This window comes from Silene latifolia, chromosome 2, assembly GCF_048544455.1.
Source record: "Silene latifolia isolate original U9 population chromosome 2, ASM4854445v1, whole genome shotgun sequence".
In the NCBI taxonomy this organism is placed as follows: Eukaryota; Viridiplantae; Streptophyta; class Magnoliopsida; order Caryophyllales; family Caryophyllaceae; genus Silene; species Silene latifolia.
The window spans coordinates 153,026,927-153,099,015 of NC_133527.1; the positions used below are offsets into that span (position 1 = coordinate 153,026,927).

The window sequence follows — 72,089 nt, forward strand, 5'->3', positions numbered from 1 at the left end:
CATCACAATTTCAATCACCTATATAATAATAACAATTACAACAATTATAATTACTAACTTTATTTATTTATTCAATTCATTATATTAATTTATTCGATTATAATTTAATAAATTATTTTCCCGTGTAATACGATTACGTAAACTCGACTTAATAATTAAACAAAACAAACCCATGCACACCCCCATGCAATCCCGTGATACCTCGTGAAAACAAACACAAACACCACCTCCATATTACGGCCAAAACCGAGTTCAAACCCCTTCCTTTAACCCACCTATCACGCCACCCCTAGCCACCGTCAGTACCACCCAAACCAGCCACCTCCTAGCCCACACTATGACAACCAGCAGCAACTAAAACCACCGGCCAAACCGCCATTAGCAACCCCCAAACACACGCCCTAAACCACCCGACACAACCAACACCCCTCTGACACACCCTCAAAACCCGTCCCAAAACACCACCTATCACCACCTATGCTGCCGCCTAAAACCATCACCCAACTCACCAGTCCACCCTCGACAAAAACCACCCAAAAACACCCCAACCCATACCTCCTACAACCACCAAAACCCCCTCGAAAACCGCCTGCCCAGAACACGGGTTAATCCCCTGTTTTCGCCACCACCGCCACAAACCACCATCTCCGGCCACCAAGACACCACCAAGGTGGTCGAATAACTACCCTCGACATAATCCCACCTTACCCAGGTCAAGACTCGACCATTAAAGGGTTCAATTACCCACTACAAATACCCACGACCTAACCCGCAACACCCCCTGACCAGCCACCTTTAGCCGCCTGCCACCGCCACCCTAGGCCATCCCTGACACCACCACTACACCCATTCCAACCCTTGCAACCCCACGAACCACCTCCCAAAGTTTGGTCTCATTCCGTCAAGGTTTGGGTCAGTTTCTAAGTGTCTTAAGATCGTCTGACAATTAGCTGTATAAGAAAATAAAACGAGATTAAAAGTTGTTACCTATTAATTACCGCTTGCTAATTCCGTCTCCAAAAGCTCCTCCTCTTAATTGTGATTTAATTCTCAGATTTAAGGTGGTATTTATAGTGTAAGATTTAGAGAATACGAGGTCAATTATGAAACTATTGTGACTTACCTTATTCTATTTAGCATAGAAATTGCTATTACAATTATATTATTATTATTATTATTATTATTATTATTATTATTATTATTATTATTATTATTATTATTATTATTATTATTATTATTATTATTATTATTATTATTATTATTATTATTATTATTATTATTATTATTATTATTATTATTATTATTATTATTATTATTATTATTATTATTATTATTATTATTATTATTATTATTATTATTATTATTATTATTATTATTATTATTATTATTATTATTATTATTATTATTATTATTATTATTATTATTATTATTATTATTATTATTATTATTATTATTATATATTACTATTACCATAAGTAGGATTCTCTTATTTTATCTTTACTAATTTATTATCGCCATAACTTTTTTTTTTGGTGAAAGGTTAGAAATTCTCATTAAGCTCATAAACAAACTATTACAAACACTACAATTCATAAAACAAGGATAAATCAATCATATTTGAATTGATTTTATCCAAGTTTCATCACCAACTCTTTTAGTACATTTGAGCCAATACATAGTACGAAATTTGAGAATGCTACTAATATGTTGAATGGCTACATCAGGATGCATAACACACCCATTGAGTCTTGCACAATTCCGCTGAATCCATACAGTATAGAAAACGGCATGGATCCAAGCAGTAGTAACCCATTTCTTCACCTTAGCCCAAGGTTTGGAGGAAATCCATCCAAGAACATTAACAGCAGGCAGGGAAATCTTCAATTTGCTGCTCAGTAATTGCATCAGTCTTCGTGTATACACACATTGACTAAATAAGTGTGCATGAGTCTCGGAGCACACCACACGGACAACAAGTGCATCGGGAGAGACTCCAAGTTGGAAGAGCGTATCCTTGAGCAGTAAAGCTTCACGAGTTATCAGCCAGTTAATGAACATGTGCTTGGGAACAGACCAGGAATTCCAGACAGTATGCTCCCAATGGACCACAGGCTGCTTCTTCCTGATCCAATTATATCCACTAGCAGGTGTGGAATCATGAGAACTAGGCAACCATTGACCGAGGGGGGAGAAAGCCAACTCAAACTTCGCCTAACTCTAGAAATGGTTTTCCGGCTCAAGGAGTATCGAGTTTTGGAGTATAAACATGCCGAGTGAACTCCTTTCATATACACATGATGAACCCACCTGAACCCACAGGCTATCGAGGCTTTGTATAGATCCACCAAGATAACTTGCAAATAGCAGCAAGGTTCCATGCATAACTATTCCTAATCCCTAAACCACCTTCACTTTTAGGGACACAAACTTTCTCCATCCAACCAAGGGAACTCTCATATATTCAGTAGAACCATCCCACAGATAGTTCCTACATAGAGCATCAATTTTCTTCAAGACCCCCTTGGGAATAATAAAGATTGTTGCCCAATAGGTATAAAGAGTAGTGAGGACAAAGCATTCACGAGTTAGCCTGCTGAATAAGAGAGCTTCTTAGCAAAGATACCCTCGAATTCTATCGACTTTTTCAATGAGGCAAGCATAATCTTTGTGGGGACTCTACCAGCAGAAATAGGTACTCCCAAGTACTTAAATGGCAAAGACCCTTCATGAATCCGAAACTTGCATAATATCGCTTTGACACTAGAAGAAACACCATTAAAATAAATATTGGACTTCATGGTGTTCATCTGCAGACCAGTGGCCACAGAGAAAGTTGCAAAGGCTCTCAAGAGAATCATTATGGAAGTTATATCACCCTTAGAAAACAATAGAAGGTCATCAGCAAACATTAGGTGAGAAATTTTGAGGTGACTGCAGAGAGGATGATACTTGAAAGGCATAGTAGTGGTCACATGCTTAAGAATCCTACTCAAATATTCCATTGTGATAGTAAACAGCAAGGGGGAAATGGGATCACCCTGCCTTAGTCCTTTTGCTCCTTTAAAGTAACCAAAATTCTCTCCATTGAGAACCAGAGAGTAGGAAGCAGATCTAATACAAACCATGACTAGCTTAATAAACTTGTCAGGGAACTGCAAAGCAATGAGCATATGTTCTACAAAATCCCAATGCACAGAATCATATGCTTTCTTTAGATCAATTTTCATCAGACATCTAGGGGAGATAGATTTTCTATTGTAGAGTCTGACAAGGTCTTGACAAATTAAGATATTCTCAACTATACTCCTGCCTTTGACAAAACCACCCTGACTCTTATCAATGATGTCAGGCAACACAGCAGCTAATCTAGTACACAAAATCTTAGAAATAGCTTTATAAAGAACATTACAGCAGGAGATGGGTCTAAATTGAGTGACATTTTTGGGGATTTCAATTTTTGGTATAAGAGTGATGAAGGTATGGTTCACTTGCTGCAAAAGCTTGCCAGTGTGAAAAAAGTCCAAAATAGCATCACATACCTCCTCTCCAAGGATAGGCCATGCATCTTTAAAGAATGCACTTGAAAAACCATCAGGCCCAGGGGCCTTATGAGTAGGAATAGAAAAAATGGCCTCCTTGATTTCTTTTCGAGTAACAGGTGACAAGAGTATGGCAATATGCTCTTGAGAGCAAACAGGCCCCAATTCAACAACACTAGTACTGACAGTAGTGACAGTTCCAGTTTTACCAAGAAGCTCCTCATAGTATTGCAAGAAAGCATTTTGGATATCACTCCCATTAGAATGTGCAACACCATTAATATCTTCAATAAGGAATATCTTATTCCTAGCACTCTTACTTTTCAAAAGACTATGGAAATACTTGGTGTTATTGTCACCTTGATTAACCCAAGTAGCTTTAGTTTTCTGCATAAGGAAACTGTCACAAGCAATCTGCAAGTTCCTATAGATGTTAGCAGCTTCTTTTTCTTGAATAATGAGATCATGATCAGCAGGGCAAATCTTTAGTTGATCTTGAATGTTAGACAAAATTTTCCAGGCATGAACAGTGCTATTCTCAATATCACCAAAAAGATGCTTATTAAGTGCTTTCAAAGGATATTTCAAACTCTTCAATTTCATGACAACTTGAAACATTCTAGTTCCCTGCCAGACTTTATTCCAGTAAAGAGCCACACAAGTATGGAATTCTGGAACCTGACTCCACATGTTGTAATATTTAAAACTTTTCCTCCCTGCTGTTTGATTGGTAGCATCCTGAATAATGCAGGGAGTATGATCAAAAAGACCTTCATTGAAGAAATGGGCATGAGAAGAAGGTCTCCACTGAAGCCATTCACTATTAACAAGAACTCTATCTAGCCTGGAATAAACTCTAGTCTGAGGGTCCTGCTTGTTATTCCAGGTGTAAAAGGAACCAACAGCAGGACTATCCACTAGATGACAATGATCAATACAGGCCTGGAAATCCACCATTTCTTCTTCAGATGTTTGACCCCCCCAATCTTTCAGAAGGGCTCAATACACAATTAAAATCTCCACAAAGAATCCAAGGAATATGAATTCCACTTGAAAGCAGGTTCAAATCATGCCAAAGAGCCTTCCTTCCAGCAGTGTCATTAAAGGCATAAATCATGGAACAATAGAAATGGAATTTTGTACTAATCTCAGTAATCTTCATATGAATGAGCTGAGCACTATAATGGACAAAATGAACATGAAAAATGCTAGGATTCCAGAGCACCCAGACTCTTCCTCCAATGTGACAAGAAGTGTTAGTAGACACAGACCAACCATCACATACATTAGTTCTAACAGCATTTAGAGACAAAGGTTTTACCTTTGTCTCAAGGAGCCCAAATAAACCCACCTGATGAGAATGAAGGAACCATTTAACTTGTTTTTGTTTAGATGGATTATTCAGGCCCCTAATGTTCCAGAAACCAAGATTATGCATTACTCCCAGGAGGGAGTAACACACTACCAATTGTACCAATCCCCACCCTGTTAGTATTACCAGTCAAAGCAGTGCCAATCCCAGGTTTGGGAGTTGCATTATTCAAAGCATCCTGGAAAGTATATTGACTGAGGTGAGTATTGGTTTTCCCTGCTCTAATAATTTCCTGCCTGCTCATAGTGATAGGTGGTTTTGCAGGAGTTTGAACTTGACTGTAAGTACCATCCTTAGACCAAGTAACCTGCAACTTATGTTGGACTTCCTCAGGGGTCCTAGTCCCAGCAGGGGTCACAGGTAGTATGACTACAGGAGCCACAGACTTAGCTGGTTGTGGAGTGGGCACAATGACAGTGGGTGGGTTAACAGTCACAACAGGAGCATTGGTCTTTTTTGGGATCCACTGTTGTTGAACAGGTTTCTCAGTTGATTTTGGTTTAGGTTTCCTGCATTTCTCACTCTCATGACCAATACCCCCACACACAGAGCATGAAATTGGTTGCCATTCACACTCAACCACAATCTTAACTATGTTACCATCTTCATCAAGGAATTTAACAAAAGTAGGTAACTTTTTACCAAAGGGTACTTCAAGTAACACACGGGCAAAACCAAGACGAGTTTTTTCCATAGTAGAAACATCACTGCGTATGTACTTACCCAAAAGTCCTGCAATTTTTGGGAGACACTTACCCCAGAATTTTAAAGGTAAGTTCATCAGTTTAAACCACACAGGGACAACTTTCACATCATCCTTTGTTAATTCAACATTCTCAGTCCAGTTTCTCACAATAAGGGGCTTATTATCAAACAAAAAATGACCTTGCCGAGAACTGACATCCTTACTCGTACGGATCGAAAAACGAACCAGGAAAATACCACTTTGGGTAGGAAGGATACCTTATCAATGGGATAGTTCGTCCGGATACGCTGATAAACCCCTCAACAACATCCAAAGGGGGATTCGCACCTAGGATGAAGCGAAATGAGGGCTTCGAAATTAAGCTCTTCCCGAATATCCTCTCGGTAACTCGCATCAAATCCTTAGGTTCCTCCTCTATAGTCGCTAAAGTTCTTTGTCTTTCTCTTACCCCGAACCAACCATGCTTCACCACTTTCATTGATTTCAACCGATTCAAGGTCAAAAGGAGCCAAACCAGTAATTTCATTAACGTTCTTCGTTTTAGTAGCAGTTGATGCAGAAGGACCAGTTTTCTTTTGATTATTTATAACAGGAGATGAAGATTTAGACATGTTTTTGGTGTTTTGTGTAGATTTATTTGCAGAATTTGAGGTGGACGCAGTAGCTCGCACCATTATTGCAGTAGAAAACGGCGCACAAAAAACCTAGCAAATCTTCCTATTTTTCAGAGCTTTCTCTCTCTCTAGTTTCTCTCTCTTCATTGCGTTTTTTCTTATTTCGTTATTATTATCGCCATAACTTATTATTAGTATCTATATAATTATTATCTTTATATATTTATTATTAATTCCCGATATAAATCCCGATTACACTAATACCAATTTAATAAATTCGGCCCATATAATAATACCACACAGTCCTACACTCGATTACCAAGTAAGCCCAAAGCACAAATATTAGCCGAACCCAATTCATGACTTGAATTATTAATTTATTATTTAATTAACGTCTCACTTGAATTTAGTATTAGAAATGTCATTTAATTACTCATTAAATTACATAAATTATTCTTATAAATTATTATTAGAAATACGGAGTATTACATTTACGAATTGACAGTTAATTCGTCTCAACTTAATATTATTTAATTTTCATTAAATAATTATCTCATCAACACATTGACTAACTTTTTAGTCATTTTGGGCATCAATGTAATTATATTTCTATAACCACATTTCTCAAACACGTCCTATAGGTGTGACCTTTAGGGACCAGTTGATTACCGCCATCTGTATGATAATAACGTCAAATTTTCTAGCAGGCCAACCGTTATTAGGTAAACGTTAATCAACTGATTAAATATACGAAGTATACCCTTGTGAACCTGTAAGAGATTTACAAATGTTATCACACTAATTTGTGGAGGACACCAGCTCCAACAAACTCCCACTTGTCCTCACAAGTGTATGTGCGATAACCGATTCTCATATCCTATAAAATTTCTCCCACTCAATGTAAAACAATTTGCAAATCCGAATTCACAAAGGTCGTATTTTACAAGCGATCAGTATCAAGAGTGGTTTTCCCGACTAGAGAGTAACTTAACTGATAAACGAATCAACATTCGAGCATGGCCATGCATTTCGATTACAACTCCCGGAGTGGCCCGAGAAATAACTATACCGATAAAGGTTGGATATTTTCCTCAACTCAAATCTTGCAAATGTAAGCACAGTATGAAATGACCGGAAAAAATCTACTTAGCCCGATTCACGAGAGACCGTGAGAAAGAAACCAAAGTCTCCCAAAAACTGCCTTAATCTCAAGAGACAGTTGATAGTCAAAAGAATCGACTCTAGGAACACAATGGATGTCCTATACACGACCTGGCACCGAATGTTATTAAACATTTAGGACTCCATTACGTTGTCACAAAAAGTTGTCCTACGAGGTATCGTCATAATCTCGTATCTGTGATCGATTAGTCAACCGTTTAACTTATGGCTCGTTGAACCCACCATCAATCGACTGTACAATATAATAGCCAGAGTTATCAGCTCACATTGGCGATTATGGACCTAAACAAATATAATGTAATTCAGTTCACTTTGTGGCGTTCAATGTTGTCAGTACAATCCACATGAAAAACAAAATATTATATATAAAACGATGAAGTTGTAAATAGTATATGAAAAATATAATGTATTAAATCCATAATCAAGTACTACAACTCAGGAACATGTTTAATTCTCATGGAAATAACATGCCCTCAATGCTTCTCATATTTTAATGGCTCAGTAGTAGAATCTGCTACAACTTCCTGTTTGGAACTATTCCAACTGACCGCAGCACCATTAAGAGTAAGAACGAATCTAGACTGAGATTTCTAATCATCTCGATCCGTTTGGTAGCTGGCATTTGCGTAACCGATTGCGCATAGCTTTGCATCGCCTCCATAAGTCAATACCCAATCCTTAGTCCTCCGTAGGTACTTGAGGATTCTTTTGGTACCGACTCGTCATACTCAATACATATGCCACGTCTGGACGTGTGCATATCATGGCATACATGATTGATCCTATTGCAGATGCATAAGGAACACGACTCATGCGCTCAATCCCTTCAGCGTCGTGGGTGATCGAGACTTGCTCAACCGCATCCCACACGTCATTGGAAGGTTCCCCTTCTTGGAGTTGGTCATCTTTGAACCTCTCAAGAACCTTATCCTAATAAGACTCCTGACTAAGTGATAACGTCCGTCGTGATCTATCTCGGTAGATACGGATTCCCAAAATATGCTGTGCCTCACCCAGATCTTTCATCTGGAAATGGTTCTTCAACCATTCTTTAACCGAAGATAGGAGAGGAATGTCATTCCCAATCAAGAGTATGTCATCGATATACAATATTAAGAACACAATCTTGCTCCCACTCGACTTGATATATAAGCATGGTTCTTCGACCGATCGAGTGAAACCATACTCTTTTATCACTTGGTCGAAATGATGATTCCAACTCCGAGAAGCTTGCTTAAGTCCATAAATGGAACGCTTAAGCTTGCATACCTTCTTAGGATGTTTAGGATCTATGAAACCTTCGGGTTGCACCATGTACAACTCTTCCTCCAAATAACCGTTTAAGAAGGCGGTTTTCACATCCATTTGCCAAATCTCATAATCATGAAATGCGGCAATCACTAAGATTATCCGAATGGAACGTAGCATGACTACAGGTGCAAAAATCTCATCATAATGCAATCCTTGCACTTGAGTGAAACCTTTTGCCACAAGTCGTGCCTTATAGATATCTGGTTGCGCGTCTATAGAACGCTTTATTTTGTAAAGCCATTTGCACTGTAGAGGTTTTACCTTATTAGGTAAATCAACTAGATCCCATACGTTATTCTCATACATGGAGTCCATCTCGGATTGCATGGCTTCAAGCCATAGCTTTGAGTCGGAACTGGCCATAGCACCTTTATAGGTTGCGGGTTCATTACTTTCTAGAAGTAAAACGTCATTTTCCTCGACCATACCAATGTATCTGTCCGGAGGATGAGAGTCTCTACCCGACCTCCTAGGTTCCTCAGGAATATTAACCGTATCATCAGTTGGAGGTACAGCTTCCTCCATCTGTTCCTCGGTTGTTGGTTCTGGAATCTCCGACAGCTCGAAGGTTCTATTACTCGACTTGTTCTCGAGAAATTCTTTCTCTAAGAACGTCGCACTAGCCGCAACAAAAACTCGATGTTCGGTTGGCGAATAGAAGTAATGACCAAATGTTCCTTTTGGATAACCTATAAAGTATGTATTGACCGATCGCGGGCCGAGCTTATCCTCGTGTCTCCACTTGACATAAGCCTCGCAGCTCCAAACCCGAATAAAGGACAAGTTAGGTACTGTTCCCTTCCACATTTCATATGGAGTCTTGTCGACAGCTTTAGACGGACTTCGGTTAAGTATAAGAGCAGGTGACAAAAGAGCATAACCCCATAATGAATCAGGCACTATGGTGTGACTCATCATGGATCGAACCATATCAAGTAAGGTTCGATTTCTCCGTTCGGACACACCATTCAATTGAGGTGTTCCAGGTGGAGTTAACTGCAAAACGATTCCACAGTCTTTTAGGTGTTGATCAAACTCATTTGAAAGATATTCGCCACCCGATCTGAACGAAGTGTTTTAATCTTTCTACCCAGTTGGTTCTGTACCCTATTCTGGTATTCCTTGAATTTCTCAAAGGACTTACTTTTATGCTTCATTAAGTAGACATATCCGTATCTACTCAAATCGTCCGTGAAAGTGATAAAATATCTATGGCCATCTCTAGCGGTAATTGACATAGGTCCACATACGTCCGTATGTATGAGTCCTAATAGGTCACTAGCGCGCATTCCAACACCTTTGAAGGAAATTCGAGTCATCTTGCCAATGAGACATGATTCACACGTGCCATATGCAGAAAATACGAATGAGGGAATAGTCCCATTATCGACGAGTTTTTTTACGCATTTCTCATTTATGTGTCCCATTCGACAATGCCATAGATAGGTTTGATCTTTGTCACCAACCTTTAATTTCTTATTATTCATGTGTAATACTTCCGTGGTTTGATCTAAGATATAAATTCCATTCATGGAAACTGCTTTGCCATAAATCATTTCATTAAAAGAGAAAATACAACTATTATCCTTTATTGAAAATGTAAAACCGTCTTTAGCAAGTACGGAAACAGAAATAATATTCTTAGATAAACTGGGTACATAGTAACAGTTATTTAAAGATAACTCAAAACCACTAGGGAGTTGGATTACATATGTTCCTTCGAGGCAAAGAACAACTCGTGCTCCATTCCCGACTCGCAGGTCCACATCACCTTTTTCGAGAGGTATGATGTTCTTTAGGCCCTACAAATGATTACACAGATGAGAACCACAACCAGTATCTAGTACCCAAGTTCCGAAACTTGCATGGTTAATCTCAATCATATGAATATAAAATGACATACCAACAGGGACGACGCGGCCTGCCTTGATGTCCTCACGGTAGACGGGACAATTCCTCCTCCAATGTCCAGTCTTGTGACAATGGTGGCACTCTATGTCACCGCCCTTGCTCTTTGTCTTGCCCTGTGAGCCACTAGTCTCACCAGGCGCACTCTTACCATTTCCTGGCTTCTTAAATTTTGGCTTACCTACAGCTAGGTCGCCATGAGCCTTGCCCTTACCTTTACTCTTGTTGTGAATCGTGAGAACATCCTGCTTCATGCTCCCACTCAATTTCATATCCTTCTCGGTCTGTACGAGAAGGGAGTGTAGCTCATGAGGACTCTTTTTCAAGTCATTCATGTAGTAGTTCGCCCTGAAAAGGGCAAAACCATCGTGAAGAGAATGAAGCATTCGGTCAATGACAATGCTCTCACTGATTCTACAATTCAGTGACTCCATTTTCTCGACATTCTCAATCATGTGAACAATGTGTGGGCTAACCGGTTGGCCCTTATGGAGTTTCGCATCAAAGAAGCGACAGGTATGCTCATATGTAACGATTCTCGGTGCCTTTGAGAACTCATTAGTGAGCGTGGTGAAAATCTTGTTTGCACCTTGGGCAATGAAGCGTCTCTGCAAATTGGTTTCCATTGCAAAGACGAGTACGTTCTTTATCGCACCTGCTTCCATAATGAAATCACTATAAGCGAGTGACTCGTTGACTCCTGCATTTGGGCCTGGGTTGACCGGTATTGGCTTAGTTAAATACTCGAGCTTACCGTCAGCAGTGGCAGCATTCCGTAGTGCCGCCTCCCAGTCCGCAAAATTGGACCCATCATTCTTCAGTCGAGTGGACTGATTCATTTGGTCCATGAACATTTTAAGCCAGGACGAACGATCTAGTGTGGCACTAGGCATTGGGATTGCGTTATTTCCAGCCATTTGTTGTAACAGTATTATTGATAATAAGCGTGTTCTACACTGCGAAAGAAGAATAAAATAATAAGCATGCATCGTTTTTATTTTAAGTCTAATTAACTAATGTCATAACGCGAAGACTCAAAAACATTTATACAATTGACCTCCCTCAAGAATTATATAAATGACTCCAAGACTCAATTCTCTGTAAATTGATAAGTTAACCTATTAGCTAATTCTACCGTTAGAATTCTTGGTCGATAAATTTCTGTAAATACTATCTTTAGTCCATCATAATCACGAGAAACTCTTCGGACTACAATGTTGAGGTAAACTAAGTCAACACAACTACTTACCCAACGTAGAAGGGGTCATATTAGGCCTACCGACGAAGAAGGGATTCATAGATGTTTGCCCTTATAAAGACTAATCTCAATTTCCGTTTTAGAGGAAGATCACATCAACTTTATTTTAATTCATTTTAAGTGAACTATAATCTAGCATGCGAGAATGAATAAACTAAGGCGATGACTTATAGACTGTGACATCTGCATGTCCATGAAAACTAACATACAACCTATATGAGTCAATTTTCATGCATTTTAGTAGTAGGTGGTTTGGTTTTAGGCGGATTATGATGCAATTACTAGCATGTGAATGAAAAGCAATAAGAATGAAAAAACGTAAAAACAGTAAAAATCCTAGTGTGGCCTATCCTATCAAAATGAACAATAAATACAAGTTTGGAATCCATCCTTGGACCCGAGAAGATTGTCTTGATGTTCCATCTTGATCCATGTAGCGGGAGTGAGCTTGAATCTTCATCTTTAGTCTTCTTTGAAATTACAATAAATAAAATTACATAATTGACCTATTAATTACATTCTAATTTCAAAAACCAAAAACTAAAATAAAGGAGATTCGAGATCTCATAATTACATAAAAATCATGTTTCCTTCATTACGAAAACAAAATTGACTAAGGCCACACTAAGTATTACAAAATACAACCGATTGCAAAAATAAATACGTAAATAAAATTCATTCATTCGATTCATTCAACAAAAATAAAATTATGAACTAAAAAAAATTAAACATACATAATACAATACATTAATTATGTTGATTAATTTATCCAAACCACCTATTTAAATTAAATTAAGTGACAATTCCGCAATTTAATCACATTAATTTCATTCTCAATCCATATTAAACTTGTAATATGAATTCTATCCGTCAAAATTTTAAACTGCTTTAAAATAACTCGGTATCATTAAATTGTGAACCGATTCACAATAACTAATTGGCCAAAATAAAAAAAAAAGCAAAATCCAAATTTTTTTAAATTGGTCACGGCTGGAAAAAAAACAATTTTTTTTTTCCGGTAAACCCTAAAAAAACGGCCTCCTTTTTTTTTCTTTTTGCGGCAATATGCCCTAAAACAAGATTTGATGACTAAATTGTTTACCTTTGCTATTAGAACATGATTAGCATATGAAATAACAAACATGATCAATTTATATGCCAAAAACTATATAGCAAAAACAATCTTTTTATCATAAACACGACGATTCCATTTAATATTAACTTAATCTGCGTTAAATCAAAAACTATCAATTCTTCATATGATAATTTTAACTGATTATAAACTATAATATGAAAAATAGAATGGAAAAATATCATCAAACGGAAAGAAAAAAATGGCAGGAAAAAACGGCACAAAGATTTTCGAACCACAAAAAAAATTCGAAACCCTAATTTTTTTTTTCGAAAATCCTATTGTTCACATACAAATTTTATGAAAATCATCAAAATTAAAATCGTAGCCTATTGCTCTGATACCACTTGTGGGAAATAAATCTGTATACTTCCCTTAAACTTGAAGGATTATAACGATTTAATAAAGATGATCAATGGTCATAAAATAAAATACATAAACAAAAGTAAAGGATTCAGAAATAACCTTTGGTCCTAGCAAATATGGCCTAAGAACAATATCAAAATTGATATTCGCCTATTAGTTGCACCCAAGACGATCTGAGATATACCCTTTGATTATGCTAGAAATCAATCTAAAATTTTCTGTAAAATTTAATTGTCTTTGTGTTCTTGTGATGAGAAAGAGGAGGCTAGGTCAAGAAAAAGCATTAGGGTAGAAATAATTCTCTCCCTCACTATTTATACAGATCGAATTACCAAGTTAATTAGGAAAGATATCACTCTCCTAATTTTCGGCCAATGTTGACCGAAATAAGGAATAAAAATTTCCTTATTTTTGGTCTTTCCAAAAATATATAATATGTGTTGAATTGTCATTTAGTGAGAATCGAACCCATGACCTCTTGGTATGTGTACCCTCACTATTACCACTATGACACATTCAGCTTGTTGATATTAAATACAACTGATTATATTTAATTACGAATTAACAGATTAATTCGTCCAAGCTAACATTATATATATTTAATTAAATATAACTTATTATATTTAATTTACGAATTGTGATTAATTCGTCTCAACTTAATATTATTTAATTTTCATTAAATAATTATCTCATCAACACATTGACTAACTTTTTAGTCATTTTGGGCATCAATGTAATTATATTTCTATAACCACATTTCTCAAACACGTCCTATATGTGTGACCTTTAGGGACAGATTGATTCCGCCATCCGTATGATAATAACGTCAAACTTTCTAGCAAGCCAACCGTTATTAGGTAAACGTTAATCAACTGATTAAATATACGAAGTATACCCTTGTGAACCTGTAAGAGATTTACAAATGTTATCACACTAATTTGTGGAGGACACCAGCTCCAATAGAATATCGTTAATTAGCATGGAACTGGCACTAGGAGTAGGTCGGCCAGTCAAGTATGGAAGGTAAAGAGGGGCACCGCTGTTCTTGGCCACATCACTAAGGTACCCTTCCCCCTCGGCCTCTAGACCCAAATGGTCGGCAAACTCGTCTAGGGTAAGCTCATGATCCTCATTCATGAGGCGAAAAGATACGGTCTTTCCCTTCTTGTCATAAACATAGGAACCCAAAAACTCCAAGGTCAGGTGGGGGTAAGATTTCTTCCTCAGGTGATATAACCCCTCCATACCCAGAATCCGAAAGATGTGAAATATGTCCTCTTTGATCCCTAAAGTCTCAAGAATACCAGGATTAACACAGCGGGTGGGACGGAAAGGACGACGCATAAGGGCCACAAAAGCTTTACGTTGCTTGAAATCAGAGAAAATTACCGATGGATGTGCCTCCATCGGTGGAACTACAGGTTCACTGCTTGACTGACCCGTCTCAAGCTGGACATTAGCACGAGTTCTTCTGTTGGGTAAGCCTCTGGTTTTCACCATGCTGCAAAAGGACAAGCTTTAACAGGGGATTGACACACCAACTCTTATCGCAAAAAGACGGACTGTTTTCAATTGTATACAGATTTTGAAACGATCTTTTAAGACAAATTTTTATCAGGAAGTCACCAAATACCTTACAAATTATATGGTTCAAAGCTTCAAGTTGTCTCAAACCAAAGAATAAACAACAAACAGAGAGTGTTTCGTTTTTAGCAACCCTAGCATACAGAAATCCAATTTTAAACCATGGAATTGCTCGTCACTATTAGAGCTTACTTCTACCACATTAACACGCACCAACACGAATTTTGTACATACATCATCAATTTGTCGTTACTTCTACCTACATACCTTACTTTTACTATAGAACAATTCACATGTCACCTTAAACATATGTGACTATTTAACCACATTACCCGCAAGGTTTAACTTATGTATTACATTATTACACGCTCCGCTAATCATAATATACTTACCTTTAACCAACATTTACAAGACAACCATAATCACACACGCAATCATTGTAGAACAATTAATTGGCTTACCTCTGATCACTCATCACCACGATTCATTCACCAACTCTAGATTTTTCCATACACATTGATACGCACTACCATAAACACAGATGCACACAACGACCACCACTAAGCAACCAACGACTCTTACTAGCTACCCTTATTCCCGTGTCTGACTTAAGTTCGATGGGGCCATGATTTTGAAATGAGGGCGCCTTCTCACCCAAAATCTAGCATCGGCTGGGACTCCCAACGCACATACACCAGGTTCATTTTAGTTGACACCCTACATTCATTAGATTCATTGGTTCAGGTTCCAAAATCGTCGGCTCAGATACCACTTTGTAACACCCCCGCACACCAGGACGCCTTACCAAGGACCATTCCAGTGTATGACGGTGTCACCATCTCGGTTTCCCGAGGAAGTAGATTAAATTAGACAATAAAAGAACAATTATAAAATATTAATGTACCTTATACAATACGACTCAATACAAACCCTTTATACCAAAGATAAAAACTACAACGCTCGTGACACAGCACTTCTAGACTGGTAGCGTGACGACTCGATCCCTCGAATCCTAGCAGCCACAATCAACAGTACCTGCTAAGCCAACTGCTCACCATCCCCGAATGGATCACCGCAGATACCACAAAACAACACGGGGTTAGTACCGACTAATCAAATGTAAAACAGGTAACCAATGTAACCAGCTGATCATCCTCTAACCCAGTCTCCCGACCTCGCACAGTAACCGACTACACACCGAAGTGTGTAGCCCTGCCAGATTACCCATCGCAATAGGTAATCCTCGCCGCTAGTGGGTGACCGCATCCCATCCCACCTAGTCCAGCTCATCAACGAGCGACTAACAATCCCTGTCCCTTAATGTGCACATCCCCTCCCGTGGCGGGTTCCACGGAGGGCGAACTAGGGTGTGAAGCTACTCCCGCAAGTGACTCCACCACAATCACAATATACACAACACCTCAGCTGTCACCACACCTCCACACCAACATCGTCACAACAACGCCCACACACCGATGATCAGCAGGTAACCAAAGATATGAACAATAACAGTCACAATCAATTAACGGTACTGAGTAGGGAAACCTACCTTGACACAACCATGAGAGACATATATAACAGCCAAGCAGGACTCCGGTACGCATCCTACAACGATAACCATTCCTATTACACAACTATCCTCAACGAACTACCCAAAAGAAGCACAAGGCAGAAACTTACCTAACACACGCCTCGACGGCGACACAGACGACAACCACGCACGCCATCATTCCTAGGTGAATCCCGTCCCTCCTATGGTGAAGGTTTAGCCTATACTCATGAGAGTGTGTAGAAATGGGTGATAGAAGAGGGAGGCAGGCTAGGGTTAGAGAAAGAGGAACTGTCGAGGAAATGGGAAATGAAATAAATCTCGCGAACTTGCGTTTTATATTAACGCGTCAACAAAGAAAGACCATACTCGGTCGAGTACCAGAGTACTCGGCCGAGTAGGCTCTACTCGGTCGAGTATTGAAGATACTCGGCCGAGTAGCCTCTGCTAGGTCGAGTAGGTCATCCTATAAAATACGTGTTTTAAGTCTGGTCCTTCCCCCATTCCTCCCCAAGGTCGGTCTTGGTCAACAGAGTCAGTCAACAAAGTCCTTAAACATCCTGGGTATTACACTTTGTGCTTGGTTTAATTCATATCCCATTCACTCAACTCTTAGCATTTGAGCAACCGTTTTCAAGCATAATTTCTGTCCAAAATCGAGTCTTTTATGTTTTACTTCAACGCTTACCACTCCTCTAATCATCACTCCCAAGTCTAGTTTGATCGATCGCGAGTCTACATTTCCTTTTCCATACCGATTTTGTCGGTAAGTCTCTAGCGCCGGTAAGTCTCTAGCGCTTTCTTAATCACTTTGTAGTTGTCTTTTGGAGTTTGCCCTAATTTGGGTTAGGATGGGGGTAAAGGTTGATTAGTGAGGGTTTATGATATGGTATTGTTTGATTATTATTTGCTAGGTGACGATTTCCCAGAAGATCAATTCTAGCATCGTTGTTGTTGTTGATTTCGGAATTTGCGAATAAGGTAGGGTTTCTCTACTCAGTTGATTGTATAATTGATATAAGACTGATTGTTATTGATTGTATAACAAGTTTCATTGGATTGAGATTGGTTGAGATTATATTATTGATTGGTACTGTTGTTTTGGGACTATTTTCGGGAGATGGTTCCAACCTCATGTTCGCCTCTTGTGGCTCCCGTCATAAGGGGGATGTGCACATTAATGATATGGATTCGCTCTTTGCGATAAGCGGAGTTTAGGTGGTACGGCTGCGGTCTCCACTGGCTACGAGGGTTACCTGTTACGATGGGTAACCTGGAAAGGCTACACACTTTCGTGTGTAGTCGGTTACTCGTTACTATTGGAGTTTGAAGGATGGTTACTACAGTTTGGATAGGATTGAGTATTGGTTTGTGTTTGTGATTTCTTATTTTGGTTATGAAGTTGACTGACCCCGTTTATTGTTTTCAAAACTGTGGTGATCCATTCGGGGATCGTGAGCAGTTGGTTTAGTAGGTAATGGCTGTGGATGTAGCTCGCGGGTCTTGGATGGGGTCGAGTCACCACCGATCTCTTGGCTAGATTCCTCTCACATTTAAACACTAGTTTCTTTTTGGTTGCTTTGGTTTTAAACCGGGTTTTGGTTTAACTTTGAGTAGTACTTTGATTAAAAAGTTTTGGTATCTTTTAATAAATGTTCTTGGATGGTCTATTTGATATACTTTACCTCGGGCAACCGAGATGGTAGCACCTAGGTATGCTAGGGTGGCCTTGGTAAGATACCTTGGTGTATGGGGTGTTCCATATACCTTCTCTCTCAAAGGCGGAACTTACATCACTGTTTTGCTGGACACCCGTCTTAACCTATTTTAAATTAAAGCAAATTTTTTCTTCCTTAGTTTTTCAATTCCCAATATTAGTCATTGTAATTCTCGCTTAATTTATAAGACAAATTTCCGTTTAATGTATCGTCTCTTACTAGTTCTTTTAAAGCTTTGTAGAAAAAAAGTTTTTCAAACCCATTGTTACTCTTTTATTCGGATAACGGTGGTGAATTTCAGAAATGGACTCCCCTTCTTGCTTAAAATATATAATATCTTCTACCTTACCTTTCCACATCACACCCCATAACACAATGGCTTTGCGAATTGATATCATCGGCACATTGTAGACACCGACCTTTCCACATTATACCATAATTTACGTCATTAATCCTATCCCTACTCTCACCCTTCACAACACTAGTCCTTATTCCCTTCTCTTTGACTTACCTCCCAAACTTAATAATTTCCATAACTTTGGATGTCTTTGTTATCCATGGCTCTGCCCTTGCACATCTCATAGTATAAACCGACGCAAGATCCATTGCTTGTGTTTGTCGGATACTCTCCTACTTAACATGTCTACCTTTGTTTTCCTCCACAAATCGTGTTTATGCCTCTCGTCATGTTCGCTTTATTGAACACATATACCCATTTTATGACCCTAAGTTCACTAATCTTCACACTCCTTTCCCCACCCAAATGGATAGTGTTCCATCACAGTGCTTCTCCTTACTTCCTCATCTCCCTCATTTAACCCATAACCTACCACCCTGCCTCATTTTCCCCTTGCCACCCCTACTTCTCCTGCCACCCCTTCCTCGTCCCCCCTCCACCACTGCCCTGACTCCTTCCTACTTTCCACTATCAAACTTGTGCGCCTCAAAACATCTACAAACCCATTCAGAAGCTCAATGTCACTGCCCAAGACCCTCTGAACCCACTACCCTTACCTAAGCAATGCAAAACCTGGTCCGGTTTGCAACCATGTCCACCCAATTTCATGCTCTCCTAATTACCAATAATATGTGGGATCTTTTTCCCGCTTCACCTTCTTATAACGTCGTTGGTTGTAAATGGGTTACAACCCCGATGGTTCCATTAGCCCCGTCATAAACATACAGTTTGTCTCGTAGCTAAGGGCATCCACTAACAACCCGACGTGACTATTGCAAAACCTTTAGCCCCGTCATAAAGCTTGCTAGAGTGCAAACAATGCTTTCTCTTGCCGTTAACCAATGTTGCCCCACCCCCCCCCCCCCGGTCAACTTGATATTAATGACGCATTTCTCCAATCACCAAAGCGGTTTACATGTCACAAGCCCCGGGATTTAAAGATCCCAAATTTACTAATAATGTTTATTTTCCTCGCAATGCCATATATGGCCTCAAGCAAGCCCATAGGGCGTGGTATATCGAGCTTCACAACTACCTAGTCAGTGTTGGTTTCACAAACTCCGTTTCTTGACACCTCCTTATGTATTTTCCATGGTACTGCATCTGTTTTTGTTCTTGTTTACGTTGATGATATTATTGTTACAAGTTAGTCTTCCACTATGATTTTGTCAATTTGTACTTCATTCAAGTTCTCTCGGTTCATTTTTCACTCAAAGATTTAGGTAACCTCTCCTATTTCCTTGACGTTGAGGTTCGACACATGGTCATGGTCTCTTCCTTATTTAACGAAAGTACATCGTTGACATGATCACCCGTGCTAAAATGGCTTAGTACTAAACCAGTCAGTACCATACCCCTTTTGATGCTTCCGTTCATTAACTCTTGACGATGGTTCTCTATTAGATGATCCTACTGAGTATCACGCACTAGTTGATGGCCTGTAATACCCATCTCTAACACATCCCAATGTTGCATTTGGTGTTAATAAGTTGTCTCAAATTTATGCATCGGCCAACATCCCCCAAATAGTAGGCTCTAAAGCGCTTGCTTTGCTATTTGGATAGTACACATTCAATGGGGTTTGCTCTTTTTCGTGACTCTCCTTTAGCTCTTCATGTCTTCTCTTATAATTGAATATCAAAACACTTATTTATTAATACTGATCCATTAAAGATTGAAATTAATAATTTTAGTATCGCCGTTTGAATATATTTCTTACAATTTACACGATATTTATATTTATAATGTCATTATACAAAAATGTGTATTTATATTTTTAGGATAGAACTGGATCATAGGATTGTATTATGATCCTACCTTTAGAAATTTTCAAATAAATAGGATCGTAAGATTTTACAATTATGGATAGAATCGTAGCCTCGTAGGATCATGGTCGATCAAATGTTTTCGGATCGTAAAATCGTAGAATAGTGGATCGAATCGTAGAATGATAAAATTACATTAGTCTAGGTCTCTTGTGTATCTAGTTTGTGCCTTGCCTCATCATAGTCTCATACTTTATACACAAAATCTCATTTGTGACGGCACGTATCCGTCACTTTGGAGTGACTGATACCATTTTCTCTCACAAATGACCCAAATAGAGGAGAGAGGGAAGCACATGGAGGTGCCCCCACCTTGTCCCCCCTATTCATTTTGTGAGTGACATTACCCGTCACTTACTCCGACCCGTTTTCAGCAAGACTAATTGTACTTTATATGTTCTTCATTAATGAGAGAATACATAACATTGAATCAACATCTTGAGCCTCTCCTCCACTTAACACTCAAAGTCACACAACCACCAATCCACCAGATAAACGAATGCGACTTAAATGTACTTGCTTGCTTGTCATAGTCGTTAACTCATTAATCCACAAGTGGTCGAACTTAGTCAAACTTGGGCCCAATTGGCCATGGGCCAAGGACACGTAGTTGCAGGGCCCAACAAAAATCTCTGCCAGTCAATCAACTTCTAATGCTAAAATATGACCCACACGTGGCAGTAGCCCAGTGGCCCTTATGGATAAGAAGATCACCCATTTGATATCTAATAAAAATGACATTAACAATAACTCCAAAAAACAACACATAAATACATTTAATGGAACTTCCAATTTCTGTCCAACTGAATATTTTGTGTACTTCAATCCCACTCTTACTGGAACTCTTTGTTCATTTTTGTTCTATGATTTTCCCAGGTACTGTATAATATATTATCTATTCGTTCATCCCGATATTTCCGTCTTAAATGAGAATTTGTCTTCATATGTTTGGTATCTACTCTCTTGTATCCTTTTTTTTTTTTTTTTTTTTTTTTTTAAATTTCTTATAAGATTGCTCTGTAATCCCAACAATGACCATCCAAAATTCTTATTTAATTTATATGGTATATATAGAATGGTTCTTTTATTTTCGATTACCTAAATAATAATCCTGTATGTAATATAATTTCATTTATGTTTTTATGTTCTCCAACGCGTTAAATAACGCTGTCTGAAGTCCATATAACAAGCGAAACAGAAGGTTTCACTTGTGACGTCTCACAACCCTTCTGTCACTTGCAATTCACTTGCTCTTCCACTTACATTTTGTGAGAAGTTAATTTGTGCATGCGAAAAGGTCTGACCACTTCATAGTTCATACTATGTAAATTAGCTCAACATGTGTACATTTTTGTAATGATTAGGTAAGAAGTCCTCCATGCAAAAGGCGTGAAGTTTGGTTGATTGTATCATAAACAAGGATCAAATGGATGCGGTTCTACCATTAACAAGAAAATATGCTTCAACTTGCTTCTCTACAACACCAAGAAACCATTTTTGCAAGGAAAATATTAGAAGATTAATCAGTTTTGAGTTTCATGCTGACAATTCGACAAGAGCAAAGAATAACAAAATTACTACAAAATGTTTCAAGGTAAGAACATATAGATTAAACAAGGATACTTTATGTCCTTTGTATTACGCCTCCAAGTCGTCGGAAGGTGGGGATGATATTATCTCCGAGGCTGAAGATCAATGTCGTCAAGCTCAAGCAAGCAAGGGATTAGAGTCTTTGGAAAGATACATAGCCATACTTAAAGAAGGTAATATAACATTGTCTTTCTTAATTTCCCCTACATAAGGTTCAATCTACGTATTGTATTGTATGTGAGAGGGGTACGGTGAAACTGAAATTCAGTACCACTTGGTGGTGCCATCTCATTTTAATTAGAGTCAAAATACGGATTAATGATAAGTTTCACGCCTTTTATTTTATCATTTTTAATATCACGCCTTTTATTTTATCATTTTTAATATTATATTTTTCGGAAAATTCACGTGGTACCCTCGAACTTTTCCATTTTGCACATGGTACCCAACTTTTTAAGTTTGTGTACATTATACCCTTCATGTTTGATTTTTATGCACAACATACCCTTTTTGTCGCTATAAAAAAACTCAATTGCGCATAACTCCTAGACCGGAATTCTGAATCGACCAATTTTTTTTCCTAAAATGATTATCTCGTCATAATCTACGATTTGTGAAAAAAAAATCGTCGACTGACATTTTATAGGTTTTTTTTAACGAAAATCTCAAATCAACCATATCTTCGATCTTAAATTTTCGAATGACCATTTTCGTTTTATCAATCTATAGATCTCGAAGAGATAATCAATTTGAAAAAAAAAATTAGTCAATTCCGATTTCTGGTAAATAATTTATGACCAATTGAAAATTTTAAAAACGATAAAAAGGCACGTTGTGCTTGAAAATCAAATTTCAAGGATATTATGTGCACAAATTTAAAAAGTTGGATACCACGTGAAAAATGGCAAAGTTTAAGGGTACCACGTGAATTTTTTTTTTTTTTTTTTTTTATTATTGACGTATATACATTAATATTTTTGTCATATAAACGCGTCATGCATATTTTTTTGGTTCAAATGAGCACAATATGTTATATGTCCCGGGTAAGAATCGAACCCCAACCTCACGGTTGAAGTAAGAGAGCTCTCATCAGTCACCACTTGAGTTAACTCTTGTTATTAACGAGTCATGCATCATAAGTTCATGTTGAGCGCGCATAAGCAAATACTACTCCCGAAGTCTTTATGATAATCTATTATGTTTGAATTTGGAATTTTGGATTAATTTACATCCTTTAAATACACGTTTTTTGTAACTTTTGAATAAAAAATGTGGATGTTGTCCAGTCCTAACTCTGCTTAATTTGTTGTTATTCTGGATTTTGTTTTTTTCGAACCACGAATAAAGTTTACGTTTTTGGCTAAAAAAGTAGGTCGTACTGAATTTTCAAGTCCGGTAAGATTTTATCGGGACTAAATGAAATCAGAAGTTTGTTTTTCGTTTGTGTAGATACAAAATCAGAGGATGGTCTACAGTTTACTACTAATAAAAAACCGTCGAGAATGACTGAAGACTCAACCGTTACATATCAAAATGTGACCGAGTTAAGGAGGGATTACACCCGGGAATCATCCCAATCATCTTCTTTGTTTACTGTGAAAGACGGTGCAAATCTATACTTGATGTAAGCTCTTTTATCATTAATCTTCGATTACATCTATTTTATGTTGAATATAAACGTAGTACAATTCTAATCAATTCTATACATTTGATTAAAGTATGATTGAATGAGGTGCATAAGCTACTTCAGAAGACCAACTGCATGCTTGTAACTTAATCCAGTGATTTCTTATGTGTTTCTTTTTACCTGCAGAAGTATACTGATTTCAATGAATATCGCGGTGTTTCTATTCGAGATAGCAAGCCCTATTAAGAATTCTGACAATAACCTCTGGTCACTGCCTTTGATGTATGGCGCCAAGGTTAATGATTTGATCATGCTCGGAGAATGGTGGAGACTTTTGACACCCATGTTTCTGGTACATCCTCTGTTCATTTTATCATTTCACCTCTGAAAATGTTTTTGTGAAACGTTTACTGCAAACGGGTTATCTCGGCCAGGCTTAAGTATTCATCAATTGTAACTTGTTATATGGTTGATGAAGTGAGATGCCTAAACTAAACTATGTGGTTTAATTGATGAAGCATGCTGGACTTCTGCACGTTGGACTTAGTTCATGGGCCCTTCTCTCTTTCGGTCCTCAAGTTTGCAAAGGATATGGAGCTTTTACATTCTTCTTAATTTTTGTACTTGGAGGGATTTCAGGAAATTTCACAAGTTTTCTTCATACTTCTGACCCTACTGTTGGTGGATCAGTAAGGATTTTCGACTTCCTTCATTATTTATATAATTTTATCTTACACGCGATTTTAGCTGTAGAAAGTTAGTATTCAATGTTTCGAAGGCAATATAACCAGCAGTTTTTTTAGGAAGTGGACAGTTCAGTAATACAATTGAAAAATTAGATGTTGCAAATTTTAGTTCCAAAGAATTATATTTTATCATATATGCTTACAGTGTATACACTGTTGATTGTACCAACTGATTCAAGTACAATATCAGGGACCAGTTTTTGCTGTTATTGGGGCGTGGCTCGTTTATCAAGCCCAAAACAAAGACGTATCCGGGAAACAAAACTTCGAAAGCATGTTTCAAAAGGCTGTAATTGCTACAACTTTTAGCTTTGTTCTAGCAAACTTTGGGCCTATTGACAATTGGTATGTTGCTCATTTTCTTACAACTAGCTAGCAAGTCTGCTTTAAAACGGTTTTATTATTGATTATAAGTTAATCATTGTTAGTTGTATATATATGACAGGACAAATCTGGGTGCAGCAATATCAGGAATCATATATGGGTATTTGGCAAGCCCAGTTGTAGAAATAGATGATGCATCAAGTAGTGCATGTAGTGATGGCATAGGCAATAGAATGAAAGAAGAAATCACACTTAGAAGAAACCCTGCTAGTCCTTGTAAATCACTACTCATTTTTACTCTCTTTGTTTCTGCTTTGACTTCTTTGCTTTTATTCGTGGAGTCTCCACTTGACTCGCTAGAACTTGAAGAGCTTGTCCAGATTACCGAGTCTCCTTTTTAGCGGTATTGATAGCTTTTGTAATATAACGCTCGAGATCATACCCGTATAACTGATTTCGGGATCAAGTCTTGTACCGAAATTTAATACCATAGGTCATATGTGCCATGTACAATTTTGGATCAAGTGTGTTAAGGTGTTGTATAAAGTGATAGATTGCAAAACTTTCTGGCCTTTTGACTTCTATATTGTGTCATGGTAACCAATTTGAGCATCATCTCAAATCTCCAATGTCATTTATTTACGTATTCCATTATTTTACTCGTAGTTATCAAGTCTTGTTTACTTTGATAGACTAAAATTGAGCTAAGTCAATGACATCTCATATTTTTGACATTGGACAGTACACATCCAACTAGATAACTGGGTCACCAAACTCAAACAAGAACATAGAAACGTCAAATGTAAAATAATGCCACAGGGCAACATGGCGCACCACTCATGTCTTACTCTCTTCATAATTATTTGTACCATGTCAAACTTAAATCTTCTGAAATTATATGTCAACTATGTTCTGTCCCAGCTATTAAAATTAGTCTTTTCAATTTTATTTTAAATAAATTCATCCCGTTGAGTTACCTAATTCGTACCCTTATTATCATTTATACATTTTTTGTGACATTCTTAAAAATTTAGATTAAGATGAAATTTATTAACCAAATTATGAGACACATTCTATACTCCGTCTTTCCTGTTGTTACTTTTATTGATTCTGCTATAGTTTGGGTGGTACATAATGAAAGATTGATCATGTCCAGAAAATTGCTCGATGTGATTTCGTGGTGGACCACTTCTAAGTCGTTTTAACTAGCATTAATTATGTTTACACTCAGATGGTTGTACAAGTAAATTTTATAGATAGTGATAGGACGTCACCGGGTGACGCCCAAATTGGGTGTCACCCTCTCACAACCATTTTTAATTGACGGGGTCTCCACTCACCCCATGTGAGAGGGTGGCGTCCAAATTGGGTGTCACCCGGTGGCGCCCTTTCATTTTCCAATTTTATAATGCTTGTGAACTTTATTTATTACTATCGATAAATAAGGCATAGAAGATATCGTAAAATCGTGATACCTGTATAAAACAATACCGATCATATATATAGCATATTAATTACTGATTTTATACGAGTACATTGAAGTAAAAAAAAAAAAAAGCTCAAATTTTATGTGTTTTTGACCTAATTTAGAAGAAAATATTTTAGTTCTCTAAATCACCACCAATTCCACAAAATATGATCAATTACATTAATATAGCCTATACCTTTTCAATTGTTCTAATATAAAGTTTAATTCATTTACTTAAGCAGGAAATGTTCAAAGACTGTCTTCGTTTAGGTGATCAACTGATCATGCTATAAAAGCACCATAGGTTAATGTATTACAATAATTCATCTATCACCCCGTAAATTGCATATTTTTATTATGAAGCAGCAGCCACCAACGGAAGCTCCCGCGGGTACACCACCCGGTCCTAACCAGGCGGGCGCACCACCACCTGGTTATTATCAAGCTGGCGCACTACCACCACTACCAGGTTACTATCAAGCCGGTGCACCACAAGGTTATTATGTTGCGGGTACACCGCCTGTTTATTATCAGGCAGTCGCACCACAGCAACATCCTCATCCCGTGGGAGTGCCTCCACTTCAGCCGCTGCCCCAAGTTTACCCTCAACCTGTAGGGTACAACCTTCCTCAAGGCCATTGGAGTACTGGTCTATGTGATTGTTTCGAAGATGCCCCTACTTGTAAGTTCACTTGGCTTATTACACCAATTTGTCGTTGTTCTAATTTAATTTGTTGTAATTGGATTATGTATAAAGCTTATAAATTTTTCCAAAGATTAAAAATCATATCATCGGGTACTACCGAGTTTCAACACGACCATACTCACATTTAATATAATCTTAAATAATAAAATAATCCAAAACGGGAAATATAAGTTTTTTTTGTTGGTTTATTATTTAACAGGTTGTATTACATTGTGGTGTCCATGCATCACTTTCGGACAAACCTCAGAGATAATTGATAGGGGAACATCATGTAAGTCATTACTAATTAAGCTTCGTTTAATAATAATCTCAATTTTCTTAATATTTATTTATAATTTATATATTTTGGTTACTCTTATTTATGGACCATAATTTGAAATGGCAGCCTGTGGAACAAATGGAGTTTTATATACGGTGATAGCCCTATTAACGGGGCTTCATTGTATATACACATGCATGTATAGAAGCAAGATGAAGCTACAATATGGGATGCCTCAAAATAATCTTGATGATTTTTGCATCCATTGTTGGTGCCATTACTGTGCCTTGTGCCAAGAACATCGCGAGCTAGAACGTCGTGGTTACCAAGTTGCCCTTGGTACGTACTCGTACTAATTTTAATGGTGGATCGATGAGTCCTAACAGTATTTCCGTTTTCCCTAAAACTATGAAAATTTTAAACTAACAATAAAAATTCGTTTTTGTGAAAGTTACTATAATCCATAATAACGTCTCAAGTTCAAACATTTACGATCCACGAACAACGAAGATTGAGAATTATTGTAGAATGAGACATATGTATAACAACAATTCATTTTTTGGCCTCAACACTCAACCTTACTATTTTTGTAAACAAAATTTAGTTATCTGACTCAGTCACTTAAAATGCACAAGTTTAAGTTGAATTTTATTGTAGGGAGTATAATATTGCAACTTACTCCTTTAGTTATAGTCAATAGTTTACATTGACTTTATTTTTATTCACAAAATAACGTAAACGTAAACTATCAACCGGAATAGAAGGTCAGAAGGAGTAGATGATTGACATTTTCTTTGTTATTGAAATTCAACTTTTATTTTGGAACACTAGGATGGCATGGGAACATGGAGAAAATGAACAGGGGAATGGGTGTTACTACTCCACCCATTGTACAAGGTGGTATGACCCGCTAGACTGTCGGGCAATTATCTACGGAGTATCTATTCTTTTGTAATTTTGGGTGTACTTATTTTATGTATTAAGCTTTACCAGACAATTCATTGCATGTATAAACCTCTTGTAATTGTTGGTGGTCTAATTTTATTTGGTCTTCTTGGTGTTTGTTATTAGACATCTTGGTAATTTATTTGTAGGGTGCGTTTGGATACTAAGACCATGCCCAAGCAAGGTCACCAACTGGGTCATGACCTTGTTGGGTCATGCTAATGACAGTAATTAAAGACTAATAAGGTGGTAATTTGGTGACCTTGAATAACTCAGGGTCACCCGGTGACCTTGAAGAAGAATTGGTGACATTGGTGGTGACCTTGTATGTGGCATCATCTGGTTGGTTGCTGGACACATATGAAAGAGGAAAAAAAAAGGACGCCTGCAAATTGTAATTTTGCAGCAATACTCCTCCCTTTCTCCTGCCAAAAGAAAGGAGATAATTTTAATATGAAAAATTAGGATTACATACTATAGCAAAATAAAATAAAATACAAGCATATTTTTTTTGAGTCGCTTTTAAAATTACCTATTGAACAAACTCAGTTATGACTGATTTTGGAACCTTTTTTTTTTTTAAAAATACAAATAAATGACTGATTTTGATTGTAAGCCATATAAATTAAAATTACAGATTATTTGAGGAAGGAACGGAGGATGATGACAATGGTAAATAGTTTGGGGTATAATGGTTGATGATGATAATGGTAAATTAGAAGGATTTAAGATGATGAAGATGATGTTGATTTAGAAAAAGGGGGAGAAGTACTGTAACGTATAATGGTTTTGGGGTATAATGGTTTGGGGGAAGGGATTATTTGGGGGAGGTGTTAGCCGTCTGTTACCATTTCTACTAATTTTTTTTTTTTTCCAATTATTATGTTGGATATAACTAGAGCCGTCAGATTATTAAAATCGTCTTTCACTTTTTAAAATTTTAACATTGTTATTTTAAAATATATTTTTTTCTAATGTACGAAATAAAATTAATATACTTATCATATTTTATTAATTTATTAAGATATTTACATAATTAACTTATTTATAATTTGTTAGTAAATTGTAATTGAAAAAGTAAGAGAGAGGTTTTGGTGGGTAGAGAATGTGTAAAATGATTGAAAATGTTGGAAAGTGAAAAATGATTGGGTTGGTGACCTAAGTCGTGACCTTCTGCTTGGGAGGGTGAAAGTGGGTCAAGATTAATAAGGTGTGATTAAGAGGAAAAATTTTGGTGACCCGATTAAGGTGACCTTCTGCTTGGGGATGGTCTAAAAGATGGAGGGAAAGGGAGAGGAGGAGGATGGAAGGGAGAAAAAGGAATTTTTTTCTTAAATGGGGTTTAAATCCGAAATATTTATAAATGTGGGGCTCTTTTCAAAGTATTTACAAGGAATGGGTCCACGTCATCACAACATACGAAATTTAATTTTTTTTTTTAATAAACTTAACCTCTCGCTGTCTGAAACAGCGAGTAGATGTTATTGCCTTTGATACCATACATGCTCATTGGTCGTCATTGTTCTCCTTACTCCGACCACCAAAACACGAACTACCACCACCATTCTCTTCATCTCACTTCCCTTATAAAATATACCCCTTTGTTTGAGTGATTAGCTTAGTATTTTTGAAAGTAAATAGCCCGAAAAATCACCGCTCACAAAATTGTTTTAGCGTTTTTCGGTTGCCATGATCGGTGGGGTTTGTCTCGTTAATAACTCATCTTCTCCTTTTCTTATGTCAATTGTGTTTGTTTTCTAAAATCTAGTGGATAGCAAAGGCATCGTAAAATGAATCAGAGCTGTCAATCGTCCACCGGAAGTGCTTCTGACTTTTGAGTTCATCTAAAATCATTAACAAAGAGAGTACATATATACAGCCCCTTTGTTTCGAGAAGGGCATAAGAATGATTGAGCTTGCTACTCCCATCATCATAATGTTGGTGATTTAAGAGTAATTACCGGTTCATTTAGCGTAAATTAAGATTGGTTCGTAGATGGGTAATTTCTAAATAATATAATGTGAGTTCGGGAAGTACGGAGTGTACACTTGCATAATTATTTACGGAATTACGGTATAGTTATTCGGTTCGAATAACTATGACGGAGGTTTATAGTAATTAAATTACTCGAGTTTTAATTAATTGAAACCGGAATTTCTGAAGAGTTGTGACTCTTCAGAAATACATCTCCCTATACCCTCCTTTGTTATTATAAATAGACAAAGGGATGAGAAGGAAACGTTACAGTGAAACGAAATCTTCTACTGCATCAAGGAACATATAACAAACTACTCAAAAATACTTCTTAATTATATCTCTGTATTCTGTGCCGAATACAGAGGGCAACCGTCTTATCTCAATAGAAAGTTCAATACAACCCAGGCACTAAAGTAAGGGTCGAATTGTTCTATTAGGAAAGCATAGCGATTCGGTGCGGTTTTCATTATTGTCAATTCCTATTCGTGCATACTCAATATCTAACAATCTAATAGAACAATTTCGAAATCTGTCAAGATGACGGACGTCGAGGAATGACAATAAAGAATTCTTGAAAGTATTTTCGATTTGTGATATTGATCTATCAATCGGTATAAGAGAGTAGTGTGTAAAAATCTGGAATTTGGTATAATCTGGTTTGCAAGGATTATGTAAAATTGGATGAGTTTAATTTGCGGCAACATTTATACATTAAATTCAAATATCGTCAATACATAGTAAATTCTAAGCTACACTAACACTTATACATTAAATTGCGGACAACATTTATACATTAAATTCAAAAAAATTTTGAGGTTCTAATAACAATGGAGAAGAGGTCGATGTGGTTTTTTGTGACTTCCGACTCCACAAGTATTGTAAGTTATTAAGAAGCCATGGTTTCCCTATATTTAGTGATGTGTACTCTGGCTTTCAGTGGTTCAGATACTGATATATAGGCATTAGGACTACTCACCAAGTAACACAAATCATTAATCATTCCAGCGCACTTTTACCTCACTTGTGCGAGTTGAAATATCAGTTCATTATATCATTCAATGAATATATTCAACCACCCGTATTGAGTAAAATGTGATCTCAGTGTTTGGCCTTTCTTAGGAGGATGTAGTCATGTAGCTCAACTCATCCACCAGTATTGCCCCATAAACCAGACTATGTGCACTAATAAGAAGCCATGGTTTCCCTATATTTAGTTGAATTTGGGGAACAAATTAATCGAATTAATCAAAACTAATAAGAACAAATTTGGGATTTAGGTTTTGGGGAACAAATTAATCAAAACTAATAAGAACAAATTAATTGAATTTGGGGAACAAATTAATCGAATTAATCAAAACTAATAACTAATAAGAATAAATTTGGGATTTAGGGTTTGGGGAACAAATTAATCAAAACTAATAACTAATAAGAACAACTTTGGGATTTAGGGTTTGGGGAACAAATTAATCAAACTGGTAAGAACAAATTCATAAATTTGGGGAACAAATTAAACGAATTAATCAAAACTAATAACTAATAAGAACAAATTAATTGAATTAATCAACAATCAACAACAAATAATCGAATTAATAAGATTATAAGAAATTAAGAGAAGTAAGAATCGAGATTCGAGAACACATACCGAGTAGCAAAGTAGTAGTAGTACCGCGAGTGGTGGAGTGTCGGACACTCGGACGCCAGCAGGGCGGCCATCGACAGCGGCAGTGGTGGTGGTTGTCTTTATCGTTCTATTGTGTTTGTGTTCTTTATGAGTTTATGTTTATTGTTGTTTTGCCTGTTTCTGTTTGTGTGGTTCACTGGTTTGTGTTTATCGTTTTTTCCAATTTTTTTTTTTTTTTTTTTTTTTTTTTTTTTTTTTTTTTTTTTCGCACGTCTCACGTGCCCTCACTTTCCCCCCTCCCAAATCCGCCCCTGTGTGGGACAGGACTATAACAGTTACAATATCCCGAATTCCAGATAAGTAAAAATTTTGCCGTGATAAGTTAATGGTATTTTCCATAAATTACTCTATGTTTGATCATTTGCCAAAATGATCAAAGTTTGCGGTTACAAATTTTGTTTTAGTTGCATGATAATGTTTTTTAAGTATGTGGAATTGGTATGCATCTTGCATGATCATTGATTAGGTATATCATGTATGTCTGTAATTGTAATTGATCTGCATGGATGTTCAAATTCTGTTATAATTTTACCGTATAAAGAAACTGCCTTTGCAGGGTTCATCGTGTATGTCTCCACATGAATAATTTTCTCTTGTTATGATGATAAGAGCATTCATCGTTAATGTGTATGGTTGGGCTGGCATACCTACGTGGCTACATGGCTAGTTTAATCTTTGTAATACTTCACATCCAGATTTGCTACCTTAGTTATTTAAGGTTTGATCTCCACTCTCATCTTTTACGTTACTATTAGTTGGGGGCATTAGTAAACGAATGGTTTATTTTACATGAAGCTTAATACCAATTCAAGTTTTCATTTTGTTAGTAATTGATATCATGCGTAAGATACATATATGTGTCGTTTGTTGACATGGTTTTTTGCTGAACGATCCGATAAGTGATGTTAATTATGAACTTGTCTGACATTTATAATGCCAAGTACGTCGCCATCCTTCTTTCGTAAACAATGAGTGATGCATTGTGTTTGACTTGATAATTTAATCATATTTGTTGTCCGTTTGTACTTACTGGTTGTAACAAGTTAAGTTATGAATTTATAAAGTATTCCAACCTTTTGCATGTAAGCATTGATGATCAGGTATGTTAGAGACTAAGCACTTGCCGTCTATTTGATGCAATTTATCAATGTGGTATAGTTTTGTAGCTGTTTAGTTTGACCTATGTATATGGTATGTCGTAAGCTACTCATTTGTTAACTCTATAAAGTGAGTGTGCATACTAGTAATATACTGTCCTGGATACTATTTACGGGAATGCGAGATTGAATGGTTTTATACGGGTGTTCGTGTGACTCAATAACATAGTGTATTGTTTTGAGTGGTGTCAAGTTCCGGTTTTATGGTAACTTGAGATATTCTCGGTCGGTTTCGGGAGTTTGAGACTCACCCATGAAAAGGGACATATTTTATGTCAAGTTAATCTCATAGTTGCTTAACCTTGTGTTATAAGGGGCAAATTTAATGAGGTGTGGATTAATATTAAATTTTGATCTAAGATGTTTATTAATCTTTTATTGAATATGTCATGTTAAATATATTTGATGATATAAAATGATTTTATTACCATATAATCTCCAAGATGATGGTTTGTGGTAACCATGGTGAGATTATGGTATCATAATGGTTTAGCCATCGAAGAGGTAAATCAACAAGATTGAATGTACAATTATTGAGAAGTCCGGTTATGGAGTTGTCATTTGTCGTAAGATTAAATGACAAGTCAATTTTGGCATAGGTCAAAGATGATTTATCCTGTAAAGGTGGTTCTCTCATCGTGGTTTTGTATTAAGGACGACATGGGAGAGGTAATGTGATCCTTGGTACTAGGATCAAGAGTGAAAGTATGATTATTACTTTCCGGTTAATACTCCTAAGGGCCAAGTGTGATACTCTTAACCAATAGTGAAAGTAGAGTCATCACTCGGATTTTCACAAGGGCTTAATTATTGTGGTTTGACAAGTTGGGTAAGTATACTAGTATAGCTAGTACTCATATTTGACAAGGGATTAAGCAAGTGTGACAATGTATAAAGTAAACCATAAATTATGGTTTGTCCTATGTCATTTCTCCTTCGGTTTTAGCGGGATAGTATTTTGCAAATTGAAGTACCAAATGTAGAAGGTGATTTTCTACTAGTGGCAGTGTATTTTACTTTGGAAAGTATCGTGAGTATATGGACTTCCAGGAAGCGAATTTGCATTATGAGTTTGACATTGGAGTTGGTATGCGTAGTGTTAGCATAACCGGTTAAGGCTAAGTAGCTAAGGAAATTAATTAATCTACGGTATTACTTAAAAGTATTAGACCAATTTCATCCATGATTTTTTTTGATAGTGAATAACGGTGCACCGGCGTGTTTGCTATAACACGGTTTATGGACTATCATAAATAGGGATGATCTTGGTTGTCTTTTGTGAGATCTCATTTTTAGTTGATCACTTTTCATAAAGGGTCAGTTAGGGACTTGGTTATAAAGTCGGTTGACGGGATGAGACTAAAACTCGTATAAGATCCTTGGCGATAGGATACCCAATTCCCCTCTAATACAACGTTAGAGGCTGAATTCAATGTGGAAGGCCTATTGTTAAGAGATTGAAGCACACAATAATTTATATCCCGAGGTGTGTGCTTAGACTTGCATGTTGTAAGGTTGATGTTTTGAAAAAGTGTGTTTGCAAGGACACGATGAAAAGAATCAACCTATGTGAACATGAAGTACAGCCGCTTCAAGGGAGTATGGGTTTGACTCCTGATATGTTCATGAATAGATATGGGACACTAGACTTGTAATTAAGTGTCGGTTTATGTAATTTTTAGAAGTAAATTAATTTATGTGTGAGTTATCTTCAAGTATTCAAAATGGGTAGAAAGGGTTCAATGCTTAGTCACACCCCGATACTCGAATATTTGGAATGTGTAATTTCACTATGTGAAAATTCAATCTTCGTGACATTTTCATTTATGCATAAATTGGTATGATTGTTAGGTTATTTAAATTCTTGAATTACGCTTAAATGGGGGAGGAATGTTGGTGATTTAAGAGTAATTACCGGTTCATTTAGCGTAAATTAAGATTGGTTCGTAGATGGGTAATTTCTAAATAATATAATGTGAGTTCGGGAAGTACGGAGTGTACACTCGCATAATTATTTACGGAATTACGGTATAGTTATTCGGTTCGAATAACTATGACGGAGGTTTATAGTAATTAAATTACTCGGGTTTTAATTAATTGAAACCGGAATTTCTGAAGAGTTGTGACTCTTCAGAAATACATCTCCCTATACCCTCCTTTGTTATTATAAATAGACAAAGGGATGAGAAGGAAACGTTACAGTGAAACGAAATCTTCTACTGCATCAAGGAACATATAACAAACTACTCAAAAATACTTCTTAATTATATCTTTGTATTCTGTGCCGAATACAGAGGGCAACCGTCTTATCTCAATAGAAAGTTCGATACAACTCAGGCACTAAAGTAAGGGTCGAATTGTTCTATTAGGAAAGCATAGCTATTCGGTGCGGTTTTCATTATTGTCAATTCCTGTTCGTGCATACTCAATATCTAACACATAACTTATTATGATTATTGATGATTAACAAGACCACATAAAATAATACCTCAAATGTACAAAAGTTAGCCATCTTACATTATGTGCGACACTTATTAGCAAAACCGAAAACGTAAAAATAGTTTTGTGAGCGGCAACTTTGCGGACTATTTACTTTGCAATCTACGAGGTTAATCACTCAAATAAATGGGTATATTTGGTAATGGAAATGAGAGGAATAGAATGGTTGTGGTAGTTCGTGTTTTGGTTGTCGGAGTAAAGAGAACGAAGACAACCAATGAAGCATGTTGGGGAGCTAACGCAATGACATATTCTCGCTGTCTCAAACAGCGAGAGGTTAAGTTTATTTTAAAAAATAAAAATCCGTACCTTATGATGACGTGGACCCATTCCTTGTAAATAATTTGAAAATAGCCCCATTTTTGTAAATATTTCGGATTTAAACTCCATTTAAGAAAAAAATTCGAGAAAAAAAGGAGGGAAGAGAAGAGAATGAGGAAAGGAGAGGTGGAGTTTCACCTCCATTATGGTGAAAAGATTTTGATTAGATTTTAAGGAGGGAAAATTAATCCCTCTAAATCTCTATGAAAAGTTTAGGATTCCAAGTATCTAAGAGAGGGGAGGGGTTGAATTAAGTACTATTTAAAAAATTTAACTTAATCTTTATAGCTTTAAAGTAAGTTGATTAACAATATGAGAAGCAAGTGGATACATCAAATAAATCGAGTAATTAGAAGTGTATCGCGTTGTTAAAGAAAGTTGCTGAAATCTGGAAACAACAGTTGTCCTTGTGGGTATACATCCGTATAATACCCTTTAAATTTAGGACTATAACGTAAATTTAAACATGTGATTATTGTCATAAAACATAAATACAATAGAAACGATAAGGAACAAGAAATAACCTCGGGTCCTTTGATGCACGGCGTAAAGAACAGAAATCAAACGAGATTCCCTCCTAATTGTTGCACCCAAGACCTTGTCCGAGAAATGCCCTTGTGCTAGAACGTGTTCTCCGATTGCCTTGCAATATTGGGAGAACTTGTTGTGAGGTTTTCGAGATGTGAGATCTGAGTTTCAGAGAGAAAGTGTCTCCAAAACCCTAGTTTATTTTTCCAAAAAAATCAGTTTTTTTCAAAAGGAGAGAATAGCTCTCCTTTTGTTGAGCTCGGCCAAACCGTGGGTTTGCTTAGGGAGGGAGTGGGCTTTCCACTTCCTCCTTATTAAACTCGTGGTCCGACTCATCTCGCTAAATGTATATGACGCGGTCTGATTATAAACTGTTATCGGTTATCGGAAATTAAGGCATCAGCTAATAATACGGGTTAGCTGAATTATTAATACGTGTCCGACAAAAAAGTATTGTATAATTATATTCAATATACATTAATTAAATATAAAACGCTTATATTTAATTTTACGAATTAACTGGTTAATTCGCCTTAGCTCATGATATTTAATCCGTATTAAATATAATATCTCAACATCACATATTTGACTAATTACTAGTCAAATAACTCGGACTAACTGGTTAGTCAATTTTGGCATCTACATGACAGTATTTTCATACCGTCACATCTCTCGAACGTATCCTATAGGTGTGACTTTTAGGGACCAGTTGATCACCGCCATCTGTATGACAATAACGTCAAACTTATCTAGCAAGCCAACCGTTATTGATAAACGTGGATCAACTGATAATAATACCAAAGGTATGCCCTTTGATCCTTTTAGAGGTTTATAAGTCCTTGCACTAACTTTTAAGGACACCAACCCCAACAAGCTCCCACTTGTCCGTACAAGTGTATGTGCAATGACGTTATCCGCACTAACTGGAGGACACAAGCTCCAACAAACTCCCACTTGTCCGTACAAGTGTATGTGCGATAACCGATTCTCATATTCATTTAAAATTTCTCCCACTCAATGTAAAACAATTTGCAGATCTGGATCCACAAAGGTCGTATTTTACAATCGATTTGTATCTAGAGTGGTTTCCCCGACTAGAGAGTAACTTAACTGATAAAACGAATCCGTATCCGAGCATGGCCATGCATTTCGATTCTGACTCCTCGAGTGGCCCCGAGAAATATCGAGTACACGATAAAGGCTGAATATTTCCTTCAACTCGACTCCTTCCGATCTAAGCACGCATGAAATGACCAGAAAAAATCTACTTGGCCCCTGTTACGGATGACCGTGAGAAAGAAACCAAAGTCACCCAAAATCTGCCGTAGTCTCAAGAGACAGTCGATAGTCAAAGAATCGACTCTTAGGATCACCATGGAAGTCCTATCCACGACCGGGCAGCGAATGTTATAAAATATTTAGGACTCCACGTCGATGTCACAATGGTGTCCTACGAAATATCCGTATAAATCGCCTCTGTGATTGGTCAGTCAACTGGTTGACTTATGGCTCGTTGAACCCACCATCAACCAACGTCACAAAATAATTGCCAGAGTTATCAGCTCATGTGGGCAATTAAGGACTGAAAAAGATATGATGTTTGTTCAGTTCACTTTGTGGTGTTCAAAATTGTCGTACAATTCCACATGAAAAACAAAATATATATATATATAAATATCAAAACGATGATGTCGTATAGAGTACAAAGGAGAATGAATCTAATCCATAAAAGAGTACTACAACTCAGGAACACGTTTGATTCCCATGGAATTTACGTGCCCTTCATGCTTATCTTGTCGTAATGCTTTAGTGAGAGGATCTGCTATGTTATCATCTGTAGCAATCTTTTCTATCACTACTTCCTTTTGCTCCACGTAATCCCGGATTAGATGAGCTTTCCGTTGTACATGTCTAGATTTGTTGCTAGACTTTGGCTCCTTAGCTTGGAAGATGGCACCACTATTGTCGCAATAGATGGTGATCGGGTCATTCGAACTAGGCACTACAGAGAGCCCATGTAAGAATTGACGCATCCATATCGCTTCCTTTGTTGCTTCGGACGCGGCATAGTACTCGGACTCGGTCGTAGAATCTTTGTAACAGTTTGTTTCGAACTCTTCCACTGATCAGCGCCATTAAGAGTAAAAACGAATCCAGACCGAGATTTCGAGTCATCTCGATCCGTTTGGAAGCTAGCATCTCACAGAATCGGTTGCGCATAGCTTTTGAGAGCCTCCATATGTCAATGCCCAATCTTTAGTCCTCCGGAGGTACTTAAGAATGTTCTTGATGACCAACCAATGTGGTTCACCTGGTTCTTTGTTGGAATCGACTTGTCATACTCAATGCATATGCCACGTCCGGACGTGTGCATATCATGGCATACATGATTGATCCTATTGCCGAAGCATAAGGAATCCGTGTCATGCGCTCTTTCTCTTCGGTGTCTCGGTGCCTAAGACTTGCTCAAATGCACCCCCGGAGCCATAGGAAGGAACCCCTTCTTGGAGTTAGTCATGCTGAATCTCTCTAGGACTTTGTCTATGTAAGACTCTGATCGAGAGATAACATCCGTCGTGATCTATCTCGATAGATACGGATGCCTAGAATTCTTTGTGCCTCTCCCAGATCTTTCATCTGGAAATGGTTTTTCAACCATACTTTCACCGAAGTTAAGAGAGGTATGTCATTCCCAATCAGGAGTATGTCGTCAACATACAATATTAGGAAGACAATCTTGCTCCCACTCGACTTGATATATAGACATGGTTCCTCGACCGATCGAGTAAATCCATTTTCTTTTATCACTTGGTCGAAGCGATGATTCCAACTCCTTGATGCTTGCTTAAGTCCATAAATGGAACGCTTAAACTTGCACACTTTCTTAGGATGTACTGGATCGATGAAACCTTCGGGTTGTACCATGTACAACTCTTCTTCCAAAAAGCCGCTTAGGAAGGCGGTTTTCACGTCCATTTGCCAAATTTCATAGTCATGAAAAGCGGCAATCGCTAAGATAATCCGAATGGAACGCAGCATGACTACGGGTGCAAAAAGTCTCATCGTAGTGTAAACCTGGCACTTGGGTGAAACCTTTAGCAACTAGTCGTGCTTTGTAGATATCTTGTTGACCTTCCACAGAATGCTTTATCTTGTAAAGCCATTTGCATTGAAGGGGACGAACCTTAGCAGGTAAGTCAACAAGATCCCACACGTTGTTCTCATACATGGAGTCCATCTCGGATTGCATGGCCTCAAGCCATAGCTTTGAGTCAGAACTTGTCATGGCACCTTTATAGGTTGCGGGTTCACTACTCGTTAAGAGTAGAACGTCATCTATGTCATGTTCCTCGACCATACCAATGTATCTGTCCGGAGGAATAAAGACTCTTCCCGACCTCCTAGGTTCCTCAGGAATGTTAACCGCAGCCGGGATTGAAGGAATAGGTTCCTCCAACGGTTGCTCGGTATTTGGTTCTGGAATCTCCGACAGGTCGAAGGTTCTATCACTCTTTGCATTCTCGAGAAATTCCTTCTCTAAGAATGTCGCACTAGCCGCAACAAAAACACGTTGTTCGGTTGGCGAATAAAAGTAATGACCAAGCGTTCCTTTAGGATAACCTATAAAGTATGTCTTGACCGATCGCGGGCCGAGCTTATCCTCGTGTCTCCACTTGACATAAGCCTCGCAGCCCCAAACCCGTATAAAGGACAAGTTAGGGACCGTTCCCTTCCATAGTTCATATGGAGTCTTGTCAACAGCTTTAGACGGACTTCGGTTAAGTATTAGAGCGGCTGACAAAAGAGCATAACCCCATAATGAATCAGGTAAAATCGTGTGACTCATCATGGATCGAACCATATCAAGTAGTGTTCGATTTCTCCGTTCGGACACACCATTCAACCGAGGTGTTCCGGTGGAGTTAAGCGTAGGGCAATCCCACAGTCCTTTAGGTGTTGATCAAACTCGTGAGAAAGATACTCGCCACCACGATCCGAACGCAGTGTTTTTATCTTTCTACCCAATAGGTTCTGTACCCTATTTTGGCATTCCTTGAATTTCTCAAAGGATTCACTCTTGTGCTTCATTAAGTAGACATAGCCATATCTACTTAAATCGTCCGTGAAAGTGATGAAATACCTATAGCCTTCTCGTGCGGTGATTGACATAGGACCACATACATCCGTGTGTATGAGCCCTAATAGGTCAGCAGCGCGCATTCCAACACCTTTGAAGGAAATCCGAGTCATCTTACCGATGAGACATGATTCACACGTGCCAAATGATTGAAAATCAAAGGCCGAGATAGCTCCATGTTTGATGAGCTGTTTTACGCGTTTCTCATTAATGTGTCCCATACGGCAGTGCCATAGATACGTTTGATCTTTGTCACCAACCTTTAACTTTTTATTCATTACGTGTAATTTTTCCGTGGTCTGATCTAAAACATAAATTCCGTTCATGGAGACTCGCTTGTCAGAATCATATCGTGTAATGAGAAAATGCAAGTATTATTTTCTATTACAAATGAAAAACCAAGTTTATCAAGCGCTTAAACCTGAAATAATGTTTTTGGATAGACTAGGTACATAATAGCAGTCATATAATGACAACTCAAATCCGCTAGGAAGCTGGATCACATATGTCCCCTTGGAGATGGCAGCTACTCTTGCTCCATTCCTAACACGCAGGTCCACCTCACCCTTTACGAGGGGTTCGATGTTTCGGAGCCCCTGCACATGATTACACAGATGAGAACCACAACCAGTATCAAGTACCCAAGTTCCGTAACTTGCGTGGTTAATCTCAATCATATGAATAAAAGTAGAAGAAGAAGACATACCAACGGGTTTAACACGACCTGCCTTTAAGTCCTCATGATAAACAGGACATGTGCGTCTCCAATGCCCAGTCATGTGGCAGTGATGGCATTCCATGTTATCTTTCTTGCTCTTTATCGCGCTCGATGAGTTACTCGACTCACCAGGACCACTCTTACCTGAGCCCGACTTCTTGAACTTCGCCTTACCTACTGCTAGGTTTGCCTGAGCTTTGCCCTTACCCTTTCCTTTATTTGACACAACGAGAACATCCTGTTTCATGCTCCCACTGGACTTCATGTCCTTCTCGGTCTGTACGAGAAGGGAGTGCAGTTCATGGGGAGTCTTCTTCAAATCATTCATATAGTAATTCGCTCTAAATTGCGAATAACCATCGTGGAGTGAGTGAAGTATGCGGTCGATAACAATGTTCTCGCTGATGTTACGATTAAAGGTCTCGGTTTCTCGACATTCTCAATCATCGAGAATGTGTGGGCTAACCGGTTGGCCCTTTTCGAGTCTCGCATCAAAGAAGCGAGTGGTATGCTCATAAGTCACGATTCTCGGTGCTTTCGAGAATTCCTTGGTGAGCGTGGTGAAAATCTTGTTTGCACCATGGGCTATGAAGCGTTTCGGCAAATTGGGTTCCATTGCAAAAATGAGTACGTTTTTAATCGCACCCGCTTCCATACATAAATCATTAAACTTGGTGATTTCAGACTCTAGCCGTGGGACCCGGGTTTGCCGGGATGGGCTCTAATAGATATTTGAGCTTCCCGTCAGCAGCAGCAGCATTCCGTAATGCCGCCTCCCAGTCCGCGAAGTTGGATCCATCATTCTTCAGTCGAGTAGACTGATTCATTTGATTCATGAAGATCCTAAGCCAGGACTCACGGTCCAATGTGGCACTTGGCATTGGGTTATCAGTAGAACCAGCCATTTGTTGTTTAGCAGTTTAAAAACGTGATCTACACTGAAAAAGAAAGAAAAACAAAACGAAATAAGCAACTCATCGAGGTGATTTAAGTCTATTTAAAATTCATTTTAACATGTAGACTCAATGCACTTGCATAATTGATCTCCCTCAAGAATGATACAAGTGATCCCAAGACTCAATTTCTGTAAATTGATAAGCCAACTGTTTAGCTAATTCTTCCGGAAGAACTCTTGGTCGATAGATTTCCGTAAATCCTATCTATAGTCCACCATAGTCACAGGATCGTACGAGTGACCATAGTGTTGAGATAAAATAGGTCAATCGGTTCCAACTTACCCGACGTAGAAGGGGTCATAGTATGCCTACCGACGAAGAAGGGACTCATTGGAGTTTGACCTATAAAGACCGTTCTCAATTTTTGTTTATACGAGGAAGATCCCATCAACTAAATTATAATTCATTTTAAGTGAACGAATAACTAGCGTCTGTCGTGAATGAATTTATTTGGATGATGGCTTTAAAACGTGTGACATGAGAATGTCAATGAAAACTAACTCGTGACCTCTATATGTGTCAGTTTTCATGCAATTATTAGGTGGTTTGGTTTTTAGGCGGAAAATGATGCATATTATCGTTACGAAAAATAAAAATGAATGCAATACGTAAATAAAAATTCCTAGTGTGGCCTATCCTAGTAAAATAAAACACAAAACAACTTTGGAATCCACCGTTGGACCCGAGAAGCTTGTCTTGATGTTCCATCTTGATCCAAGTAGCGGGAGTGAGCATCCGGTCTCCATCTTTGGTCTTCTCAAAAATTACAATTTAAAATTACAAATATAAACCTATTTACATTCTAATTAAAACTGTAATTACAAGTGAAAAATCCAAAACGGAGATACAAGATCTCAAAATACAACCAAGACCGTGTTCCATCATTACGGTAACACGATCTACTAAGGCCACACTAAGTTACAACTGATTGTAAAAATTAAATACGTAATAAAAAGGCATTCACGGCATTCAAGATGAACGATAAATAAAAATGCATCAACTAAAAACAAATTCATTCGTGACATAATTCCGTAATTATGTTAAATTTATCCAAACCACCTTTTAATGATTAAAATTCATGTGATAAAACCGCTTCTATCATTTAATTTTAATCCATTACAATCCGTTACTTTAAATACGCTTTAAAATAACATAATGGTACGTGTGTGAACCGTTTCACAATCATAGCGAGTGTACTATATCCGTATAAAGTACATATTAAAGCCAAAAGAAAATTTAAAGCAAAAAGAATAAATTTTCAAAGCTGTTAAAACGGAAATCCCTCGATCCAGGGACATAAGTGCTCGATCGAGGGACAAAAGGGCTCGATCGACTGAACTGCAAGTCGATCGAGGGGTATGCTAATCAGGGGGTACTCGATCGACTAAACTGGAGGCCGATCGAGGACATATATCAGCAAATCTGCTCGATCGAGTACGAGGACTCCTCGATCGAGCAGTGGGGTTTAGAAAGTGGTCGATCGAGTACAACAGGGACTCGATCGAGTAAAAACCAGACAGAAAAACCACTCGATCGATTAAAAACTTGGTCGATCGAGTGCAAAAGTCTCTGAAAACTTAAAACCCTCGTGAAAACTGTTTTGATGAAACAAAACAAATGCAATTTTGATCAAAACCGATTAAAATCAATTCTTCAAATTTGCAAAACTTGACATATTGTTATAATCTCCGTATAAAACAACAATATGCATAAATCAACGAAAACAACATGAATTAACCGTGTAAAACATGTCACGGTTTCATAAAAACGCAACAGCCAAATCAAAAAAATTTATGCCGTGAGAAAATTTGGCTGATGCCGCACGGTTTTTAAGACAAAAACAATCGTTTCAAAATCGTTTTATGAAAAACACATAAAAAATTTACGTGGCCTCGCTCTGATACCACTTGTGGGTATACATCCGTATAATACCCTTTAAATTTAGGACTATAACGTAAATTTAAACATGTGATTATTGTCATAAAACATAAATACAATAGAAACGATAAGGAACAAGAAATAACCTCGGGTCCTTTGATGCACGGCGTAAAGAACAGAAATCAAACGAGATTCCCTCCTAATTGTTGCACCCAAGACCTTGTCCGAGAAATGCCCTTGTGCTAGAACGTGTTCTCCGATTGCCTTGCAATATTGGGAGAACTTGTTGTGAGGTTTTCGAGATGTGAGATCTGAGTTTCAGAGAGAAAGTGTCTCCAAAACCCTAGTTTATTTTTCCAAAAAAATCAGTTTTTTTCAAAAGGAGAGAATAGCTCTCCTTTTGTTGAGCTCGGCCAAACCGTGGGTTTGCTTAGGGAGGGAGTGGGCTTTCCACTTCCTCCTTATTAAACTCGTGGTCCGACTCATCTCGCTAAATGTATATGACGCTGGTCGATTATAAATGTTATCGGTTATCGGAAATTAAGGCATCGCTAATAATACGGGGGTTAGTGAATTATTAATACGTGTCCGACAAAAACAGTATTGTATAATTTATTCAATATACATTAATTAAATATAAAACGCTTATATTTAATTTTACGAATTAACTGGTTAATTCGCCTTAGCTCATGATATTTAATCCGTATTAAATATAATATCTCAACATCACATATTTGACTAATTACTAGTCAAATAACTCGGACTAACTGGTTAGTCAATTTTGGCATCTACATGACAGTATTTTCATACCGTCACATCTCTCGAACGTATCCTATAGGTGTGACTTTTAGGGACCAGTTGATCACCGCCATCTGTATGACAATAACGTCAAACTTATCTAGCAAGCCAACCGTTATTGATAAACGTGGATCAACTGATAATAATACCAAAGGTATGCCCTTTGATCCTTTTAGAGGTTTATAAGTCCGTGCACTAACTGTTAAGGACACCAACCCCAACAGTCCTGACTGTTACTTATTTGTCTTAGCAAATGAAGTAAAGGCTACATATCGAAAGTAACAGTATTCAGGACGGTTGTTAAAGGAAAACGCAAATGAAGAACAAGTAAACTAATTGCAGCGGAATTAAAAATAACGAGAGATCAACACAATGATTTTTGAATTGGTTCGTCCAACGCTCTAAGGGCCTACGTCCAATCTTGTTTTTATTGATTAGTTAAGTGATCTACTCCGACTACTTAAAATCCTTAAAATAAAAAAGACCAACAACCTACTCCGGATGCGACAAGAGTTCAAAGACTACTCCGTCTAAGGACTCGACACTCTAACTTAGAATGGTTACAAGATCAAGTTTCCTCAAATTGATTCTTAAAAGAATTAAAAAGGACAACTTATTGATCAACGATTCTAGATAAGAGACCACAATACTTAAAACAACAGTAGTGAAGACTGTAACACTTGAAAACTTAGAAGATTTTGCAAATGAAAGAAATGCTTTGAGTTCTTAAAAACAATTTTGCAAAAACAGTTTGAAATTCTCAGGAAAAAAGTCTTAGCAAATAAAGGAGAGGAGTGTTTCTTTTATAAAGAGGCAAACTAGGGTTTTGAGGTCAAGACATTTGATAGAAGACAAATATAATTGACCTTTTCAAGTTTGCACAAGAAGGAGCATTCTTCCAAAGGTGAAAGAAGAAAAGAAGATTTGCATTGTAATCATCCAAAAAGGTCCATGTAAATCAGTCAAAGCAAAGATGAGAATTAAATGAAGACATTTCAGATAATCAGTTTTGGAAAGAAACAAGTTATACTTTCCAAAAGCCAAAAATGATTTGCCAATTTAAGTAAATCCCTTTTGAAAGATGCCTTTGGGATATTCTTTTCTTCATAAAAAACCTTTCATTATATTCAAAATATCAGAAATGTAAACTTCTCAAATAGAAGTCGGTATTTGAATGCTTGAGTATTTTGAAACCAAAGACTTCTTAATTCTTCAAGTGACACGAACTTGAGTAATTCTTGCTTACTGTTGCCTTGATAAGCAGACCGTTGTTGAACATCAGTCTTTCTTACTATTGCACCAATAAATAGACCGTTGCTTAGTAACATACTCCCTTACCCTTACATTAGTGACTCTATTACAACACAAGTCTTGGGTAGCTTTCATCAACATTTCACCTTGAACATTGATTAATTCATGATTAGGGAGATGGGCTTAATCCTGAAATGGAACACTTTGAAACACAATTAAAATGGTCATGTCATCATTAACAATTAGGTTCTAACAAATTCCTCCTTTGATGGACTAATGGTTGATGGTTGGAGTATAACTACAAATAATAGATGGCACAAGGGTGGTAGGCTTCGGATTTTATGGAATCCAAATATTTTTCTGCTTGAGTTCTATGATTATTATGCCCAATGCATTAATATGAAAGTTACTGAAGTTGCTACTGATAAACAGTTTTATGTATCTATGGTATATGCATTTAATGAACTGCAAGATAGGAGAAGTCTATGGGATCAACTTATTAAGTTTGCATCTATGATCAATGGACCTTAGATGGTAGCTGGAGATTTTAATTGTGTGCTGTCTCACACTAAAAGGCTAGGTGGTAAAAGTTTAGATGCAGAGATTGATGAATTCCAGAGTTGTGTGGATGTTTGTGGATTGGTGTATAGTCCTGCAAAAGGGGCTTTTTACACATGGAATAATAAGCAAGATGCAAGTACCAGAGTTTTTAGCAGACTTGACAGAGTGCTAATTAATAGTGATTAGAGTATGATGATGAGTGATTTGTATGCTCATTTCTTACCTGAAGGAACCTTTGATCATACTCCTTGTATAATCAAGAGTTCTGATCAGATTGATACTTTCAAGAGACCTTTTAAGTATTATAACATGTGGGGCAAGGATCACAGGTTTTTACCTAACTTAACTAGTTGGTGAGCTGTTCAGTTCCAAGGCACTAAGATGTTCAAAGTGGTAAGAAAATTGAAGCTGTTGAAGAATCATCTTAGGCAATTTAACAAGGATCATTTTGCAGATATAGAGAGAAATACTATGATGGCCTTGAAACACTTGGAGGCTATCCAGATTAAGATTGCAGAGGATCCTAGTAATGAGTATTGGTTGAATATGGAGAAACAAGCTGTGGAGGAGTACAATACTTTGCAGGGAGCCTGTACCTTGTTTTTCAGCCAGAAAGCTAAGCTTGCATGGAATAAAGAAGGAGATAATAATACAAAATATTTCCATGGTGTTATAAGAAGTACAGTTATCAAAAATCAGGTAGTGAGTGTGAAAGATGTTAGGGGCCAGGGGCATTCTGATCCTCAAGCAGTCAAGGATGCCTTCCTTGAATATTATAAAGATCTATTGGGGACTGCTATTCAGACTGATAAAGTTAACACTCAGATTATCAGAAGAGAAAGGGTGTGTGTTGCTGTTCATCAGGATGTTCTACTGTTACCTGTGAGTAAGGAGGAAGTCAAAGATGCTATCTTTTTTATTCCTGAACATAAAACACCTGGACCAGATGGGTACTCAAGTGCCTTCTTCAAAGATTCTTGGAGCATTATAGGGGATGAAATTTGTGATGCTATCCAAGACTTTTTTAGAACTGGAAAGCTCCTTAAACAGTTGAATGCTACTACCATTACCCTTATTCTTAAATGCAAGATGACTACCCATGTTTATCAATTCAGACCTATTGTTTGTTGCAATGTCTTTTACAAGTGTATCTCCAAAATCCTTTGTAACAGATTAGCAGTAGTTTTGCCTGAGTTAGTGAGTATGAATCAAGGGGGATTTCTTAAGGGGAGGAGTATAATAGAGAATATTATGGTTTGTCAAGATTTGGTGAGGATGTATAACAGACAAGCTTCCTCTGCTAGATGTATGTTCAAGATGGATCTTATGAAGGCTTATGACTCTGTCAGCTGTATGTTTTTAGAAGAGATTTTAGAAGCCTTCCAATTTCCACTTCACTTCAAAAATTTAGTCTTGGAATGTGTGAGTAGTGCTGCATATACTCTTAGTCTCAATGGTTATAATTTTGGCTTCTTTCAGGGGAAAAGGAGACTGAGGCAAGGGATCCAATGTCTCCACGACTCGTCACTTTATGTATGGAATACCTAATAAGAATTATTGATTGTGCCACAGACAAGATGAAGTTTAATTACCACCCTCTTTGCAAACAAATGAAACTTACACACTTAATGTTTGCAGATGATCTGCTGATGTTTTGTAAAGGGGATGCACAATCCATTATGGTACTGCTAAAATGAACTCACTAAAGTCCTGTGCATATTTCAATGGTGTTTCCCCAGGCCTAAAGAAGGATATTTTATTATTTTCTGGGTTCAAAGAAGGTTCACTACCTTTTAAGTACCTAGGTGTGCCTATTACTGCAGGCAGGTTTAAAAATATTGATTGTGGAGTGCTCATTGATAAGACTGTTGAGAGGATCAGAAGTCTAGGGGATAAAAAACACTCCTTTGCAGGGAGATTAGTTCTTGTCATAGCTGTACTGTCTACCATGTATAGCTACCGAGCTTCTATGTTTGTTTTAACTAAGGGTGTCATGAACAGGGTAGATGCCATATACAGGAACTATCTGTGGGAAGGGAGTACAGATAATAATAAAGCTCCATTGATAGCCTGGCATAAAGTATGTGTGCCTAAAAAGGAAGGGAGTCTTGGACTCAGATTAAGCTCAGTCTGGAATGTTGCTACTATTAGAAAACTGGCCTGGTGGTTGTCAGTGAAGCCTGATAAGCTCTGGGTCCAGTGGGTATATCATGTTTATTTAAAGGTCAGTCCTGGCAATCATATTCTCCATCCTCTGATACCAGTTGACACTGGATAAAGGTATGTCAAATAAGAGACATTATCAAGGAGGGATTTATTGATGGGAATTGTAGTATTGGTGTTGGGGGCTACTCTGTCAATGGCTGTTACAATTGGTTGAGAGATAAAAGGCCAGAAGTGGTCTAGCATAGATCTGTTTGGAACTCTATTTCTCCTCCCAAGCATTGCTTCATTGTTTGGCTGGTCTCAGGTCAAGCTTTAATGCTGAAGGAGAAATTATTCAGATTTCAGGTCACAACTGATGATGCTTGCTGTATTTGTGCACTGGCTACTAAAAGTCATCTACATCTATTCCAGGACTGCATTTACAGCCAGAAGATCTATAGTACTCTTGCTGTGAAGCTAGGTACTGATATGGGTACGACTAATCAGCTAACAAATAATCAGAAGAAGAAGGTGGAGCAAGCTGGGGAAGCAGGTGACTACTGTTGCACTGTTGGCTGCCTGGTACTTGATATTGAATCAGAGAAATGAAGCAAGGCTATTTCTTCGGGTGTTAAAACCAGATTTGGTAGCTGCTCAAGCTTTGCTTGCTGTCCAAACTAGGCTACATGTTAGTTGTACTAAGCTTATTACTACTAAGGGTAGGATTTTGTTGTCTAGAGTGCAATTACTGTAATATCAGCACTAAAATTGTGTGTTCAATGAGTTGTTTGTAATGCGGATTTTGATCGTTAATGAAAAGCTTACATTTTAACAAAAAAAAAATTCCTCCTTTGATGATGACAAGCCCCATAAAATAAATGTTCCTAATAAGTCCCCTTCAATTGGTCAGTCCAAGATACATCATAAAGGTAACAAAAATAGCAAGGTAAACTTACGAGTCTAACAAGTCCTTGAGCAAAAAACTAACATACTTAGGTCATCACAAAGCAAGAGATTAATCAATGAGCAAGTAATAAGAACATGAATTTTCCCCTTTTCCCCTCTTGACATCATCAAACGAGTAAACTACTATCCCCGGACACGGAATAATCATGCATGATACGTCACAGAATAGACAACCAAATTTGCACATAATAACAAGGTCAACATAAGCAAAGTTTACATATGATTTCAAACATATGTTCGCAAAAGTTAAGCAAAGTTTAATAATAAACCACTAAGAGAAATAGGAATAGTGGGCGCGGGGTGTAAGACAAAACAAGGTAGTTTTTGGGTTTGATACGGGAAGGGGATGGGTTTAGGGAGAAGAGTCCTGGATTCCATCTAATTCATCATCATCATCGTTGGAACGAGCTTTGGGATCCTTGTCTCCATCATCAGTCTTCACTTGAAGGATATTGGACACAATGTCCACTTCCCTTTTCAAAGTGTCAAGAGTGGACTTGATAAAGTCCATATCAGCAATTAGGCTCTTGAGACTTACCACTTCCTCCCTCAAATCCACAATGGCAGCAAGAACACTAGAGTTGTCCCAACTACTATTCACGGCCACACCCTTGCTAGATGACACCTTTTTCAGAAACCTTACCCTTTCCACTTGGAATAGTCGTTAGACGACCCTTGCTTGTTCGCAACATCATTTTACCCAAATTTCCCGAGGACATATGGTCAAACATACTTTAATACCCCACACTTTCTTTTACCAACACTCCTTTCTTCTGAAACATCTCAGGAATCCACATTCCATATGGTAGGCGAATTTGTTTGGTGTATTGGGAATCTCGGATTTTAGCCTCTATCATGGCAAATCGCTTAAACATCAGACAAGGGAGGTTAATTTTTCGGTGAGAGACCAAATGATAGACCAAATATTGTTGGGAAGTGGACAATTTCGCACGGTCGTTGGAGGAGTATATTGTGCGACTAAGCAGATTAAAAAGCAGTTTGGCGAGAGGCGGGAGTTCGGCAGGGTCAGCGAGTTGGAAAGATGGGGAGCATGGGTTCATATCTTGGGCGACAGCCATATGGGAGGCATATTCAAGGACATGCCAAGTGTTTTTGGCAGGGGTAAGATCATACCCCTCATGAGGGATATTTAGAATTTTGGCAAAGTGAACCAAAGACAAGGAGAACGTCTTACCATTGACCTTGGCTGTTAGAGACTCTCCCAACTTGAGCCTTAACCGCTTCCTCAAACCCCGAAAAAGCAGAATCGGAGGTAGACCAAGATGAGGCATACACTCTTGGAGTGTGAATGACCTCCTTAAAGATTAACCGCGCACACGCCTTTTTGATTGGCGGAGAAAGATTGCTTGCCTCAATTTGTGTTTGACGATGGTCGGGTCCCATTTGCCGGCTAAAGAAACCGGATCCGTGTATGAGAGATAGTCTCATTTCTTGTTTGCGGGTGTTCGTCCTTTAGGTTTCTTTTTTGGAGGCTCCTTCTTCGCCAATTCCACATCCTTTTCAACCGATTCGATTTATTTTTGAACATTGCTTTCTTTCGAGTGAGTTTTTTCAGATCCAACTGAAGGGTTACTTTTGGAGCTTGTGTCCTCCACAAATTAGTGTGATAACATTTATAAATCTCTTATAGGTTCACAAGGGTATACTTCGTATTTTATCAGTTGATTAACGATTACCTAATAACGGTTGACTTGCTAGAAAGTTTGACGTTATTATCATACTGATGGCGGTGATCAACTGGTCCCTAAAGGTCACACCTAATGGATGTGTTTGAGAGATGTGGTTATGGAAATGTAATCACATTGATGCCTATATGACTAAACAGTTAGTCAACGTGTTGATGAGACGATTATTTAATGCCTATTAAATAATATTAGCTGAGACGAATTAACTGTCAATTCGTAAATTGAATATAATGTTATATTTAATTAATGTATATAATGTTAGCTTGGACGAATTAATATGTTAATTCGTAATTAAATGTAATCGGTTATATTTAATTAGCAAGTTAAAGTATATATTATACGATATTGTCACAGACCGACATTAATAAATCCACTGCAAGCTGTTGTTTGTAGACTTATTAATACGGAATGATATATATGACAATTTATAAATAATACATTTTATACATATTGTATACTACCAAAATAAGAAGATTTAATCTCCTCATTTTGGGTAGGTAGAAAAACTGAAATAAGGAGGATATTCCTCTCATTGTTTCGGGAAATGGGCCGAAAAATAGTAAAAAAATTCTACCCTATTTCTCTTCCTCATACACGGTTAAAGGGGATGAGGGAGTGGATTTTTCTAACCTAATTTTTCTAACCTATTCTTGCCTCTCATCTAAAACACAAAAACCGAAAAACCCTAAGCAATTTTATAGAAATTGGGGATCAATTCTAGCAAGAACACAAAGGGCATATCTCATATCATCTTGGGTGCAACTGATAGGTGAATATCATTACGATATTGTTCTTAGGCCGATTTTGCTAAGACCGAAGGTTGATTTCTTAATTCTCTACCTTTTCGTTTATGCAATTTATTTTATGACTAGCATTCATCATTATAAACCTTAATAATAAGGGAAGTATACAGATAAATTCCCACAAGTGGTATCAGAGACAAGGCCACGAATTTTATTTTGATGATTTTCATAAAATGAGTTTTAACAAAAGGTTGTTGAATCGAAAGAGAAAAAAAAAACCCACGGCTGGATTTTTTTTATGCCGATTGAAATTTTTTTTGCAGTCGGTTATGTTCTTGTTTTGATGCGATATTTCCATTTTTATTTTTCATATTGTTGTTTTAATCAGTTAAAATAATTATATGAAGAATTGGTAGATGTTTGATTTAATGAAGATTAAGTTAAAATGTAAATGGAATCGTCATGTTCTAATAGCAACTATAACCGATTGTTTTAATAGCAACTATAACCGATTGTTCTAATAGCAACTATAACAAAAGTTAAAATTGTTTTTGCTATATAGTTTTTGGCATATACGGTTAATCATGTTTCATTAATTCATATGCTAATCATGTTCTAATAGCAACTATAACCGATTTTCTTCATCGAATTTTTGCTTTAGGGCATTTTTGCCGCAAAAGAAAAAAAAGGAGGCATTATTAGGGTTTGCCGAGAGCTCCAAAGAAAAAAAATAGTTTCTGTTTTTTTGTTTTTTTTTGGCTATTGCCGAAAAAAAAGGGCTGTTTTGTTTTTTTTTATTCCAGCCGAGAAAAAGAAAAAAAAGGTATTGGATTCGGTTTTTGCAGAATTACCGAAAGTTTCAAAATAAAAAATTTTTTTTCTCCCTTTTGCCGAAATCAGAAATAAAAAAAAAGGTTGTTTTCGTTTTTTTGTTTGGTTTGTCTTGGCCTAGAATGATTATACATTAAATTTACAATGTATGATAAATTATTGTGAAGCGGTTCATAATTCATAGATACCTAATTATTTTAAAGCATTTTAAAATAATGATTGGATTAAATTCATATTACAAGTTTAATATGAATTATGATTAAATTTATAGTGAGTAATTGAGGAATTGTCACTTAATTTGATCATTTAAATAGGTGGTTTGGATAAAATTAATCTACATAATTAAAGAATTATGTCTTGCATGTTTAATTTTTTTTTTTAGTTGAATGAATCGTTGAATGGTTTTAATTTACGTATTTTTGCAATCGGTTGTAATTTGTAATATCTAGTGTGGCCTTAGTCAAATTATGTTTTCGTAATGATGGGAACATAATTTTTAATGTAATTTGAGATCTCGTATCTCCGTTTGGTTTTCTTTTATTACGGCTTTGAAATTAGAATGTAAATAGGTTTATTATGTAATTTTAAATTGTAATTTTTGAGAAGACTAAAGATGGAGATTGGAACTCACTCCCGCTACATGGATCAAGATGGAACATCAAGACAAGCTTCTCGGGTCCAAGGATGGATTCCAAAGTTGTATTTATGTTCATTTTGATAGGATAGGCCACACTAGGACTTTATTTTTGTTTTACGTTTTACCGTTCTTATTGCTTTTCATTCACATGCTAGTTAGTACATCATTTTCTGCCTAAAACCAAACCACCTACTAAAATGCATGAAAATTGACTCATATAGATTGTATGTTAGTTTTCATAGACATACAGATGTCACTCAGTTTAAACCATCACCTTAGTTTATTCATTCACACATGCTAGATATTAGTTCACTTAAAATGAATTAAAATAAAGTTGATGGGATCTTCCTCTAAAACGGAAATTGAGACTAGTCTTTATAAGGGCAAACAACTATGAATCCCTTCTTCGTCGGTAGGCATAATATGACCCCTTGTACGTTGGGTAAGTAGTTTGTGTTGACTTAGTTTATCTCAACATTATAGTCCGAAGAGTTTCTCGTGATTATGATGGACTAAAGATAGAATTTGCAGAAATTTATCGACCAAGAATTCTAACAATAGAATTAGCTAAAAAGTTGGCTTATCAATTTACAGATAATTGAGTCTTGGGATCATTTATATAATTCTTGAGGGAGGTCAATTGTATAAATGCTTGAGTCTTCGCGTTATGACACTAGTTCATTAGACTTAAAATCAAATCGATGCATATGCTTATTATTTATTCTTCTTTTCGCAGTGTAGAACACGTTTATATTACTGTTACAACAAATGGCTGGAAATAACGAAATCCCAATGCCTAGTGCCACACTTGGACGCGAGTCCTGGCTGAAAATTTTCATGGACCAAATGAATCAGTTCACACGTCTGAAAAATGACGGGTCCAACTTTGCGGACTGGGAGGCAGCACTACGGAATGCTGCCATTGCTGACGGTAAGCTCAAGTACTTAACTGAGCCAATACCGGTTAAACCAGGCCCCAATGCAGGAGTCAACGAGTCACTTGCTTATAGTGACTTCGTTATGGAAGCGGGTGCGATAAAGAACGTACTCATCTTTGCAATGGAAACCAATTTGCAGAGACGCTTCATTGCCCAAGGTGCGAACAAGATTTTCACCACGCTCACTAACGAGTTCTCAAAAGCACCGAGAATCGTTACATATGAGCATACCTATCGCTTCTTTGATGCGAAACTCCAGAAAGGCCAACCGGTTAGCCCACACATTCTTCACATGATTGAGAATGTCGAAAAGCTGGAGGCACTTAATTGCAAAATCAGTGAGAGCATAGTCATTGACCGTATGCTTTATTCACTTCATGATGGTTTTGCCCTTTTCAGGGCAAATCACTATATGAATGACATGAAGAAAAGTCCTCATGAGCTCCACTCTCTTCTCGTACAGACCGAGAAGGATATGAAATTGAGTGGGAGCATGAAGCAAGATGTTCTCATGATTTCCAATAAAAGTAAAGGTAAGGGCAAGGCTCATGGCGACCTAACTGTAGGTAAGCCGAAGTTTAAGAAGCCAGGAAACGGTAAGAGTGGGCCTGGTGAGACTAGTGGCTCACAGGGCAAGGCAAAGAGCAAGGGCGGTGACATTGAGTGCCACCATTGTCACAAGACTGGACATTGGAGAAGGAACTATCCCGTGTACCGTGAGGACATTAAAGCAGGCCGCGTCGTTCCTGTTGGTATGACATCTTATATTCATATGATTGAGATTAAGCATGCAAGTTTCGGAACTTGGGTACTTGATACTGGTTGTGGTTCTCATCTGTGTAATCATTTGCAGGGCCTAAAGAACAGCATACCTCTCGAAAAAGGTGATGTGGACCTGCGAGTCGGGAATGGAGCACGCGTTGCTGCAGTCTCGAAGGGAACATACGTAATCCAACTCCCTAGTGGTTTTGAGTTATTTTTATATAACTGTTACTATGTACCCAGTTTGTCTAAGAACATTATTTCTGTTTTCGTACTTGTTAAAGACGGTTTTGCATTTTCAATAAAGAATAATAGCTGTATTTTCTCTTTCAATGAAATGATTTATGGCAAAGCAGTTTCCATGAATGGAATTTACATCTTAGATCAAACCACGGAAGTATTACACGTGAATAATAAGAAATTAAAGGTTGGTGACAAAGATCAAACCTATCTATGGCATTGTCGAATGGGACACATAAATGAGAAACGTGTAAAGAAACTCGTCGATAATGGGACTATTCCCGCATTCGATTTTTCTACATATGGCACGTGTGAATCATGTCTCATTAGCAAAATGACTCGAATTTCCTTCAAAGGTGTTGGAATGCGCACTAGTGACCTATTAGGACTCATACATACCGATGTTTGTGGACCTATGTCAATTACCGCTAGAGATGGCTATAGATATTTTATCACTTTCACGGACGATTTGAGTAGATACGGATATGTCTACTTAATGAAGCATAAAAGTGAGTCCTTTGAGAAATTCAAGGAATACCAGAACAGGGTTGAGAACCAACTGGGTAGAAAGGTTAAAGCACTCCGTTCAGATCGGGGTGGCGAATATCTTTCAAATGAGTTTGATCAACACCTTAAAGACTGTGGAATCGTTTTGCAGTTAAATCCACCTGGAACACCTCAATTGAATGGTGTGTCTGAATTACTTGATATGGTTCGATCCATGATGAGTCACACGGTAGTGCCTGATTCATTATGGGGTTTTGCTCTTTTGTCAGCTGCTCTTATACTTAACCGAAGTCCGACTAAAGCTGTCGACAAGACTCCATATGAAATGTGGAAGGGAACGGTCCCTAACTTGTCCTTTATTCGGGTTTGGGGCTGCGAGGCTTATGTCAAGTGGAGACACGAGGATAAGCTCGGCCCGCGATCGGTCAAGACATACTTTATAGGTTATCCAAAAGGAACATTTGGTCATTACTTCTATTCGCCTACCGAACATCGAGTTTTTGTTGCGGCTAGTGCGACGTTATTAGAGAAAGAATTTCTCGAGAACAAGATAAGTAATATAACCTTCGAGTTGTCGGAGATTCCAGAACCAACAACCGAGCAACAGATGGAGGAAGTTGTTCCTCCAACTGATGATACGGTTAATATTTCTGAGGAACCTAGGAGGTCGGGTAGAGTCTCTAATCCTCCGGACAGATACATTGGTATGGTCGAGGAGAATGACGTTTTACTCCTGGAGAGTAATGAACCCGCTACCTATAAAGGTGCTATGGCTTGTTCTGACTCAAAGCTATGGCTCGAAGCCATACAATCCGAGATGGACTCCATGTATGAGAATGACGTATGGGATCTTGTTGATTTACCTAATAAGGTAAAACCTCTACAGTGCAAATGGCTTTACAAAATAAAGCATTCTGTAGACACGCAACCAGATACCTATAAGGCACGACTAGTGGCAAAAGGTTTCACTCAAGTGCACAGATTGCATTATGATGAGATTTTTGCACTTGTAGTCATGCTACGTTCCATTCGGATAATCTTAGCGATTGCCGCATTTCATGACTATGAAATTTGGCAAATGGATGTGAAAACCGCCTTCTTAAACGGTTATTTGGAGGAAGAGTTGTACATGGTGCAACCCGAAGGTTTCATAGATCCTGAACATCTTAAGAAAGTATGCAAGCTTAAGCGTTCCATTTATGGACTTAAGCAAGCTTCTCGGAGTTGGAATCATCGTTTCGACCAGGTGATAAAAGAGTATGGTTTCACTCGATTGATGGTGGGTTCAACGAGCCATAAGTCAAACAGTTGACTGATCGATCACAAATACGGGTTATAACGATACCTCGTAGGACAATTATTTTTGTGACAACGTAATGGAGTCCTAAATGTTTAAAAACATTCGGTGCCAGGTCGTGGATAAGACATCCATTGTGTTCCTAGAGTCGATTCTTTTGACTATCAACTGTCTCTTGAGATTAAGGCAGTTTTTGGGTGACTTTGGTTTCTTTCTCACGGTCTACCGTAACTGGAGGCTAAGTAGATTTTTTCGGGTCATTTCATCGTGCTTATATCTGCAGGATTCGAGTTGAGGAAAATATCCAACCTTTATCAGGTATAGTTATTTCTCAGGGCCACTCGAGTAGTTGTAACTGAAATGCATGGCCATGCTCGAATGATGATTCGTTTATCAGTTAAGTTACTCTCTAGTCGGGGAAACCACTCTTGATACTTATCACTTGTAAAATACGACCTTTGTGAATACGGAATTTGCAAATTGTTTTACATTGAGTGGGAGAAATTTTAGGATATGAGAATCGGTTATCGCACATACACTTGTGAGGATAACTGGGAGTTTGTTGGAGCTTGTGACCTCCACAAATTAGTGTGATAACATTTATAAATATCTTATAGGTTCACAAGGGTATACTTCGTATTTTATCAGTTGATTAACGATTACCTAATAACGGTTGGCTTGCTAGAAAGTTTGACGTTATTATCATACTGATGGCGGTGATCAACTGGTCCCTAAAGGTCACACCTAAAGGATTTGTTTGAGAGATGTGGTTATGGAAATGTAATCACATTGATGCCTATATGACTAAACAGTTAGTCAACGTGTTGATGAGACGATTATTTAATGCCGATTAAATAATATTAGCTGAGACGAATTAACTATTAATTCGTAAATTGAATATAATGTTATATTTAATTAATGTATATAATGTTAGCTTGGACGAATTAATATGTTAATTCGTAATTAAATGTAATCAGTTATATTTAATTAGCAAGTTAAAGTATATATTATACGATATTGTCACAGACCGGCATTAATAAATCCACTGCAAGCTGTTGTTTGTAGACTTATTAATACGGAATGATATATATGACAATTTATAAATAATACATTTTATACATATTGTATACTACCAAAATAAGAAGATTTAATCTCCTCATTTTGGGTAGGTAGAAAAACCGAAATAAGGAGGATATTCCTCTCATTATTTCGGGAAATGGGCCGAAAAATAGTAAAAAAATTCTACCCTATTTCTCTTCCTCATACATGGTTAAAGGGGATGAGGGAGTAGATTTTTCTAACCTATTCTTGCCTCTCATCTAAAACACAAAAACCGAAAAACCCTAAGCAATTTTATAGAAATTGGGGATCGATTCTAGCAAGAACACAAAGGGCATATCTCATATCATCTTGGGTGCAACTGATAGGTGAATATCATTGCGATATTGTTCTTAGGCCGATTTTGCTAGGACCGAAGGTTGATTTCTTAATTCTCTACCTTTTCGTTTATGCAATTTATTTTATGACTAACATTCATGATTATAAATCGTTATAATCCTTAATAATAAGGGAAGTATATAGATAAATTCCCACAGTTACCGCCTTCTTCCTCGGTTTGTCCATTATCAGCCTTTCCCTCTTCTTTATCATCATACTCCTCTTCTTCAACAATATCAGACAACAAAGATGTACCCTTTTTCTTTTTCGGTGACACTTTCTTACCAACACTAGATCCCTCCACACTTTGAGTAATTTCCTCTTCGGATGAAGGTGGTTGATTAACTGGATCTTTCTCCCGAGTTTCGTCATCATTTAAGATGACGGTTTCGGATGATGTACTGGAGGCGGAGGATGCCTTTTTCGTTCTATATCTGGTTTTCTTTCTAGCCATGGACGGAGTTGGGATATTTTCTGGGATGGTTGACATGAGAGGTGGTAGAATGGTGATAGGCTCGGGTTGGATGAGTGGTTCTGACCAATGGGTGATGGGAAATGCGTATGAACCTTTGGGTTTCTCAGAAGTTTCGACGATGGGTGTTTTGGATGAGGAGAACGAATGTTGTGTGGTGTCGGTTGTAGATGAGGTCTTAGTAATTTTTGGAGATTTGAGGGGTAGGTGAGTGTTAAAGGAGGTTTTTACCATGGTAAAAAAGGATTTATAAGTTAGGTGATGAGGGAGATGAAGGGGTTGGATAAACGGCGGGTTTAGGCCAATTGGTAAGGTTTTATGGGTGATAAGGGTAGGTGTCCATATTTAATAGGGTGAGTTTACATTATACATAGGACTAACAATTCGGTTGAGTGATTATTTGATGCACAAAGACGGTTTATCGATTACGGACATATCACAGAATGAGTAAACTAGAATAAAGAATAACAAACCCGGTTTAGCCAATCATATGAGGGATCAGTTTAACTCACGTAAAAATTACATACAATTAATTAAACCAATTTGTAACCTAAGTTTGTCAAATTGCTCCCTTGCTAGTGGTTTAGTAAATATGTCGGCAATTTGATCTTCCGTTTTGCAAAAAATAAGTTCAACATGCTCTTTTTCTACGTGATCACTAATAAAATGGTGACGAATTTCAATGTGTTTGGTCTTAGAATGTTGAATAGGATATTTTGATATATTTATCGCACTCGTATTATCACACAATATGGGAACGTAGTCATAAATAATACCAAAATCAAGAAGTTGTTGTTTTACCCAAAGAAGTTGTGAGCAACAATGTGCGGCACTAACGTACTCACTTTCGGCCGTTGAAAGAGCAACCGTGTTTTGTTTCTTTGAGCCCCATGAGATTAGGCATGGACCCAAGAACGTTGTAATTCCGGAAGTGCTCTTTCGATCAACACTACACCTCGCATAGTCCGCGTTGGAATATCCTATAAGATCAAAAGGACAATGTAAGGGGTACCACATATAGAGATCTTGTGTACCAATCAAATATCAAAGAATACGTTTAACCGCTTTAAAATGAGATTCTTTCTGTAACACCCCCATATACCAAAGTGTCTTACCAAGGACCACCTTAGCATATAAGAGTGCTACCATCTCGGTTACCCGAGTGAGTATTGACACGGTTGTCGCAACCCTATCAAAAATAAACCAACCGGCTCAACTAATATAGTAGAGGTAAGTCGAGTATCGTACTCCACAGGGAGGCTATTATATCTACTTATTATCTAGTCTGTCACGGTAACAAATTGGGGGTGTTTTGATTTGTTTTCTAAACTTAAAACTGAATTAAAAGGGCAGAGAAAGAGAATGATAAAAGTAGTAAGTAAAATAAGATGTAATCAAATAAAGAGAGAAATGCTAGGATGTCGGTTCACCATGGTATCACACAATTCTGGTTAAGGTAAGATCGATCGGTCTGATGTGAGAAGGGTAAAGGAAAGGTCCCTAGAAAACTACTAACTTAGCTTTCATCCTCATTAGTGTAGTCTACTGTTCATAACAGGTCTGTTCATTCCAATCTCTCAATCTAGGTCTGAATTTAACCGGATTAACTAGTTTAGAAGCGTGCACTTAACTAAACGATTATAATTAAATTGCAATGAATCAGTTCTCACAATCAAAACCGTCTAATCTAACTATAACATCATTGCTATACTACCATGGCTCCCCTAATCCTAGCAGCAGAAAAATTAGCTACTCATGGCGATGATAAAATTAACATTGATTAATGAAATAGAGGAAGACATGATATAAAGAAGATTAATAAGAATTAACATAAACCAAAATAATACTAATTAATGCAGAAATTAAGAACAAGTAATTAAAAATGCAAAAGAGAATTAAAGGTTGAATAAGAGAGAAACAAAGATTACAAAGTATTGAGATCCGGCAAGTAAAGAGCAAAAGCAACGTAGCAAAGGGAAAAAAATTGTCTACTGAGTAATTAGGAGTAAAGTATGTTGAAAGATTGATTCTTAAACCTAATGACATCTTCTCTTTATATAGATAAGATATTTTATTAACCTAAAATAACTTAAGATAATAAATAAGTTCTCACGAAATAAAATCTCGCGTATTAATAGAGAACCTCTCGATCGAGTAACTTCAATCTCCTCGATCGAGCAAATCCTTAGCATAACCTCTAGACCGAGTAAAACATCTACTCGATCGAGGAACCTCAAAGCAGCACCTCTCGATCGAGCACAGCAGGGTCTCGATCGAGGTCTTCTCACCACCCATATCTACTCGATCGAACAGAAAGAGTAACAAAAGTCTTCGATCGAGTACAATGTTACTGAACCAGCTCCTTACTTCGTTGGTTAGCTTCCGAGACCACTTCACGCTTCTCGAGGTAAAGGCAATTCCGCTTCAATTCTCCCATCTCCATAAATGCATGCTAAGGGACGATAAAAGGCATGATTGTACTACTTTAAGATCCATTCCTGCCAATAAGACAAAGCAAACCAAAGTATACGATTCAGGGGACATTTGTAGCATAACACTACGTAAATTACATAGAAATACGTGCAATAAAGGCTCAAAAAAGATTATATAAAATGCACGTATCAAACCTCCCCAAATCAAACCTTTACTCGTCCTCGAGTAAACTATATGAAAACTAAGGGAACGGAATAGAAAAATCAGAGCTAGCTACAAGTTGTCCACTTAAACCCATTTAATACAAGCAAACTGACACTTATAGCAAAACAGTCAAGTGGAAACGAGTTGTATGATGTTTATAATAAAGCTGAACTGTCGACCATGTAAGACCTTTAAAAATGGACTCTCACGGGTCACTCTTCTCTCATGAAATAAAGGGTAAGCATATGAATGTAAGAGAAGAAGAAAAATAGTCGCTCACCTAAACTACGACTCACATAGACATGCATGTAACTTATATGATAGAAAATTCTAACTACCATACATACATTCCAACCAATCAAGGTCTGTCATAGCTGAGGGCTTACAAAAGGTATGGGAAAGTGAGGCGATGGGAAAGAAAAGGCAAAATTTTTTGGATATGTGAGGTAATAGTCAAGCTAGCTACCTAACAAAACCAAGTGACAACATCCGATTCCAACCCATTAGAAATAAGCACAAGTGCCCCTTATTTCGGCACACAAACTCACTAACCAAACAAATACTCCTCATAAGATATAAATAAAGCATAGGAGTAAAACCGTCAACAATCAAACATTTTATATATTCCTTTTCTTTTTTCTTTTTCCTTCTTTTTCACGGTTTTTCTGTTTTTTTTCTTTTCATCATTTTCAATTTTTTTTTTTTAAACTCATCCTCATTTTCTTTTCATAAATTAACAACTCTGATAATCAATACAATAGAAACCAAACTCGGCACGATAAATTATATACCGCAAAAATATACACTAAACTAACTTGACAAGGCATGCTAAATTTGGATGTAGTTAAGGGTCAAAAGGCAAATTTGGCTAACAGTGGAGTTAAATGGGTAAAAATGAAAGAAAGAGGAAATGTAAGCACCTCCCTGCATGTGACACCAACCACAAACCCGAATGTATGTAGGCAAAAAATAATTGAATTTCATATATGTGCAAATTAATGATACATGCTAAGCAAGCAGTATATTACTCACAATCCTACATGAACTGGTCATAAATGACGCCCGTTATTAAGGCTCTAAAACTTAGAAATTATAAGTAGTTTGCCAAAATTATCAGGTCAACTCTATTTGTTCAGCTAAATTTTTAACATTAACTCGTAGATATGCAAAAAGACAAAGCTAATAAGATATCAATTTTGTTGCAAGGCTTAAGTGAAATGACTAAATGTAGTGCAATATCATCATTGAAATCTACCGATCCGACTCAACCTATATGTAAAAGTAACCGAGATGTATTTTTGAATTTTTTTATTTTTTTTGTTTTTTCATTTTTTTTTGATTAAAATACAATGCAAGCAGAAATGCAATAAACGTGAATGCAAAAACAGATGCAAATGCAGACTCAAAGGATACATTACCCTCCCCAAACCAAAACGGACAACGCCCTAGTTATCCTCCTGCATACACCAGCAGAATAAATGGGGGACGGGAAAAATACAGCCAATATGTAAACAAATGAAATAAATAAAATGGAGATGAAAAATAACAAAAAGCAAGAAATACTTACAATATATACGAACTTCCCCAAACCAGTCAGCAAACTGGGGAAGTGAGTAAACCATTAGCTACTCGTCAGCCTTCTCCTCCTCGTCAACCACCGTAAAGGTGGGGTCCTCCTCCTCCACTCCTCTCCTCCTCTGACGCCCTCAGCTGCAAGCTCAGCTCTGTACCTCTCCTCCCTCGCAACAGTGTCCTCCTCTGACGCAGGCTATGGGTACCTGTTGGGTTCCTTTGGTTGATGATAACATGCCCATTTAATGTGTGCTATCTTAGTTTACCTTTTCAGAATTTATGATTAAATCAAGCTGGGATTAAGAAGTGTTGAATTGTTGATCACCCAAATGTATTGAGTCCTAGGCGTCATCTAATGTACAAGTTAGAAAGTAGAGTATTTTAAAGAAATAGAAACAGTCAAGACCACTGTTACTTTCACAAGTAACAGCAGCCTGGACCGTTGCCTTGATTCGTAACACTTAAACTTCCTCTTATCTTTCAAAAGTCATTTACGTGTCTTATATTTTAAAAGATGACTTTCAGATTTTTTGCAAGGATTTGGCCTTCTAGAAAAAGTGGTTTGAGTAATTATCATTTCAAATTGTTTCCTCTTTGTGCAAATTTGACTCTTTGGTCTTTCATAAAATAAGAATTGTTTTTCCATTTTTGTGAAAGCTTGTCATCATGTGACTTGTTTTCCATCCTTTATTTTATGAAAACCTATGATCTCTTTTGGATAATTTCAAACACTCTTTCTCTCCTTTGCGTTTTAAATAAGAACCCTCTTTTGTGCAAGTTTGGTAAGTTGTTGAACCTCATCACATGTAATGGTCTTTGACCCTTAAAACCCTAACAACCCACCTTGCTTGCTCTCCCTATAAAAGGCGTGCCTTATCCCCTCAAAACCTCAAGACTTTTTCTGAGATTTCATCTAAGTTTGCAAAATTGTTTTCAAAGCTTATAAACCGAGTCTTTACTTTGCAAAACTTTTAAAAGTCTTCAAGTGTTACAATCATGGCTACTGTTACTTTAATATACTAAACTCTCTCACTTAAGAACCGTTGATCTTGTAAAGTTGTCCATCTCAATTCTTTTTAAGAATAAGCTAGTGGAAACTTGATTCTTATAACGTTCTAAGTTTGTGTGTAGAGTTTAGGACGGAGTAGTCTTCAACTCTTCGGCAACCGGAGTAGGTTGCGAGTTGACTTGTTCTAGAACGGAGTAGTTCTTGAACTTGTGTCACAACCGGAGTAGGTTGTTGTCTTTTTATTGTACGGGTTTTTTAGTAGTCGGAGTAGATCACTAAAATTAATCAATAAAAAGTAGATTGGACGTAGGCACTTGAGTTCTTACCGAACCAATTCAAAAATCTCGTGTTTGATTTTATTTGTTTTATTCCGCTGCTCTTTATTTCGTTTGCATTTGCTTTGCTTAACTTTTGAAGTAATGAGTTCCACATCTTTGTCACATTTGGTGTGCGATCTGTACTTTATAAATCGAGATAAATAGCTACAAATGTAACAATTGTTACCTTCATACTTCAGCAAACGTTCATTTTAATACTCGTTTAATTTCTGTATATTATTCGAAGTATTCTCCTGTCTCTTTTCATCCTACAACTCACTTTAAATTAAAAAAGTTGAAGTTAAATTTTTAAATAGTACCTAATTCACCCCCTCCCCCTCTTAGGTACTTGAATCCATAAACTCAACAATTGGTATCAGAGCCTCGTGCTCTTGATCGAGGCTAATCGCCTTAGAGTTTGATTCGTGGGTAATGGATTCCGAGAAACACTCCAAGATCCCGGTCTTTACCGGTGCGAATTTTGGATGGTGGAAACTCAAAATGGAACATTACATCAAAAGTATAGACTATCAATGTTGGAACATCATCCAAAATGGACCTCTTGTTATTGAGGAAACCGATATCTTAAACTGTTTCACCAAAACGAAAGAGGAAAAAGATTACAATGAAAATGACTTCAAACTTGCCGAAAAGAACTCCAAAGCAATGTCGATTCTTCAACGATGTGTTGGTAAGGGGGAAGTTAGTCGAATCTCTGGATGTCCTACGGCAAAATCTATTTGGGATTCTCTTTTACTTGCTTATGAAGGGACATCCCAAGTGAGAAAACACCGTGTTGACCTTCTCATGCAACAATATGAGATGTTTAGAATGTCAAAGGACGAGTCCATAAATAGATTTTCTTCACGTTTTTCTTGTATTATTAATGAGCTAAAGAGTCTAGGAAGGAATTTCGAGTCTGAGGACATCATTCGAAAAATCCTTCGTAGTCTAACCTCTAAGTGGCAACCCAAGGTCACCGCCATAGAGGAAGCTAAAGACTTGTCAACCCTATCTGTTCATGAACTAATGGGATCACGCTCATGAGTTTAATCTCGACAAGCATTCTAGTGAGTCCTCAAAGGGAAAGAGTCTCGCCCTCACATCCTCTCCAAGTGATGGAGAAGATGAGGAGGAAGACGAGTTTGCTATGTTCTCAAGGAATCTAGCCGGGTTAGTCAATGGTCAAGGAAACAAAAGGTTCACTAATAATTACTTAAAAGAACGCTTTCCTAAGAAACGACCTAATTCCACCGTGGGTTGCTTTAAATGTGGTGATAAAACTCACCAAATTAAAGAATGTCCCAAGTGGGATGATATCAAATCAAAGGAAAGAAAAGAAAAAGTTAAAAAGGACTATAAACATAGAGTCATGAGTGCAATTTGGGGAATGTCCGACTCCGAGGAAGATGAGGAACTCATCGAGGAGGAACTAGAGGCTAAAATGTGTCTTACAAGTCATCTTAAGGACAAAGTCTCAAAAACCTCAAAAAACGAACTCCTAAGATGTCTCATGGCTAATCCCGATGACTCCGAATCCGATTCCGACAATGAGGTAAATCATCTAAAGGCCAAGGCTAGAACTTACTCCAAAGAGAAAGTATGTAAGCTTCTTGACCAACTTTTTGATAAGTGTCGGTTTCAAAATGATAAACTTAAGGTAATGCAAAATGAGATTGAGGAAATTGCTCAAGAGAACTTTAACCTTAAAAATGAACTAAAAACAATAGACAGCGTCACTGTCACCTCTGAGGCTTATGATGAAGTTAAAAGAGTCAACAAGTTGAACAAACATTTGACTAAAGAACTAGAGCGTCTTAGGATGACCCCCACGGACGTCTCTGACCTTGAAAATGTCAACACTACCTTGGTGATGCAAGTTTCCTCACTAACCAAGGAACGTGATGATCTTTTGAGGGACAAAGATGCTCTCGAAAATGAAGTCTATGACCTTGTAGTTGAGATTGTAGACCTAAGAGAAACAGTGTCTGGGACTGTTGCTTCTGACAAACATTTAGACAAGTCCAATGAGAAAATTGAATGTTTGGTCAATGAAAACAAGTGTCTAAAAGGTGAGGTAGTTAGTCTCAAGAAAGAAATAGAGGTTCTTCATGAGAGGCTTACTTTTCTTCAAAAGGGTATGCCCGAGTGTATCACTTCTAGATCTACTCCTCATCATAGATCCGATGAATTCGTTGATCTAAACAAACGTCTTGATGAGATGACATATAAATATGAAGAGTCCAAAGAAAAAATCGGATATCTCGTGTCTAAACTCAATAACCACACCCATGACTTCATAGTTGAGAAAAGGTTATCTATAGAAAGTGTAAACAATGATGAACTCAAGAGGGAAAAAGAAAAGAATTTGCATCTCCTCTCCAGAGTCAATGACTTGACCAATGAACTTGTAAAAGCTAAAAACATCACTGAAAAATGGGAAGGAAGTCAAACCGTGTTAAACTTTCTCACAAGTCAAACCGAGAAATGTAACAAAGTTGCTGGTTTGGGCTTCAAATGGAACAGTCAGACAAACTGTTGCATCCAGAAGCCTAAAACTGATTTTAGAAGAAGGAAATATGTTGGTCTTCCCGAGTACATTATTTGCAACTATTGTGGTAAGAATGGTCATGTCTTCAATGCTTGTAGAAAAAGGTTTGATGACATTAACAAGAACATCAAAGTATTAAAGCAAATATGTATTAGGAAAGACACCGTAAGATATGTTGATCACAAAAGGGGACCCAAGTTTGTTTGGGTTCCTAAACTCAAAGTTAATCTCGTGTAGGGCTTGGTGAGAGGCGGCCGCAATTGGTACTTGGATAGTGGATGCTCTCGTCACATGACGGGTGATAGAAGCCAATTCCTCTCACTTAAAGCATACAATGGTGGCACGGTAAGGTTTGGTGACAACAAAAAGGGTGAAGTAATTGGCATTTGAAAGGTTGGTAAGTCACCATTACTTTGTGTCGACAACGTGCGGCTTGTCAAAGGTTTGAAGCATAATCACCTTAGCATTTCTCAACTTTGTGATAAGGGTAATATTGTAGAATTTAGTGCTAATGTGTATCGAATAATTGATGCCACTACTAATGAACTAATACTCGAAGGAAGACGTGTACTTAACTAATTTGAACACTCTATCCGGTCATACCATGTCTTGCATGAGTGTAATGAACAATGATCCTTGGTTATGGCATAAAAGGTTTGGTCTGTTGGAATATGTGTCCTCCGACAATAATGCGATCACAACTGTCGATCATGATGATCACATGTTTAAATCTCATTTTAAGAATACATGTGGGAAGTAATATTTTACTGTCAACTGGTCCACACATATCGGTAATGATTGGTGACTAGAGTTTGACATTACGTCGTGCGGTGGTGGACGATTGATCCCCTTAGGTCATACCTAAAGGGTGACACTCTTAATTGTTTATTTAATTGATCGTATGTCGATACGAGTTAATTAAATTGCTTAAAATTGACGGATGATTTTGGAAGTAGTATTTACGTGTCTTATTGTAATTTGATTATAATAAGATACGGTCTAAGTAATCGAATTGTTTTATTACTTAGATGAAATTATTGTTTACGGAAACAATTGAAACGGAATGAATAAATTATTATAAATACAGAATGTTGTAGTTTATAATTCGAAAACACTTTTGGTACAAGTAATTATGAATTACTATGTTAATTTTTATAAGTGACATATTTTATTAATATGTTGATTTTTAATTGTTAAAAATACATTTTATATATAAGATGTCATGTAATGTGTCACATGTGACATATTGACAAAAACACAAATAAAATGGACTCATCCATTTTATGTGTGTACCGAAATGGAGGGGTCTTTTAGAGTTTTTTATTGAGTTGTATATTAAGTGGAAAATATAATAATAAAACCTAGACCTAGCCTTGCATGCATAGCTTTATCTTGGGAAGAAAAGGAGAGCATGCATTGGGCTTTTCCCCCCTCCCCATTTCCGGTTTTTCCATAAGAAAAGATCAAAAGTTTTTGCTTAATTTTTCACTCTTACACTACATACAAACTAGTGTAACATTCATTCTAATCTCTCATAAAAACTTATTGAAATATAAGAGAGAAAATCTCCAAAAATCTTTCCCTTCTCTTGGCCGAATAAACAAGAGTACAAACAAATATTTTGGGTCAATTTTAGTAAGATTAATATTGTTCTAGTACTAATAATATTAGTCTATTAAGAGGTCATCTTGGGTATAAGTCTTTGGGAGGGATTCTAAGCTTGAATCCTTGTTCATCCAATATTAGGAAGCTCAAGAACAAGTAAGAAGGAGATCTTACTTATGCCCAAAAATCCGAAACTATCATAGTAAGGATTGATGATTTCTTCTCTTTTTATTTATGTTTGCATGCTTAAGATTTGTAATTATTTTATGACTAAATAATTTCTCACATATATGAATATGTAAAGTAATGAGAATAATGATTTCTAACAAGCGGTATCATGAGCCTTAGGTTGTTTGCATGCAAATCGGTTATTGTTTTCCGAGTTATAAGATTAACAAACAAAACTTATAAATTTGTGTTTATTATGAAATATCACGAAATTTATTTGCATGTTAAAGTTTCTGGTCCTAAAATTTATTTAGGATATTTTGGTTTATTTATGGATTTTATTGTTCATTTTATATAATATTGGCATTAAAATGTGATTTTTATGATTAAAATGTCATTTTTGGACGAAAAATAGCTAAACTTCGATTTTTCCAGTGATTTTTGGATATGTTTTCACATATATAACCTACTGATGGCCTATACATTTTTATAATAAAATGAGTTGTTATGCTCGAAATATGGATTTTTCAAGTTAAAATCGTATTTAAATGGGTAAATAGGTTAATATGAGTTATATTTTGAATCTGGTCATGGAAATTTAGTATGTTGTCACATGCAATTTTACAAGATGTGTGTAAAATATTTGGCTATAATGATGTCTTTATGCATGATTTATGAATTTTTGATGAAAAATCACATAAATAGTGACTTTAATTAGTAAAAATGCTAAAACATACTTCATGGCTAAGAAAAAACGTCACATGTTGCATTTTATCATATATTTAAAATCTAAAAGTGAAAATTTGATAAAAATATTTTGTCTCATTTTTATGCTGATAATTGTTAAAATCGATAAACCGCAACATTGTTTTTCTCGATAAATTTTCGAAATTTTTAACCTAAGTTTTTGAATATTATGAGTGTCATGGTATTTTTCCAGAATGTTCATGAGTTTAAATTCAAATTTTGAAATTATTTGAAATTTTTATGATTTAATTTGAAGTTTATGACATAATTTTGTATTTTTGGGTCCATTTATGAACAATATTAAGATATCTAGGTTAATTATTGTCAAATGTTAGTGGAGACTAATTTTGAGTCCTAATATGGTTAGAGTAATTAACTTGTACATAAATATGATTTTATGTAATTATTGTGATTTTAAAAAGGTTAAATCACGCAAATCCATAAAAACCGATTAATATACGATATTCACTACTACAGATACAGGCTATAACAACGGTCAAAAACCGTTGTTATATAAAAAAGCGGACGTTGTTAAAGCGTCCGTTGTAGAAGGTTTTAACAACGGTTGGCTTACTTAAGGAAACCGTTGTTAAAACTATTAACCACGGTTTTATGTATTAAAACCCGTTGTGGAAAGTGTGACACAATTTTGGGGGGAAAGTTATAACAACGGGTTTTAATATACAAAACCGTTGTTATAACTAAAGACAACGGGTTGTTATAAAATAACCGTTGTTGTTTGTTCTTAAAAAATAAAAAAAAATTAAATTAAATATTACTAGATGCATGCATAATTACGGCCTGTTAGAATTCCAATGCATGCATTATTACTGACATCACTGTACATATGAACGGATAATATGGAATGAGAAGGGTTAGTAATAGGATTTGAAGCAGCATTATTGAGAGATATGATGATGATTATGGCACAACTTCCTAACATATTTATTAATTAAAAAGCAATTAACTCAACCCACACATTGCTTAGTATAAATACATTGCATATCTCAACTAACATTTCCATTATCTCATATATTCATCTCCAAACTCTAACTGTTAAAACAAACTCTACTTAATCTTTCAAATCAAACTCAAAAACTCTAAGAAAATGAATGATTTCATCCTAAAGACTCTTACCATGATCGAGAACAACAACAACTTCATCCTCCGGTTCCTCCATATTGAGGAAAGTTTCAGGAGCTACCTTGCGGAAGCTCGATCCGCATCAAGCACGCCAAAGAAGATGGCTTGACGGAGCAAAGCGAGCAGATTGCGGCTATATGACGATATAGCAATCTGCTGAACGGAACCTCCAAATAGCCAAGGAGGAGAGGATGGATACGATAGAGCACAATAAGATCCTCCATGAAAATATAAGAACTGCATTTTTACATATGTAATTTTTTTTTTAATTTATGTATTTATAAATATATATATATATATATATATATATATATATTAATTATGTTTATCTTACTTCTTCATCTTGCTTCTTCATTGTTTTAGTAACTAATTATGCGAACAATACTTAAACAAATAACATAATGGTCGATAAAAACACATATATGCAAAAGAAATAAATAGAAAAAGAAAATAATGACGATGAAACTAACAAAGGATTTGGCGAGATTTACCCGATAAATACAGAACGTAATAGACGATGAAATCACGTGTGACGCGAGAAGATAAAGCGACGATGAGAAAAAGAGAGAAAGAGAGAAAGAGAGAAAGAGAGTGTGTATGTGTTTTGTGTTTGTTTGTCTGCTGTGTTTGTGTTTGTGTATTAAGGGTTGTGTTTTGTGGTCGCAGCAGAGACTTGTTTGTGTGGTTTATAGTATGGAAGGTATTGACAACGGTTATTAAACAACAACCGTTGTGAAATATGTTTTAACAACGGTTGTACAAAACACCCGTTGTCAAATATGTTTTAACAACGGGTTTCGTAAGTAACCGTTGTGATTACTTTTCACTAACTTTGCGCCAATTTTGCGCCAAATTATTAACAACGGTTGTGCATGGGTGACCCGTTGTTAAAAATAATAACAACGGTTTTTATAACCATACCCGTTGTAATTGATTTTAGTAAAATTCGCGCCATACATTCTACAACGTCTATTGTGATTTTCGTGAATATTCGTTGTTAAAGGGGCG

At 37.0% G+C, this 72,089-nt stretch overlaps 4 protein-coding genes across 5 annotated transcripts; 3 read left to right on the forward strand and 1 right to left on the reverse strand.

Annotated features, from left to right (window-relative positions):
- Nucleotides 1–1,611: 1,611 nt before the first annotated feature.
- Nucleotides 1,612–2,437, reverse strand: LOC141641475 (uncharacterized). Its single transcript, XM_074450133.1, has 2 exons — nucleotides 2,346–2,437; nucleotides 1,612–2,122 (listed from the first exon to the last, which is right to left on the reverse strand). The coding sequence occupies exons 1-2, from the start codon at nucleotides 2,435–2,437 to the stop codon at nucleotides 1,612–1,614; spliced, it is 603 nt and encodes a 200-aa protein (XP_074306234.1).
- Nucleotides 2,438–21,283: 18,846 nt separating this feature from the next.
- LOC141643144 (RHOMBOID-like protein 9, chloroplastic) lies at nucleotides 21,284–25,391 on the forward strand. 2 transcript variants are annotated; one of them, XM_074452182.1, is made up of 7 exons: nucleotides 21,284–21,398; nucleotides 21,887–22,285; nucleotides 23,562–23,736; nucleotides 23,926–24,091; nucleotides 24,258–24,428; nucleotides 24,676–24,830; nucleotides 24,931–25,391. In XM_074452182.1, exons 2-7 carry the CDS (start codon nucleotides 21,949–21,951, stop codon nucleotides 25,208–25,210), a joined length of 1,284 nt encoding a protein of 427 aa, XP_074308283.1. In that variant the 5' UTR covers nucleotides 21,284–21,398; nucleotides 21,887–21,948; the 3' UTR covers nucleotides 25,211–25,391. The 2 variants fall into 2 exon arrangements, with proteins under 2 accessions (XP_074308283.1, XP_074308285.1); XM_074452184.1 differs by having other exon boundaries at nucleotides 21,288–21,398; nucleotides 23,929–24,091.
- Nucleotides 25,392–26,423: 1,032 nt separating this feature from the next.
- LOC141630757 (protein PLANT CADMIUM RESISTANCE 2-like) lies at nucleotides 26,424–28,163 on the forward strand. The gene is made up of 4 exons (XM_074443516.1): nucleotides 26,424–26,959; nucleotides 27,183–27,254; nucleotides 27,369–27,581; nucleotides 28,074–28,163. The coding sequence occupies exons 1-4, from the start codon at nucleotides 26,635–26,637 to the stop codon at nucleotides 28,154–28,156; spliced, it is 693 nt and encodes a 230-aa protein (XP_074299617.1). The 5' UTR covers nucleotides 26,424–26,634; the 3' UTR covers nucleotides 28,157–28,163.
- Nucleotides 28,164–46,489: 18,326 nt separating this feature from the next.
- On the forward strand, nucleotides 46,490–49,405 carry LOC141641476 (uncharacterized). The gene is made up of 7 exons (XM_074450134.1): nucleotides 46,490–46,537; nucleotides 46,622–46,816; nucleotides 47,018–48,002; nucleotides 48,131–48,184; nucleotides 48,391–48,875; nucleotides 48,932–49,016; nucleotides 49,122–49,405. The coding sequence occupies exons 1-7, from the start codon at nucleotides 46,490–46,492 to the stop codon at nucleotides 49,403–49,405; spliced, it is 2,136 nt and encodes a 711-aa protein (XP_074306235.1).
- The last annotated feature ends 22,684 nt before the right edge of the window (nucleotides 49,406–72,089 follow it).

What these genes read in the sequence shown, in the direction of transcription:
- LOC141641475 (XM_074450133.1), bottom strand. Translation starts at nt 2,437, where the DNA reads ATGGAGAAAGTTTGTGTCCCTAAAAGTGAAGGTGGTTTAGGGATTAGG. An exon ending in GCTATTTGCAAGTTATCTTG is followed by an intron (nt 2,123 to 2,345) that starts GTGGATCTATAC and finishes TAATTGGATCAG; the next exon opens with GAAGAAGCAGCCTGTGGTCC.
- LOC141630757 (XM_074443516.1), top strand. Translation starts at nt 26,635, where the DNA reads ATGAAGCAGCAGCCACCAACGGAAGCTCCCGCGGGTACACCACCCGGT. An exon ending in TTTCGAAGATGCCCCTACTT is followed by an intron (nt 26,960 to 27,182) that starts GTAAGTTCACTT and finishes ATTATTTAACAG; the next exon opens with GTTGTATTACATTGTGGTGT. An exon ending in TGGTTACCAAGTTGCCCTTG is followed by an intron (nt 27,582 to 28,073) that starts GTACGTACTCGT and finishes TTGGAACACTAG; the next exon opens with GATGGCATGGGAACATGGAG.
- LOC141641476 (XM_074450134.1), top strand. Translation starts at nt 46,490, where the DNA reads ATGAAAGTTACTGAAGTTGCTACTGATAAACAGTTTTATGTATCTATG. An exon ending in AACAGTTTTATGTATCTATG is followed by an intron (nt 46,538 to 46,621) that starts GTATATGCATTT and finishes AATGGACCTTAG; the next exon opens with ATGGTAGCTGGAGATTTTAA. An exon ending in GGGCTACTCTGTCAATGGCT is followed by an intron (nt 49,017 to 49,121) that starts GTTACAATTGGT and finishes GGCTGGTCTCAG; the next exon opens with GTCAAGCTTTAATGCTGAAG.
- LOC141643144 (XM_074452182.1), top strand. Translation starts at nt 21,949, where the DNA reads ATGGATGCGGTTCTACCATTAACAAGAAAATATGCTTCAACTTGCTTC. An exon ending in GGTGCAAATCTATACTTGAT is followed by an intron (nt 23,737 to 23,925) that starts GTAAGCTCTTTT and finishes TTTTACCTGCAG; the next exon opens with AAGTATACTGATTTCAATGA. An exon ending in ACCCTACTGTTGGTGGATCA is followed by an intron (nt 24,429 to 24,675) that starts GTAAGGATTTTC and finishes GTACAATATCAG; the next exon opens with GGACCAGTTTTTGCTGTTAT.